We start from the raw sequence: 72,089 nt of genomic DNA, 5'->3' as shown, positions 1-72,089 counted from the left end.
TACAATCCATTTTCTCAAAGAAGATTTTTTTAAAGATTGTCAAAGAAGTCCCCTAACCATATTGCTAATTCAGTGACGCTAATCGACAGATTTCCAGGTAGGTTCTTGTGCTTAATTCGTACCAAATCTTAGCATTTCCGTTTACCCACTTCCATTACTTTCATGTTTCGCGGATTGACATTTGAAAAATCTTACTGTTTCTAATTACCTTAGTCAAAAGATGGATGGTTGACTTGCTTCACATAGAAGTAAATGTATAGTAATAAATATTGAAGAGTTTATTTGAGCATTAGAATCTGTTTTGTGAGTATCTCTTTTCCAAATATGAAGCTTCAGTATGTTAGCAAAATAAGCCACTTGCTTCTTTTATTTTTGGGCTTTTTAAACCAAGGATTAAGCACACATTCATTTTCACCCGAAAACAGTAGAACGGTTTTGCATGAACAAGTTATAATACGAGTTGGAGTCGTTCTTGACATGGAGTCATGGACTGGGAAGACAATTCACAGCATGATGACTTATGCAATCTCTGATTTTTACGCACGCAACAATAACTATAGAACGAGGATTGTTCTCCATACGAGGGACTCGAAAGGTGACCCTTTACAAGCTCTGGCAGCTGGTATGATCTCTTTTTCATTGTCCTCGACTAGTCGGGTGTTCTCTTTTCATATTGCCAGCCGATACTGTTAGAATTCATTGTGTTTGTTTTATACAAAATAAAATAGAAAAAAAAAGAAATAATTAAAATCAGTTTAACTATTACTTATTGTCAATTTGCCATTCTAATTATTTTAAAAGGTAACTCTATCTGATTTCATTTCACAGTTGTTTTTACTATTAAGTCCAACATAGTTGTAATCATGCTCCATATTTTGACTTTATTGATTTTTCTTGAATTCATGAAATTGATTTTTTATACCTTTTCCTGGGCAGTGCATGATCTTTTGAATAACAATAAGGTGCAAGCAATCATAGGCCCAGAGACATATCTTGAAGCCAAGTTATTGGTCCCAATCGCTGATAAAGCTAAAGTCCCTATATTTTCCTTCGCGGGTTCCCCTTCGATGGAATATCCATTCTTGTTTCAAATCAAGGAAGACGAATCGGTTATGTCAAAAAGCGTTACTTCCCTCGTGGATTCTTTCGGTTGGAGGGATGTTATATTTTTATACGAGGAGATTGATTGTGGGCGAGAAATCTTATCATATTTTCTTGAATCGTTTCATGACAAAAGCATCAGTGTTAGTCACCGATGTGCAGTTCCTGCCTTGCCCATGGATGATCAAATCGCTCAACAGTTGGAAAAGATCAAGATTAGCCAGACAAAGGTAATTGTTGTACATATGTCATCTTTATTAACATCTAGAATTCTCTCAATTGGCAAAAGGTTGGGAATGATAAATGAAGATTATGTTTGGATTGTGACACACAAAACCATTGACATCCTACAAGAGGATAATGAAGTTCTCGCGTCAAGTCCAGGAGTGATAGGTTTAAGGTCTTATATACAATCATCAGGAAAGCTTCTAAACTTAACCACAAGATGGTACAATGAATGCAATATTAAGTACCCTAGTTTAGCATCAAGAGAGGTTAGTGTGCTTTCCATATGGGCATACGACACAATTTGGGCACTAGCCGAGTCAGTTCAAAGGCTTGGGGTTCAGTTTTCATTTGTTGTCACTCAAATGGATTCGACGCTTCAATATGAGCTTTCAAAAACAAGATTTACGGGTGTAAGTGGCGAGTTTCAACTTAACGATGGAAAGCTAGTTTCTAATGGATTCAAAATTGTAAATGTGATTCGCAATGGAGACAAAAGAGGGTCTAGAGTCACTCCAAAACGTCGGATGTTGCAAACGAGTGATGTTAAAAAGCTGAAAATTGGCATTCTAACACGACGAAAGTTCAAGTATTTCATAGATGCCGAATATGACATTCAGAAAAATGCAACAACTACCACCGGTTTCTCGGTGGATGTGTTTAATGCTTGCATTGGTGCATTGCCATATGAAGTACAATACGAGTTAATTCCATTTGCCAATGAAACTTATGATGAACTTATAAAAAAAGTTACCGCAAATGTATGTTACTTCTCCTTATGAGAATAATTAATATTGCTTTCATGCATAGAAATTCATGCAATTTGTGTATTTCAGGAGATTGATGCTATCTTGGGCGATTCAACAATTCTTGCCAATAGATCTGAGTTAGTTGACTTTACCGCAACTTACACTGACATGGGCATAGGAACACTTGCAAGAATCAACCATAATGACATGTGGATCTTCTTGAAGCCACTCGATGCGGATCTATGGCTCGTCACTGCTGTTTTCGCTATCCTCACCGGCTTTGTGGTTTGGGCAATTGAGTCCATGGATCAAAGGTCCCAAAATACTCCTGCGCAGCAAATTGGAACAACCTTTTGGTTCATCCTAATGACGCTATTTTTCGCTCAAAGTTTTCTCTCTTTCTATCTTGTAAAGTATAAATGGACTGCCATCGCATATACTAATTTACCGAAAATTACTTGTGATGTAGGAGAGAAGCTGTCAAGTAATTTGTCAAAGTTCGTGGCGTTTGTTTGGTTACTTGTCGTACTTATACTGATCTCGAGTTACACTGCAGTATTGACATCACTTCTAACTGTTGAACAGTTTGAGTTAGCATCAAAGGGCGTAACCGTGGGGTTTCATGGTGGCTCTTTTGTGGGAGGAAGGACCGTTAACAACTTGAATTTTGAGGATTATAGGCGTAGACCATACTATTCGTATGATGATTATGCCATAGCGTTATCAAAAGGTGGAAAGCATGGCGGTGCTGATGCTATCATCGATGAAATCCCTTATATCAAAATGTTTCTTGGTTTGTACTCGGGTGATTATGCAATGATTTCATCAGAGCCTACTACTTCTGTGAAGAGGTAGGTCCTAGCAGAGCCCAGTTGGACCCGCAAGACTCACCTCAAACAGGGACGTCTGCGCAAAGGCTAAACTCGCAACCCCTTGAAGAGGGACGTCTGCGCAGAAACCAACTGGGCCCGCAGGACCCACCATGCTCAGAGACGTGACGTCCTTACGCGCAGTACGCAAGCTGTTCCCGCAGGAAAAGCCTCCCAATGGTGAAGTACTCCGCCTGTTCCCGCAGCTGCGGATACAAGCCATCAGGGAAGGCTACCTGCGCAGCAAGGCTACACGCACAAGGCACTTAACTCTTAAATAATTCAGTAATGTCACCTGAAGGAGTGAGCAAGCCGGGAACACTCCCGCACAAAGCCGGGAACACTCCCGCACAAATGAGCCAGTCCGTACGATACTGGAGGATCTTTTGTACTGTACCTGACGAGGTATGGACAAAAGATCTGACCAAAGATACGACAGCTCACTGACAACAGTATGACGAGCAGCACGCTCTTGTACTGTATGTCACTATTAGCCGCTGCCTACTCACCAACCTGTCGGAGGACGTGCATAGCCTGCAGTTGGTGGAACAGGAATAGTACACAGCCGGCCTGGTCATTATCAGCCGCTGCCTACCCACCAACCACCAGCATGGCATGTGCGTAGCCCACAGTTGGCAGAACAAGAACACTATTCAGCCGGCTGTACCTGCTTGGAAACCTACCTTCGGCTATAAATACTCCAACACCTTGGAATGGTATCATCTTATCTCATATCTCATATCTTGATATATTACCTGATATCTGCTCTAGTCATTCTCTTGATATACACTTATATTCAAGAGCAATCTAGTCTGATTCTCACGCCGGAGGGTGGTCACAAGGAGATACCCCCCTTCTCAGTGACGAGCTCACGGTGTCTGTTTTGCAGGTTATCAGAAGAACCATCTTCGCCGGATCTAACCCCTCGTGGGAAACATCTATTTAACCCCCAGATTATCCGTAATCTGCCCGGGGTCGATTAGTGTTTCTTCATTCTGGTTTGGGCTTTGTAAGTATCCTTTCTTTCCATTTCTAACTCGATCCAATCCAAATTCGTTCGTCGAGCTGTTTACTAACATCTTTGCCCATAGGATTGAGTAAATGTATTGAACAAATAATGAAACTGCTCGATAGTAACAAAAATTTAGCAGTTGATCTTATGTACATTTATTTCATTTAGATATTTCAAAAGGGGTCGCCTTTGGCAACGGACATGTCCAGACAAATTGCAAAAAATAGAGAAGACGGAACTCTTGGAGTTTTAGAAAAGAAGTGGTTTGAGAAGCAATCATCATCATCCCAAGATTCTCCATCAAAGCCGAAAACCTTAAATTCAAGTTGGTTTCGAGGTTTGTTTCTTATAAGTGGAATGTCTTCGACTTTAGCCCTCATGATATCTTTGATTTTCTTGCATCGTGCAAAACTGGAGGTCCATAGTATCATTTCCTTCATCCTGAATCAAAATTTGGTGGCTAGTTTGAGGCATCTCTTGTACAGAAACGCCATTAGGATATAACAAATTACTAGAAGACTCTAAACTCATTGATCAACTTATTGCTATTATATATTTAATTAATCCTCTTAGAGTTCTACCAAAGTATATATGGATGTAGCCTGAGTAGATCATATGACGAGTTCCTTTTGCTAGACGATTTTATCAAGAACAAGATTGTATATATAAAATGAATGCTATGGAAGTTTATTGATCCTTCGATAATTTTTTTAATCATGTTTAAGTTTGTTTTGGGTTTTTATGTTTGTAAAGCATTATACTGTATGTTTGGGCGGGCATGTAGGCCAACAAACGAATTGGGTCAATCGAAACGAAGTCTATCTGGATTGTATTGAATTTGAGTGACATCATATCAAGCGCTTAATTAGCGGATGAGTTGAACTGTCACATCCCTTTGATGATGCCGGTTCAATATCAATAAACAGGAATTGTTTATGTAATGTTGAGACATCTATGTTGAACATCTGAAGTTACTAGAACTCTTCTGACAGTATTTCCCCAACAAGTTGTCTTCACAAAATGAAAGAACATTATATTATCATTAAGACGTTTACACTGCCAAATCAAGTCTAAAAAGCGAATTTTTGAACCAATTTTTCAAAATTACTCTTTTTGCAGCAATAAAACTATTAACTTTTTAAATATTTTTGACAAACCGGGGAACTAACAAAAACAATAGAGCAAATATTAATCTACTTCAAAAAGTGATAACTTATAAATATGGTTTGTAATATTGAGACCAACTTTATGCAAAATATGACGTTTTACCATATCCTTCCGTTTTATGAGAATTGAGCCTCAAGTTTTTCTTTTTAAATACAAATTTCAATGACATCAGCAAAGATTTCTTTATTTGTAAGGCTAAGTCAAGGCAATTTAAGATAATTTTTCTATACCAAGTTGTATTGTAAAATGGTATTAAAGAAAGTATCCAATGAATCTGGTCCATTTTCTTAATAAAGAGCATATATGTAGGATGGCTTTTTTAAAGAAATTCTAGAATCAAGTTGCATTCCTAATTCAGTTATACAAATTTATACTAGAATTCTAGGAAGTGTATTGTGCTTTGTATGTAATCCACGTTTAGAAGTCAAAACTATCATTATAACTATATTCTCAATATATGTTTGACATGATTACATAATGAAAGTTACCATCTTGACAACAGTAACATGCATGCTACAAGTATAGCTAAAATACTTTAAACTTATTGTCTTTAATATCTAATAAGATCATTTTTGGATGATTAATATAGAAAAACATGTTCAGAAAATGACACGCAACTACGCAAGCACTCACATCGTACGTTTATGTGATCTCTCAAACACAGACTAACATCGCAACATAGTATAGAATAGATGTAGAAAATAAATTGAAAGAACTAGTGTCTTTGACATATCTTCTTTTTTTGGCTGCAATAAGGCACCAAATTAAACTTTTATCTTTAGCTGAGAATTTGTGTTTGACATGTGTCCCTTAAAACATATTCCGCACCTCCTTTATACGAACACATCTATCTTTCACCGTACAGCAATCTCGGATTGCGTTTTTAAAATTTCGCATTAGGCCTATAGGCTATAGCCCACTGTTATACTAAGAATCTTGGTGTTTTCCTTGTGTATTTTATATTAAACAAAGTCAAACACCACGAAACTTGCCAACTCATAAAATGGCCACAAAATGAAAGAGAACATTTGACTGGTCATGCTTTATTTTTAGCAACAATAATGGACAAATTGATTATCATCTTGACATGCAATCATTCCATATAAGGAAATGCTGCACTTTCATGACATTAGTTAAAGGTTAGTTTGTGAACAGTTTCAGAGGATGTTGGCCCACAAGCATACCAAGATTGTCCTTTTGCTTCTAATATTAAGCTTTTTAAGCCTCCAAGTATTGTGCAAAAAGCTCAAAGTTGGTGTTCTAACAAGAAGAAAGTTTAAGTACTTCATAGATGCAGATCATGACAATCAGAATAACGTTACAACTGCCACTGGATTTTCGGTAGACGTGTTTAATACTTGTATTCACGCGTTACCATATGAAGTGCAGTATGAGTTAATACCATATCCCAATGGAAGTTATGATGATCTTATAAAGAAGGTTTATGTTAAGGTATATGTTAAATCTGCAAATAATGGTTTGCTACTTTGCTAGTTTTTATTTATAAATGAATTTATAAAAAAATCATGATGTTATTTGGTAAATCAGGAGATTGATGCTATCTTGGGTGATTCAACGATTCTTGCCAACCGCTCTCAACATGTCGACTTTACATCGACTTATACTGACATGGGGATAGGAACATTGGCAAAATTGAACAATAATGATATGTGGATCTTCTTGAAGCCACTTGATGTGAAGCTTTGGGTAACAATTGTCGGTTTCGCCATGCTCACTGGTTCCATTATTTGGGCTATTGAGTACATGAATCAAGATTCGGAAACTTCAACCGCTCCACAAGTTGGAGAAACCTTTTGGTTTATTCTTATGACACTATTTTTCGCTCAAAGTTCTCTCTCTCTCTCTCACTCTTGATTTAAATCCATTTGATTTTCTGAAATGTTAAAAGGAAAAAAAACAGAAAATAGGTATGAATTTATAAACAGTTAGTTATAAGGATATTTGTCTGGCAGGTTGGAGAATGGATTACAACTTACAACATCTTTTATAAGGTTTTAGGTTGGAATATATAATATATAGAGATAGACAAATCATATTTTCTGGTGTCCCCACTTTAATCTATAGTCAGATCCAATATTTATAGATCTTGATAAAAGTTCTTATTTAGAGATGTATTTAATTAAATGAATACAAGTTCATTGAAAATTTGTGTTGCAGGAGAGAAGTTGTCAAGTAATCTGTCGAAACTCGTGTTATTTGTTTGGTTGCTTGTCGTGCTTATTATTATCTCTAATTACACGGCAACATTGAGTTCACTTTTAACGGTTGAACAATTTGAGTTAGCATCAAAGGGTGGAACAGTGGGGTTTCATGGTGGCTCTTTCGAGGCTGGTGTGGCAGGAGTGACCGTTAGCAACTTGCATTTTGAGGATTACAGGCGTAGACCATTCTATTCGTATGAAGATTATGCCGACGCATTATCAAAAGGTGGAAAGCATGGTGGTGCGGATGCTATCATTGATGAAATCCCTTACATCAAGATGTTTCTTGCCAAGTACTCGACAGATTACGCAATGATTTCATCTGAACCTTCTACTTCGGGTTTTGCATTTGTAAGTACCTATATATACCCTTTTATTTTTCGATAACTTCTGGATTGCTTTTGTATGTAACCTTTTCTTTTCGATAAATTGAACTAGTCATATTGCTGGATATAATCTTGATTACAAATAGTTTCATGTCATTTATGTAATTGTATTATCATATATAAACTGCTTCAGCTTCGGTTTATATCTACCACTTAATCCCCACGTAAGAGGCGCAACTTGGGCACCCTACCACAGTGCCACCTATATCCTGCTATGCCTTTTCAAACAATGGTTTCAAGTTCAGAGCAATTGAATGAATATCTTTTGAATTTTAAAATGCCTTATGTTCTGATTACATATCTTTCTTGTTCAGATCTTCCAAAAAGGTTCGCCTTTGGTAACAGAGATATCAAGACAAATTGCCAAAATAAGGGAAGACGGAACTTTGAGAATTCTCGAGAAGAAGTGGTTCGAGAAACATTCCCTATCATCTCAAGATCTTCCCACAAAGCCGAAAACCTTGAGTGCGGATAGGTTTAAAGGTCTGTTCATTATTAGTGGGATCTCTTTATCTCTGGCCCTTATGATTCCTGCCCTTTCCTTTCTTTATGCAAAACTAGATGTCCAAAGAATCATTTCCATCGTCGTGCGACCAAATTTAGTGACTACTTTGAGGTATCTGTTACACAGAAATGCAATTAGTGTATAAAGAACTATTTGGTTGATCAATTCATTTATTTTAATGTGCAATCTGTCCTTTTAGAATTCTACCAAGTCATGTATATTCTTAATCAGGACGTGTAAAGCGATGATCGTCGATCTCACTATAATTAAATAAGTGAATACAATTTTAAGTTTCTATATACTGGAGCCTGGAAAGCATATAAAAGAATAGTAAAACGGAAATTTTAACTATTTTAAGCTTCTATAAATTTACAAGTCGGGCTAACTGCTCTAATATGTCCCCTGAAGATGAACAAGACAGATCAACGTGAAGCTTGGACCCAAGTGTGTCAAAGATGACAACCCTTTGTCCATAATATCATGTTACACGTAATTTCCTTGTCATGTACACACAACCTAGACACGCACAACGTTAGATCATGAAGGCAGAAAGGTGCGGTAGACTTTTAATTTCACTATTAATACTTTATTGCTTATTTTGGTGTTTAGCTTTGAATTGAGAAGTGGGTAGTTTTACTAGTAGTTTGCAAACAAGTCACAAATTCAATTTTTCAAAATGGATTCACCGACTAAACCTCACACAATGACAAGTGTACCGTGATTTAGTAAACTAACAGTAAGTCTGAATATCGAATCCACGGATATGCAAGATGGCTTTCAATACTAAACCTAGCTCTATCGAGTTCTAACGGTAATAAATTGATGTATTTTGTAAATAAAAAAATTTTAACTAATAAAAATACTAAATAAATAACTAGAAGAATGGAGACTAAACGACAACTCTAACTAAAGACGAACGAAGACGTATAAATGATTGTCTGAGCTAGAAATTCCTATTGACAATTTAACTATTCATCAAATTAATTAATCACACGACACCATAATCTAAAGATAGACCGACTAAGACGCTATAAAGCTAGCTAGATCACCTATCTGTCTCCCTAACTAATCCTTAGGAACCTAAGAAGATGGGATAAAAGCAAAGGGATATCAAAGATTACTAACAGATTTGTCAGACTAATACAAGGTATTTTAGGATAATCTTTTTGATACCAAGTTGTAGATTAAAAAAGGTTTTAAAGAAAGTACCAACGATTCTGATCCATTTTCTTAAAGAAATTTCTGGAACAAGTTGTGAATTCAGTTATACTTAATAATACTAGAGTTCTGGGAAGTTTATTCAAACTCAAATATACCTATATATTTTCATAAATTAATATTTCAGAAGTCAATTGTTCATACTGATTTTGACGCTTCAGACCCAACTCACTTGGAAACACAGTTAAGGAGGAAACCCCATTGAGCCAGATTTCAAACCTAGGACCAAAGAGATCACAAGCCTAAAATATATATAGCCTAAGTTTATTAATCTAGCCTAACATGTTCGACCTTTTCAAATGATCATGGCTAAGTCATACCACTTTAAAGTTGTTTATTATGCCAATTTGTACTTTCTTCCCTCTCTATAATAATATAGATTTGTTTTTTTATCCAATTTGTACTTTTTTCTCTCAATAATTATTAAGATTCTTGGTGTTATCCTTGACTGAACAAAGTCAAACACCCTGAAACTTGCCAGCTCATAATACCCAGAAAATGATAGAGAACTTAGATCAATTCTTTCTACCAATATTGATAATGGATATATAAATAGGCCATTCTGATTTGAAGCAGTCTACAAAATTATATGCTGCAATTTCATGGCGCATAAGCATAGCAACATTGTCCTTTTGCTTCTAATATTAAGCCTTTTAAATCTGCAGGTATTGTGTAAAACTCTGAAGGTTGGCGTTCTAACAAGCAAAAACTTTAAGTACTTCATTGATGCATATCATGACGGTCAGAAAAATGTTACAAATGCCACTGGATTCTCTGTAGATGTGTTCCGCACTTGTATTCGTGCATTACCATATGAAGTGCAATATGAGTTAATACCCTTTGCCACTGGAAGTTATGATGATCTTATAAAGAAGGTTCATGCTAAGGTATGTTAAATCTTTAAATAACGACGATCGGGCTATACCAGAGCGTTGCAATGGTCGTGTATAAAATTTAAATCATATGTAGATATAAATATAAGTGCGTGGCAATGTAATATCCGGAATTTTATAAAACATTATATTATAAAAAAACAAAATATGTTACATCGACCTAAACCCATAAACACCAATACCGACATTGGTTCTGGTAATAGTGATACAGGGTAGTACTTGTTCAGTTGGAATAAGTTCGGTTCGGTTCGTTAGCGGCATGACAACGGAAATCGGTATAGCCTACGACACATAAAATACATTATTTTGAACACCCCTCGGTTCGTTACCATACCAATACTTGATATTCTTTATGAGATGAAAAAAAACTATATACAACTGTTTCCTTACACAAATTGTTTGATGTAACCCAAAAAATATATTAGCGTGTTTTATATCAATCGAAAACCATAGAAACAAATACCAATACCGGTTCTGTTATTTATAAGGGTACCAGTGTTGTTCCGTGGGTATCGATTTTGGACGTAAGGATACCAGCAAGGTAGCGGTACTCTATGTAGTTTACGATACCAAAAAAAGTAACCTATTTCAAACACCTCCATCTCCAACAGACTTTATCGGAACATGCATCAAGAAAAAAACTAACCCATAAGTTATCAGAAGTTAAACGTGTGTAATTGTGATCTTGTATTATTAAATTAATAATATTCTATACAAGAGTGTTTATATACTAGACTATATTACAATTAGATCCCTCTACTATAATTAGTGTAATATCTAATCTAATATGTCTAATATTCCCCCGCAAGCTAAGGCCGGGAAACGACCTGCAGCTTGGATCTTAAAAACAAAAATTGATCTGTCGGCAACGGCTTAGTGAAGATGTCAGCAATCTGATCACGAGTTGAGATGAATTGTACACGCAACCCCCCTCGAGCAACTTTTTCCCGGACAAAATGAAAATCTACTTCAACATGTTTCGTTCGGGCATGAAAAACCGGGTTAGCCGAGAGATAAATAGCACCAAGATCAGGGGCGGACCCACATAGTTCCCATCGGGGTCCCGGGACACCAATGTTTTTTAAAAATTACTTAGATACGATATATTAAATTTTGTAAGGACCCCATAAAAATTAATACTTGGAACCCATACTATTAAGGCTGAACTAGTCTAGTGGAAAGTCCCTTGTTTTTCTTTGAGAGGTTGCAGGTTCAAGCCTCACCATACCCAGCTTTTGTTGTTTTTTTAATATTCTAGTCAATATTAGTTATTTAGTTAGGGTATTTGTGTTTTTTCTTTAGTTTATCCCATATAACCATTATCACTTTAGTTTATCCCATATAACCATTATCACCATGCAACATATATAGTGACAACATGAGTTTTACATATACTTAAATTATTTATCTTGTGTATTGTGTATGTATATTATAATTAATCATTTATTTGTGTAAGAGTTAGTTTTTCATGTCTTGGTTATTCATGTAAGACCATATATATATAGCTTACGCTTATGTTTTTCGGGTATGAATAAAAATGAATTAAAAGTGTATGTTCTATCTAGTTTCTAATCTATATTCTTTCTACTTACCTGTTTCCGATGACACCATATTTTCGTGTTTTATTATGTTCCTCGTCTCGACCCGACCCGAATAACGACCGACCCAAAAATTTTGTAAACCGGAAAAATTGGGACCCCATTGGCAAAAAATCATGGGTCCGCCACTGACCAAGATTGTCGCACCAAAGTGTAGGAGCGGACTTAACAGAAATACCAAGCTCACGTAATAAGGCTTCAAGCCATGTAAGTTCAGCGACAGTGTCAGCGATAGCTTTGTATTCTGATTCGGTAGATGACCGAGAAACGGTACGTTGTTTGCAAGCCGTCCAAGAAATCAGATTAGACTATAGGTAAACAGCAAAACCCCCGGTGGAGCGTCGATCAACTGGACACCCTGCCCAGTCAGCATCAGAGTAAGCCTGAAGATTATTCCAATGGGCATCAGCAAATGCATGAAGAGTAGACCCAGAAGCATGCCTAATAAGGAGACCATAAGCACAAGTACCGAGAAGATATCTGAGAATACGTTTAACCGCTGACCAATGGTTCTCAGTAGGAGCATGCATGAATTTACATACGCGATTAACAGCGAATGCGATATCGGGCATGGACAAAGTAACATATTGCAGTGCTCCAACTAACTGTCTGTATTTGACCGGATTAGAAAACAAGGAGCTGTCGTCTAAAGATAACGGAACTGATGTGCTCATCGGGGAAGAAGCCGATTTAGCTGTGGATAGACCAGCTCGTTGTAAAAGTTCCAGAATGTATTTCTTTTGTGAAAGAATGATATATGAACCTTGTTTAACAATTTCCACTCCCAAAAAATAATCGAGGTCACCGAGGTCTTTAAGAGCAAACTCGGCACTAAGTTTAGCAACAATCTTATTAATGGCATCCGAGTTGTTCCCAGTCACAATTATGTCACCCACATAAACTAGAAAATAGATAAGCGTACCACGATAGTTGTATATAAAAAGAGAAGGATCTGTTTTAGAACCCATGAATCCTAGCCGTTGTAAGGCAGTCGAGAGACGAGTAAACCAAGCCCGGGGAGCTTGTTTTAAGCCATAAAGAGACTTGTGAAGCTTACAAACATGAGTAGCTCTTGTCTTATCAATGAAGCCTTGTGGTTGTCGAATGTAAATTGTTTCTTCAAGGTGCCCATGAAGGAACGCATTTTGAATGTCCAGTTGTCGGAGGGACCACTTGTGGGTAACAGCTAAGGATAACACAACTCGGATAGTAGCGGATTTTATTACCGGACTGAAAGTTTCATGAAAATCAACACCTGGTTGCTGATTGAATCCTTTTGCAACGAGTCTGGCTTTATATCGAGAAGGAGCCCCATGTTTATCTCGCTTTATCCTGTAAACCCACTTGCAATCAATAACGTTAGCACCAGAAACAGGTGGAACAAGAGACCATGTTCCGTTCTTAACAAGAGCTGAGTACTCTCCAGCCATGGCATGACGCCATTCAGCGTATTTGTTGGCAGCATAAAGGTGGAGGGTTCGGTGTCGGGTGGTGAGCTGATGGTGTGAAAAGCAGATGGATCGAATCGGACACGTTGTTTCAGATTGGGCCGAAGATTACGTGGACAGGTACGGGAAGGTGGAGGTGGAGGTGGAGGTGGTGGTGTCGGAATTGAATTAGAGTTTAGTGCTGGCAGTGGGTTTTGTAACGGTGTTTGGTGGGTGGGTATAGGGCTGTTGGAGGAGGTAGAGGAAGACGAGTGATCGGATGATTGTTCAATAGTCACAGGTGGGGTCGGTGGGCTAGAGTTTGCTGGTTGGTCGGTAGCCATAGAGGTGGTCGGCGGGCTGGGGTTGGCTGGTTGTTCGGCAGATATATGGGTGATAGATAGGTTGGATTGTGATGTTGGTTCGGTTGTCGGAGGTGGTGGAGATGGGACAAATGCGGTATATGGAGTAGAGTCGGTAACCGAAGGTTTAGGTGATGGTTGTGGCTGGAAAGGAAAGTAGTTTTCATTGAACCGCACATAGCGAGCGACATAGAGGCGATCGGTTGTAGGATCTAAACAACGATACCCATGGTGAACAGGGTTGTAACCGAGAAAAATGCATGGCATCGACCGAAAATCCATTTTATGGGGATTATACGACCGAAGATGCGGAAAACATTGACACCCAAAGACCCGTAAAAAGGAATAATCAGGTGGACGGTCGTGGACCGTTTCAAATGGTGACTTGCTAGAATTGGAATGAGATGGCATGCGGTTAATGAGATAGACGGCTGTGTCAAATGCAAAATGCCAAAAACGTTGTGGGACAAACGATTGAGCAAGAAGGGAAAGACTCATCTAGACCACATGACGATTTCGGCGTTCGACTATGCCGTTTCGCTCACTCGTGTGGGGGCAAGACCGGCGATGAATGATACCGAGCGAGGTAAATAAGGTGGAAAGATTGCGAAACTCGCCACCCCAATCGGTTTGAACATTTTTAAGTTTTCTATTAAATTGTCGTTCGACCATGGAAATAAATTGTTTGAAAACCGAATACACATCAGACTTTTGTTTCAAATGAAAAATCCACATGTATTTGGAATGATGATCAACACATAACATAAAATACCGATTACCATCATATGATACAACGGGTGCGGGACCCCAAACATCACAATATACCAAATCCAAAATATGATTACTACGAAACGAAGAATTATGCAAAGAAAGTTTTGTAGATTTTCCAATTGACAAGAAGTGCAAACATTATTATAAGTTTTATCAGAAACAGGAAGTAAATATTTGGATAACATAGTTCTTAAAAGCTCATGATGCGGATGTCCCAAACGTTGATGCCATACAGCTGAAGAAGCACGTGTGGCAGAAAAGGCGGACTTGCGAATAGACTGAAGTTGTGGAAGGACAAGAGAGTAGAGACCATCTTTACTTGGACCCGTGAGTAGTGTGGTGCGTGTAGATATATCCTTCACACGAAAAGGGTGAAATTTAAAGAAGACATGATTATCAAGACAAAATTTTTGAGCAGTTAACAAGTTACGTTGAATTTGTGGAACATGAAGAATGTTAGATAATGAAAGAGTTTTGTGAGGTGAGGAAATATGAGTGGAACCGATGTGAAAAATAGGTAAACCCATACCGTTGCCAACATGTAGAGCATCATCACCATGATATGCTTCTGATGTGCCTAAGCTTGCAAGATCTGGTGTGACATGGATATTGGCGCCAGTGTCTGGGAGCCAAGTATGGATCCCTGTTTGGACAAAGAGATGGGATGTGACCAATACCACATCGGTTGCATGAACCGTAAACTGTGTTTGTGTTAGAGGCCCATTCAAACTGACTTCGGTTGCCACCAGTTCGTTGATTTTTGGAATTGCGTCCACGACCATGATTATTATTGTAACCACGTCCCCTATTGTTTTGAGTAGACCGAGAGCTATAGAAAGCTTGTGAGGGAGCCGATGGTGTAAGGTGATATCCGAGTTATGAGGCTAATTGTTGTACAGCAAGGAGATGAGCTTGGTTAGCTGTAGTGTGGCTCTCGGAACCAGCAGTAGGGGTGTTAAGATGGGTGCTGGTTGCTGCCATGAATGCTTGGGATAATGGTGGTGTGGGCTGATTTTTTTGAATCATAAAATCAAGGTCAGCAAGTAAATCTGGTAGTTCATTAAAAGTGATGGGTTTTTCACGACCCATAAGATTTGACTTCAGTCCATTGTATTCTTCATGAAGACGAGAGATAGCTAACATGACCAAATCTTTGTCGTTGATTGGTTCACCAATATTGAAAAGGGCTTTGGCATATTCTTGAGCCCTAGATAGATAGGCTGTAGGTGTTTCATCGCCTTTCATCTCAATCCTTAGGAGTTGTTGTTTTAAGGTAAACTCGCGAGACGAAGTATGTGGTGCGTAAGCATGTTCAAGGGAGAGCCAGAGATCCCTAGACGTGTCTCCCTGAACATGATGAAAAGATGCTTCAGAAACTGTAGAGATAAGCAACATACGGACATGAGCATCATTGGCAACCCACGTAGCATGATTAGGGTTATTGCGGGTCACGGTTGGGGTTGCATCTTTGTCTGAACCAGAACCCTCGATTGTGATTGTAGGGGAGGGGCATGGAATAGTTTCATCAATATAGCCAAACATGTTGTTTGTAACAAGAAACGGATGAATCATTGTTTTCCAATACATGTAGTTGGTAGGGGATAGGGTAAAAGCAAACTGATGGGAATTGTGGGATGTTTTCTCTTGGGTGATAAAGGCAGCAAGAAGAGCCATAGATTGATGATGATGATGATGAAGAGGGGGGGGGGGGGGGAACCTGGCGGTTGTTTAGGGTTAACAAACCTGGCTATGATACCAAGTTAAACGTGTGTAATTGTGATCTTGTATTATTAAATTAATAATATTCTATACAAGAGTGTTTATATACTAGACTATATTACAATTAGATCCCTCTACTATAATTAGTGTAATATCTGATCTAATATGTCTAATATCAGAGAACAATCATATTTGTAAAATATTAAATGTGTTAGAAGGCATGTATTATATAGTGTTATAATTCACATTTAAACATCTACATATATATGTACATAGTAAAAAATATAGTGAGAGGCAACTATTCGGCAACCTACCCGACCCATGAAGAGTTTATTTTAAGTGTAATTTGTATGTGATAATCCCAATCGTCCCGGTTAGTGTTAAGCCCCTATTGTTCTATGAAAAAAATTTCTTGGTCTGTCACTATTAATTCAATGTAATATGATCATGGAATTACATATTTGTATTCATGACTTTTTATGATGTAATTTATGGTATATCAGGAGATTGATGCTATCATGGGTGATTCAACGATTCTTGCCAACAGATCTGAGTATGTTGACTTTACAACGACTTATACTGACATGGGCATAGGAACATTGGCAAAACTGAACAATAATGATATGTGGATCTTCTTGAAGCCACTTGAATGGAAGCTTTGGATAAGCATTGTTGGTTTTGCTGTGCTCACAGGCCTCATCATTTGGACTATTGAGTCCATGAATCAAGCGGCTGCTCAAGAAATTGGAACAACCTTTTGGGTCATTCTAATGACCCTGTTTTTCGCTCAAAGTTCTCTCTCCCTCTCTTATTTTATTCTTCACTTAACTCCGGCAATTGTGTAGGGTCCATGGTTCGCGATCTGATGTACGCAGCCTTACCCTACACTTTGTGCAGGATGCTGTTTCCCACCGGTTAAATAAACCCACGACCTCAACGTCACAAAACAGCCTTACCTTACTAGTTGCTCCAAGGCCCTCGTAGAAACTAGCATAATCTGAAATTTATTTTATTTGAAAAGGGCCAAAAATAAATAGTGAAGTTTTCAAACCAGGATTTTGTGGTGAATTTTTCACTACACTTTTGATTAATTAACTTTAAACATGATGCAAACATATAAAGTAAATACACTAGATAGTCATACCTATTAAAACTCAAACTATATATTTTAATTTTAAACCCATCCAAATTGTTTTACATGTGAAAACAATCAGGATTAATTCCTTTGGAATTATTTAGGGTTGTTCGTGTTTATAGTTTCCTGATACCGATCATTAAAAATTTGTGTTTTGTATTGTAGGAGATCAGAAGTTGTGTAATCTGTCAAAATTTGTTTTGTTTGTTTGGTTACTTGTCGTACTTATTTTGATCTCGAGTTACACTGCAACGCTGAGTTCACTTTTAACGGTTGAACAATTTGAGCTAGCATCAAAGGGTGGAACGTTGGGGTTTCATGGTGGCTCTTTTGAAGCTGGTGTGGCAGGAGTGGTCGTTAGCAACTTGCATTTTGAGGATTATACACGTAGGCTATTCTATTCGTACGAAGATTATGCCAAAGCATTATCAAAAGGGGGGAAGCATAATGGTGCGGATGCTATCATTGATGAAATCCCTTATATCAAAATGTTTCTTGCCAAGTACTCTACTGATTACGCAATGATTTCATCTGAACCTTCTACTTCTGGTTTTGCTTTCGTAAGTACCATTTTCTTTTTCGTAATCGATTCATTTGGAATGTTATAGTATCTAAAGTTTAGTTATCTTATACTTACATAATCAATAATCATATAGTAATTTCATATTATATATTTAAATGAAACGCTTCTCCTTCCACATGATTTGCTAATTATTAATTAACCCTTAATTGAATATCTTTTTCTATCTCATGCAGATCTTCCAAAAAGGATCGCCTTTGGCAACCAATATGTCAAGACAGATTGCCAAAATAAGGGAAGATGGGACTTTGAGAATTCTGGAGAAGAAGTGGTTTGATAAACAGTCTGATCTATCATCTCAAAATCCTTCAATAAAGCCACAAGTTTTGAGTTTTGGTAGATTTAAAGGTTTGTTTATTGTTAGTGGAAGCTCTTCAGCATTGGCCCTATTGATATCCGCGATTTACTTACTTCGTGCAAAACTAGAGGTCGATTGGATCATTGCTTTCGTCATGCAAAGAAATTTAGTGGCCACGTTGAGGAATCTCTTATTTCGAAATGTCATTAGGATATAGAGACCAATTTATTTATTTTAACGTGCAGCGGATCCTTTTAGATCGAAATCTATCAACTTATCAGTTTCGTGGATTATTTAAACCTTAAGATATTGGATACTCTTAGGATACTTGTTTTGTTTTGCTTTGTCATGTCAATATCATAATACATATCCATGTTCCAGATGCTATGAACATATAATGAGCTAATTTCATTTGTTTTGTTCTGTCTTATTATTCTTTTCATGTTTCTTCACAAAGCTTGAAAATCTTGATTGCACGCCTCTCCTTGCTGTTCACATTCATTCCTTCAAAAACTTCACTAACTGCATAGTCATTTTGATCGCTCTTTGCTACCGACAGCATAGCAGTTGGCGTACTGCCCTAGGAGCACTTGATTTGTTTACCATTAAGAACGGATTTGGTGTTTCCCATTTGTTTTCCTTGTGTATTTTAAACAAAGTCAAACACCACGAAACTTGCCAACTCATAAAATGGCCACAAAACGGAAGAGAACATTTGACCGGTCATGTTTTGTTTTTAGCAACAATAATGGACAAATTTATAATCATTTTGACATGCACTCATTCCATATAAGGAAATGTTGCACTTTCATGGCACTAGTTAAAGGTTAGTTTGTGAACAGTTTCAGAGGATGTTGGTCCACATGCACACCAAGATTGTCCTGTTGCTTCTAATTTTGAGCTTTTTAAACCACCAAGTATTGTGTAAAAAGCTCAAAGTTGGCGTTCTAACAAGAAGAAAGTTTAAGTACTTCATAGATGCAGATCATGACAATCAGAATAATGTTACAACTGCCACTGGATTCTCAGTAGATGTGTTCCGTACTTGTATTCATGCGCTACCATATGAAGTGCAATATGAGTTAATACCCTTTGCCACTGGAAGTTATGATGATCTTATAAAGAAGGTTTATGTTAAGGTATGTTTAACTGTGAAAATAGCGGTTTGCTAGTTTTTATTCATAAATGAATTTCTATAAATTCATGTTGTATTAGGAGATTGATGCTATCTTGGGTGATTCAACGATTCTTGCCAACCGATCGCAATATGTCGACTTTACATCGACTTATACTGACATGGGGATAGGAACACTTGCAAAATTGAACAATAATGATATGTGGATCTTCTTAAAGCCACTTGATGTGAAGCTTTGGGTGACAATTGTTGGTTTTGCCATGCTCACTGGTTATGGGCTATTGAGTACATGAATCAAGATTCCGAAACATCAACTGCTCCACAAGTTGGAGAAACCTTTTGGTTTATTCTGATGACACTATTTTTTGCTCAAAGTTCTCTCTCACTCTCACACACACTCTTGATTTAATTAACCCATTTGATTTCCTGAATTGTTAAAAGGAAAAATAAAACAGAAAATAGGTATGAATTTATAAACAATTAATTATAAGGATATTTGTTGAAGAGGTGTCTGGCTGGTTGGAGAATGGATTACAACTTAAAACATCTTTTATAAGGTTTTAGGCTGGAATATATAATATATAGAGATAGACAAATCATATTTTCTGGTGTCCCCACTTTAATTTATAGTCAGATCAAACAATCTGCAGCTGCCAATATTTGTAGATCTTGATATAAGTTCTTATTTGGAGATGTATTTTATTAAATGAATACAAGTTCATTGAAAATTTGTGTTTGTGTTGCAGGAGAGAAGTTGTCAAGTAATCTGTGTTGGGTATAATCTTGATTGGGTCAAATTCGGGTAAATGTTTCAGGTCTTACGGGTCAGAAAAATGGGCTCTTAATATCTTGCATGGGTTGAATAGTTCGTAGAAGACTATGTCATGGGTTTGACCGAGTTAAGAGGACAACATGGCTGAAAATGGATGTTGAATGGGTGCACGTTGAAAGTTAGTTGCTATAAAGTAGGAGATTTATTTATGCATGTGTTTAGTTTCTTTTATAAATAGGATAGCATAGTAGGTAGTTTTTTTTAGTACTATCATTTTCAATACAATAGTTTGAGCATATAGTTCCAAAGTTTATTTTGTTTCTGTGTATATTACATACATACGTGAGTGTGTGTTGAGTTAATTTGGGGCCTGAACCAACAATCTGTCGAAACTCGTGTTGTTTGTTTGGTTGCTTGTAGTGCTTATTATTATCTCCAATTACACTGCAACATTGAGTTCACTTTTAACGGTTGAACAATTTGAGTTAGCATCAAAGGGTGGAACAGTGGAGTTTCATTTTGGATAAGGCAGTATATTCCCAGATTCAGTTTTCTTACACTTATATGATCATAAATTTCATTTTAACATATAAATGAACCGCTTCTGCTTCGGTTGATATCTACCACTTAATCCTCGCGTAAGAGGCTATGCGTGCAACTTGGGCACACTACCACAGTGCCACCTAATCCTGCTTATGCTTTTTAAAACAATGGTTTCAAGATTAGAGCAATTGAATGAATATCTTTTTAATTTTAAAACGCCTTATGTTCTGATTACGCGTCTTTCTTGTTCAGATCTTTCAAAAAGGTTCGCCTTTGGTAACAGAGATATCAAGACAAATTGCCAAATTAAGGAAAGACGGAACTTTGAGAATTCTCGAGAAGAAGTGGTTCGAGAAACATTCCCTATCATCTCAAGATCCTCCCACAAAGCCGAAAACCTTGAGTGTGGATAGGTTTAAAGGTCTGTTCATTATTAGTGGGATCTCTTTATCTCTGGCCCTTATGATTCCTATCATTTCCTTTCTTTATGCAAACTGGATGTCCATAGAATCATTTCCATCGTCATGCGACCAAATTTCGTGGCTACTTTGAGGTATTTCCTACGTGGAAATGCCATTAGGATATAGAGAGTAAGAGAACTATTTGGAAAACTTATTGATCAGTTTATTTATTTTAATGTATGCATGATGCATCATTAATCAAGATATGTGTAAAGTGATGATCTCACTAGGATTTATAAAGTGAATACAATTCAAAGCCTCCTATGCATATATACGATCCTGGAAATCATATAAAAGAAGAGTAAAACTAAAATTAATTCTAACATAAAACATACTCAATAATATTCATATTGGGCGAAGATGGTTTTAGTCCTGGTAATGTCATGCCAAACAACATAAAAACGCGGTCTCCGTCTAATGCGAAAATCAATCTTCGAAATAAGCATCAAACCTAATCCTATGATCCTATCTGTGTGCCATTGACTACGCCATTTAACTTGTGCCTAAAAAGCATGCTTAAATACGTCAACTATAAAGTTAGTAAGATCGCAGGTTTTAGACACAATAATATGATGTAAATTAAACAAATCCACAACCAACCCTGCATCGTGTATCAGACAGCCAACCCACTCTTTAGGAGATGCTACTAAAAGGGGGATAATGAATTTGATCGTCATGGCAAGTTTGCTCAAAGTGATTTTAACACTGCTCAAGATAATGTTGCTGATAATGATGACAACATTAATGATTCAGTTCAAGATGATATTTAAGGCAATGTTTATCATGACTTCTATGGTGGTCATGGTGATAATCTTGATGCTGATCGTAATCAAGTTATTCAAGACAATTATTTAAGGGGTAAAGTTAAAATAGTAAGGACAATAAAAATAAGAAAGGTGAGAAGGAATCCAGTCTATTGATCTTAGATTTGAATGGCTGAAATTAACTTAATAAATAAAAATTGATGGAAAGGGCATTAAGGTGATAACCCACATTTGTTGACTTTCTCTCTCCACATCCAAGGCACATGTTAATTCCCCATCATTTTAAAATTTCCATAACTTTTTCATACGACATTATTTTTTTGAAAAAATTTCACCATAATAATAAGCGTTTTTTTTATCTTTAATATGAGTATCATATTGTTATATAAAAATAAAAAAATTTAATGAGTTTTTCTAAGTGTGTTTTTTTTGTTGTTCATTGTGTCTTTTAGTTGAGTTTTCATATGAATTGTACTATAGATTTTGATCATTATATTTTCAATGGTACTCATATTAAAGACAAAAATTAAAACAAAGATTATGTCACTTTGTCGTTTTGTTTGTCATTAACTTTTAGTCATTGTGTAATATGTTCATTGTTTTTTATTCGGATTGACATATGACAAATTCATTTAATTTGAGAAAAATAGTATTGCGTTCATTGTATATTACGTTCAAGTCATTGTGTAATATGTTGTTTCCATTGTGTTTTACGTTTCAAGTCATTGTGTTATATATATTCACCATTGTGTCTTACGTTTTAGGTCACTGTGTTATACGTATTAAACATTGTGTCTTACGTTTTAGGCCATTGTGTTATGCGTATTCACCATTGTGTTTTACGTTTCAAGTTATTGTGTAACATGTACTAATCATTGTGTTTTATGTATTAGATAACTTGTTGTTTTTTTATCATTATTTTTACATATTATTATTACACAACGGTGTTACTAGTATTTAAAAAAAACATAATGATGAGTTGAAAGACACAATGACGAAAAACACAATGACGAAAAAAGACACAATGATAAGCGAAAAGACACAATGGTGTGCGAAAAGACACAATGACGAAAAAAGACACAATGATAAGCGAAAAGACACAATGATGTGTAAAAAGACACAAGGGTGTGCGAAAAGACACAATGGCGAAAAAGACACAATGATAAACGAAAAGACACAATGATGTGCGAAAGACACAACGGTGTGCGAAAAGACACAATGGCGAAAAAGACACAATGATAAGTGAAAAGACACAATGATGTGCGAAAGACACAATGGTGTGCGAAAAGACACAATGACGAAAAAAGACACAATGATAAGCGAAAAGAAACAATGGTGTACGAAAAGACACAATGACGGAAAAAGACACAATGATGTGCGAAAAAACACAATGGTGTGCAAAAAGACACAATGACGTGATTTTTTTTAAATTTTATATAACAAAAATCACACTCATATTAAAGATAAAAAAACGCTTGTTATTATGATGAATTTTTTTTTTTAAAAATATCATACGAAAAAGTTATAAACGTTCTAAAAATGATGAGGGTATTAACATATGCCTTGCATGTGGAGAGAGAAAATGTGTACAATTACCTATATACTCTTTTTCTTTAGCTCCCACTTGACACATGTCAATTATTTATGGCTTCTCACACTTCTCATTTTTGTTACCCTTTGTAGAATAACTTGACCCTTATTTAAGTGTTAATGTAATGTTTCAAGAAAATATCATCAACAATAGGTGTTTTTTTAAAAAAATAAATAAATTACTTAGTACTCATAATTTTTTTTAAAGATTTATATTTTTATTGCAAAATAAAAGTATCCGTTATCGAAATATATATCTTATAAACATGTAGTAGTTACAATATAATAAAAAAAACTGAAAAATGAATATATATACAATGGATTGGTTGAAAAAAACTAAAAAAAAAGAAATATAACGCCCTAATTGAGAGATACATAGCCTTATTTAACTAAAAAAATGAAATTGGGTTTGAACTAGGGATCAAAATAATTGTTCGGACTATATTGGTTAAAGACGGCAAAACACAAGGACCAAAACCATAATCTATTCAATGTTATTTGATTGGTGTGATTAAGTCAATCTAGTTGTCCGTGATCTACTTTCTTATAATAATAAATTCACGTTATACAAGTCAAAGCTTTGTAATTGAGCGGTCCTGTTTGCTGTTCACGTACCACTTGTTAACATGACTAGTTGACTTTTGTTAGATTGACTTTAATATGAGGTAATTAAGCTACAGATCGAGCAAAACATTTTCATAGAATGGAGCTCATGAGTTACAGAAAACATATATTTTTTTCATTTTTAATGCTCATTAACATACCGTATCAATTACACGGGTTTTCAAATCCATCACCAGTAGTCAATATGAGTTCTGGCAGTAAGCATGAGATACCTATAGGGGTCATTCTTGATATGACATCATTGTTTGGACAGATGGTTCATAGCAGCATTCGCATGGCAATTTCAGATTTTTACTCTTTACACAACGAGTACAAGACGAAGTTAGTGTTGCACACAAGAGATTCGAAAGGAAATGTTTTACGTGCTATATCAGATGGTTAGTTCTTTTACATAACGACTTTCTTGTGTGTTAGGCCACCACACTCACCGATTATTTCTTATAATTATATAGTTCTTAAATATTCATTGAATATTTCATTACCTCACATAGAGATGAGAAAATTAAGCATTTTTTCAATCTCCCGGGTTTCCAATAGAAGTTTTGTTTGCTCCAGGTATGTAAATGTGTAATTGTTCCTCATCTAGCCTCTTGCACAAAAGTGCCTTTTTATTAATAAAATGTTGTTAAGGTTATGCGTAGTGGGCGACAAATGGAGGGTTTTTCGGGTGACAACACCGCCCCCGGACGATTTCGGTGGGGGGGAGGGGTAGGTCCTTAGAACAGATCAAACAACTAGTTCTTGAATCAATCTCTAGCTACAAACTAGCAAAATCACTTGTAGCTAACCGAGATCTTGAATCTTGTTGTACGTGTTAAATAATATATTTAAAAAAGGGATATAATTCAGGACTTGAATACCAAAGGTGTTTTGGCTTAATGGTACCAATGTGTTGGATAATATTTCATCTTTCAAATGGTAAGGGTTGAAGTCAGTACTTGAGATAGCAGACCAGCTACACATATTTGATTAGTTTTCCAATGCCCATGCCTAGAAACATTTTGCTTTTCTACAAACCCCTACTACTAACACAATGCTAGTTTTTGTGTTTAGGTAACATGCTTTTATCTGAATAATTTGTTTGATATTAGTTGCAACAACGCTAATTATCACATGCTTTTATCTGAATAATTTGTTTGATATTAGTTGCAACAACGCTAATTATCACATGGTAGTGTAAACTTACTTAGTCACATTTATTCATGTTTATTTCCCATAGATAATCGAAAATTTTTTCAAAATAGGATAAAACTTAAAGGTAAAATGCTTTGTAGCAGAGAAAACATGTATTAGGAAAGTAGGAGATCCGTCATTTGAAATGGCGGATCTTAGGCAAAACATAGGTCTTGTCTGGTTATGTGGACGGCTACCAGGAGTTCCGCCATTTCAAATGGCGGATCACGAATATTTTATTCGTGTTCCGTCATTTGAAATGGCGGATGTCAACATTGGTGATCCGCCAGTTTGACTGACAGGTCACAATTTCCAAAGTAGGATACCCCTATATGTAAAAGTGAATTTTGGTGGACATCCGCCATTTGAAATGGAAGATATCATCTTGACATCCGTCATTTCAAATGGCGGATGTGAATAGTGATTTTGACTGATTTGACAACACACTAGTCCCTTTTTCTTTATATTATTAATTTACTTATTTTGTTTAACATATTAACGTTTTTTTTAATAAAGTGTGTGGTAACGTTTTTAAAATACGTGTTTTTTTTTTATTATTTAGTAAGTATTTAAAAATATACAAAATTAATATATATATTAAAAAGGGGATTACATCCCACTCACAAGGTCACTATTCATTTTACTATTCATTTTTAAATATTTTATTAATTATTATAACTATTAATATACTAATCATAATTTCATAAATAAAAATAATAGTTTTTACTTCCTTCATTATAATTTTTTTATCAACTAATTAAAATATTTAACTAACTATATTTTAACACTAAATTTGGACAAGTGTCGGTTTTACATATCTTATTTTTTGTTAAACGATTTTCTTAAACTTAGTTTTCATATTTTTTATAGTTCGTCTTTATAATGACCGAAACTTTTTTCGTGATTTAAAATATCTCATCGTCGCATAGTTAATATCCGCGTTTCAATTTTTGATACCTAGCCCTCCTTTAAAATATTTGTTTTGGATTACTAATTTATGTTTACGAATTTGTATTGGTACCACTGATACGAACCGAATTTGTGTTCGTAACCAACAGTAACATGTCGGTCTTTTTAGTTCCACATATGAAAATTTGTTGTATTTTTGCATTGACGGGTTTATTTATTTTGTTTAGTTTCGATGTCGTAACTTAATACAGACTGACTTCGCATTGACTTGCAACAAGTTTATGGTGTAACACTTTTACTTATGTTTTTTTTGTTAGATTTAACGGTCCCGTCGTGAATCGCGGGGTCCTAAATTCTAGTTTTCATTATTTTTCATTTTGTTGTTTTTATTCGGTTGACTGGTCCTTGGATAAATAAGAGTTGGCGGACTGCCACAACATGCCTAGGAGTACACATATCAACTCGATCAAACTGTTAATCAAAGAGGCAATTTCATGTATACCTTTATAAAAATTAGACAGAATTATAGAAATTGTTTTTTATGTTTGTAACAAATTTCACTCATTATCATTTATCTTTAAAATTGATATGTATTATCCTTTACGTTTACAAATCTTACATCACTTGTCCTTTGGGCCTAACCCAGTTAGTTTTTCTCGTTAACTCAGGTCATGTGCGTTGCACATGAGGACAAATTGGTCAATTCATCTAGTTTAATATTAAAAAGATTATTTTTAATAAAAAACATGGTGTTTTTTATTAAACAAAAAACTTTTTAATATTAAGTTTCTATTTTTTTTTAAAATAATGACATTTAGAAAACAAATAAATAATAAAGAGATAAAACGTATTTTAAAAACGTTATTTGTTAAATACACATTTTTTATTTGTTAAATAAGGTTATTAATAAATAATAAAAAGAAAAAAAGTAAATAATAATATTTTAAAAGGACTAGTGTTGTCAAATCAGTCAAAATCACTATTCACATTCGTCATTTGAAATGACAGATGTCAGGATGACATATTCCATTTCAATTGGCGGATGTCTATCAAAATATTAAAACATGATGTTTTTTATTAAAAAAATCTTTTTAATATTAGATTTATATTTTTTTTTAAATAATGACATTTAGAAAACTAATAAATAATAAAGAGGCAAAATGTATTTTAAAAACGTTATTTGTTAAATACACATTTTTTATTTGTTAAATAAAGTTATTTAAAAAAGGTTAGGTTATTAAGTAAATAACAAAAAGAAAAAAATAAATAGGGACCGGTGTGTTGTCAAATCAGTCAAAATCACTATTCACATCCGCTATTTGAAATGGCGGATGTCCGTTAAAATTTACTTTTACACATAGGGGTAGCCTACTTTTGAATCTGTAACCTGCCAGTCAAACTGACGGATCACCTATGTTGACATCCGCCATTTCAAATGGCGGAACACAAATAAAATATTCGTGATCCTATTTTTCTAATACATTTTTTTCTCTCTCCTATAATCCATTTTATCCTTCATCTTCTTCCTATTTTAAAAAAAAGTTCATAGATAATCGAAATTTGATATGTCAAACCATTGTAACACTTCAAGAATAGTAAGCACATCCAAACACTATATTTTGTGGTAGGTTTTTTGACAACTACTAATCATTATTAATTAATGTCACATGACCATTTTTGAAGCATATATACATCCTAATACAAACTGAACTCTACACATCTCTTTGTATCTGAGCTTGCTCATTTGCACATTACAGCATTTGATCTTCTCGAAAATATTAAAGTGCAAGCAATTATTGGACCAGAAACACCGCTCCAAGGAAAGTTCTTTAGCATTTTGGGAGACAAAACCAAAGTTCCAGTTTTTTCATTAACTGCAAGCCCGCCATTGAACTCAGCCGCACATCATTACTTGCTTCAAGCGGCACAAGATGAGACCATCCAGTGGAAGGGTCTAGCAGCGATTGCTGAAACATTTAAATGGGCCGATGTCATCCTTGTTCATGAGGACAGTGAATTTGGGAGAGAAAGCATACCATATATGATTGATTGCTTCCAAGACAAAAAAATTCATATATCTTATAAGAGTGCAATTTCTTTATTGGCAACTGATGATCAAATAGTTGACGAGCTTCGTAAGCTCTCAGATTTTCAAGAAAGGGTGTTTATCATTCATGCCTCTCACAATTTATCATGTCGTATTTTGGTATATGCAAAAAGAGTGGGATTGCTGACCCAAGGATATGCTTGGATAGTAACAGATAAGACTATGAACTTCTTTGATCCTACAGAATTAGATGAAGAAGTTCTTGAATCATTTCAAGGAGTTTTAGGCTTGAGACGCGTTATCCCATCGTCAATTCAACTTCGCAACTTTTCAAGAAGATGGAGGAAAGAATCTTTCTTAAGCAAACCAAATATCTTTAACTTATTGGCATATGATTCAATTTTTGCAGTAGCAACTGTTGTTGAAAGAGCCGAAATTAGACCTTCTAAAGACGGAAAGAAGGATAATGTAATCAAAGCAATGGATTTCACGAATATCCAAGCATCGGAAAGTGGAATGAGATTTCTAAAAGAGTTGCAAAATGTAACATTCAAGGGGCTGAGTGGCGAGTTTCGTTTTGTAAAAAGGAAATCCGTTGCTAAGCCATTGGAAATAGTGAATGTGATCGGGAATGGAGAGAAAAGAGTCGGGTTTTGGACGGAAGACGATGGCATCACCGTGTATCTAAAGTCTAAACCAACTCATCAACAACCATATCCTATAAATGGTCTTGAAGGCATAATCTGGCCCGGGGGATCTCTGATCCCTCCAAGACGCCGGACATTGCAAACAAGCAAAAAGCTAAAAATTGGTGTTCCTATGCTCGTTGGATTTGAAGAATTTTTAACCATAGAACACGATCCTCAAACCAATGCAACGGTTGCCAAAGGGTTCTGCATAGACGTGTTCAATGCGGCAATTAAAGGGTTATCATATGAAGTACCGTATGTATTTGTTCCATTTCCCCCCAACAGAACACCAAATTCAGAAACATACAATCAACTTATATATGAGGTCTATATTCAGGTATGATTCATTAACTTATGCATGTTGGCCCAGGCTGATATTTTCAGATAAAAAACATGTAATCATTATAAGGACTATGAATATTATTCCATAGACTTTTGAGAAAAAGAATAACTTGATCTTTGTGATCCAGAACTACGACGCGGTTGTAGGGGATACCACGATTACTGCCAATAGATCCTTATATGTTGATTTCACAATTCCTTACACCGACTTAGGAGTTGGGACGGTAGCAAAAGATTATCAGAATCTGAGAAAAATATGGTGGTTTTTGGAGCCGCTGGATGCACATATGTGGATTGCAACTACTTTTTCTTTTTTAGTAATCGGAGCAACAATATGGTTTATAGAATATCCTACAAACCCAGCGTTCCAAGGACCATGGCAAGAAGTAGTTGGACCTGTCCTCTGGTTCTCTTTCTCAACACTTACCTTTAGCCACAGTAATCTCTCTCTCTCTCTCTCTCTCTTTGGTAATTTCAAACCATACTAAGTTATAAGCCGATGAACTTGAGGGACAAATACTGACAAATTGGTCATAGTTGGTTATGTTTCCTAATTCCTTTGTAATTATAATCGGTAATATCTAGGCTAACAAGTTAGGATTAGTTTATATAGAGGTATGGTTATAAAACACATGAGGTGGGAACCGAATTATGGCTCATCTAGAGAGAAACACATGTGCAATAGGAAATTTTGAGTTATATTTCTTCTATATATAATATTGAGAGTTTCGTGTGTTTTACTTTTTGGTAAGTTATATCATTTGTCCTTTAATTTACCCGCTTGAACGGCTTATTGATCGCCGATCTTCTTCTCGATCACGGCTTCTCCAAATATCTATCACGCCTTTGATCGATGTCATCGGTATGCCTCTTATCGATTACGACTTTGATAAATAAACTCCAAGAGCGCAACCGCTCTATACTAATTCACGGGAGTTGAATTGGCAGTTGATTTATTGATTAATCATGAAAATAAATAAAAACTTGATCAATTCTCCATAATTCATCATCTGATTTTCAGGAGCAGAGTTTTCGAGTAATTTGTCAAGGCTTCTGGTTATTGTGTGGCTATTCATAGTCCTTATAATGGTTACATGCTATAACGCTGCTTTGAGTTCCATGTTAACTGTTCAGCAAATCCAGTTGACGCGGAAGGGGATTGACATAGGATACCATGCTGGTTCTTTTATTGAAGGAGTTATTGTTAACAACTCGAACTTTAAAGACCCTTATCTTCTACCCTACAACTCATTAGCTGAATACGCAGATGCGTTAGCAGGAGGAAGTAAGCAAGGTGGTGTTGTTGCTATTATGGATGAGTTCCCATATATCAAGCTATTCCTGGCAAAATATGGTAGTGCTTACCGTTTGGTCTCTTATGAACCTAATACTAATGGGTTTGGCTTTGTAAGTTCATTTCTTTGCTAATATTTTGAATGGATTATTGTATTCCACACTGTTCATCTCTTTAATAATTATATTGCTCAAACAACCAATTATATAGTTATGCTAATTATATAACATCAAGAAACACCATTTCCTATAACATGTTCTGGCCTTCACAATTGTATCATTTCTAGGTGCCTTTATGGCTTTATCTAAGCATTTATTTTTGCTCTTCTACTTTATAATTAAGAGCCAGTTTATTTAATGATACATCACTTATTTTAGGTCTTTCCTAAAGGATCACCATTAGTGCCTGATATATCAAGGGAAATATCAAAACTAAGAGAACAAGGGGAACTACTGAAATTAGAAAAGAAATGGTTCAAGAAAGACCCATCTTTTTTGCCTGAAGATTCTCAAGTTATAGTGAACCTAACAGTTCTAACCCTTTACAATTTCCGTGGTTTGTTTTATATCGGTGGGGTTATCTTGGCGTTCATACTTCTCGTATTGTTTCTTCTCTGTGTGATCCGATATTCGTTTCTCATCTACTACATTTTGACAGACCCTGGATTAACATGGGAAATATTGAATTTGATTTGAACATAAAGTTTGTAGTGGCAGTCGTAATTAATGGATACGAGAATGTATTGTAATTGAGTTACTCGCTAGGGCCTACTACACTTTAAAAATGCCGTAGGCCCTAATTGTATTGTAATTGAGTTTAGTAATGTTTTAGATAGCAAGTTAGAGTCAAGGACAAATGTTTATACAATATGCAATTTTAGATTTATAAGAGCGAATGTTATACAAAAAGAATTTATCATTCACATATATTATATTCCATCTTACATCATTCTCTAATAGTAGTTCTCTACATTACAAAACTTAAAAAGATAAAAGGTGTTAAATTAATCATTATGTCAGTATATCTTAACATCTGTCATTTTTTGAACTAAATTAATCATTATCAACCACCGGACACTTCAAATAATAAAAATTTTAAGACAACTGAATAAAAATGATGTATTGTAAAATCCTTGTATATGTAATAATCTAAAACTGTGGTTGCTGAATGCTTCTTTTTGGTCATGAAAATAAACATCATCATTGTAATCAGTAAATCTCGTCAATAGCAAAGCTATGGTAGGGTCTGAGGAGGGTAAAATGTAGACAATCTTACCTCTACCCCGTAGGAATAGAGAGGCTGCTTCTGGTGAGACCCCCAGCTCGATATTAGTTTTGCATCAAGCCTTGGACATAAGACACATCGGGACATCGACCGATTGGTGCATGTACCCTTGTCTTTCGGCTATCAATTCCATCACATGATGCTTGATTAACCTTACGACACTTTTAACGTTATTTTCACGAGATTAGTAAAAAGACGTCAAAATTAGTGCAATTTCACTTTAGCCCATCTTAGGGTTCACATATATATACATTATATGCGCGCACCGCAAGCAGGACGTGAAAATAACATGTTGCTAATTATAAAAATGGAATGCTCGGAGCTAGAAAGAGTTGCACGACTTTTCCCTCAGTCAATCAAGAAGAACATTTATATAATCTTTGTTAGTTTGAACCCACGTGCTGCGAAATTTCTTCAAAATTTATTTTATTGGTAAGACTGAGTCCAGCTAGTTTAGGATAATTCTTTTTAATTGATGAACCATTGTTGTTTATTGCTTGACTAAGATTCTGATCCATTTTATAAGAAAGACTAGAAGACCTCAGAAGAACTTCTTGAATTAAGTTGTTCATTCAGTAATCAGTTATAGTTATATTAATTAATTAATAATATTATATATTTCTGGGAAGTTTATTGTGCCTTGTACGTAATCTACCTATTATACTAATTAAACATGACTAGTTGACTTTTTATAAACTTTTGACTTCAATAAATTGGAGGTAAGATACATCAAATTAACAACACACTTCCATGCATGTGATGGAGCTCATGAATTACAGAAAACATACCATTCTTTCCTTTATACTGCTGATGAATATGCCATATCAATTACATGGGTGGTCAAATCCATCACCTATAGTCAATATGAGTTCTAGTAGTAAGCATGAGATACCCGTAGGGATCATTCTTGATATGAGATCGTTGTCTGGGCAGATGGTTCATAGCAGCATTTGCATGGCAATTTCAGATTTTTACTCTTTAAGTGATGAAAATACTAAACGAGGTTAGTTCTGCACACAAGGGATTCGGAAGGAAGTCCTTTACGCGCTCTATCGGTTGGTCAGTTCTCTTACCCTCGTTCCTTTATATTATGAAGTTCGCAAAACGTTCATGGAATATTTCATTAACATTCCTAGAAAAATGAATATCATCGACGACATGTTACTGAAGGACGTGAGTTGTCGGTAATTATGGAAGGATGGGCGGCGGATCTTGTTAAAAACAAAAGGATAGAAAATGAATAACAAAATAACAATAATACCCATTGGTTGCTCACTACAAAACGAATAACTTTCACAGACGGCTCGATTCGTCAGAGTACTGTAGGGGAAGGTAGTACTAGTTATCGATACAAATCCATCAACGATGATAAGCTGTCCGAATATGGTCGAGATTTTTTGATTTTCCATTGATTACCTAAATTACTGAGGTTATTACCTGATCAGTTATTTAGCAATGGGTTACCAACAAGTGTTTTACAAGGTCACAGTTAGATGGTGTTTTTGACAAGATACCAACATATATTTAGTGGCGGACTCAATTTTTTTTTCTTGGGTACGGAAATTTTCTAATGATTGTTTGTCTTTTGCTATATAATAGTTTTTCGGTCTGGATCGGGGTCAGATCACACGTTGCTCTTTATTCATGTTGGTGTCAGGAAATACAAATTGCTATAAGCCTATACATTACCCTTACAAAAAAAAAATTCTCTGCATCATCTTCAAGTCTTCAATCTTAAGAAATCAACATCGCAACTACCAATGGTCAGCTGTGAAACTCGAAATTTATAACACATATGTGACAATAGAAACTTTTTTACTGATATAGCACATCGACTAGTCAATTTTGAACAAATTTAAGAATGGGTGTCAAGTGGTAATTGTAATATTTTATTTCCCATGTCTTAAGAACTTATATTAATTTAACACTTTCTAAAAATAATAACATACTCCTAGTATATATTTTATTAAAAACAAACACTAAATCAAGTAAAATCTATAGATCATTTAAACTTAACTAAGTTACTAATCCAACATTATTTTATAGTAATTAAATAAATGTTTAACCTAAAAGAAGCTTTAATTTATGATTATAATAATATAATTTTAACTTTCGTTCAAGAATTATATAAGTGAAGTGCTGTTGAAAAAAAATTAAGTGAAGTAAAAGTATAAACCACAATTATCAATTCCACTTGTGAACTTTTTGTTGATTAAGGGTGTGTTTGGGATTTCTTATTTTACCTCTTTATAGCTTTTCATTAAGTAAGTAAGTTACAATATTGTAACTTATAAAACTTTTCCTCTCACAATATAAGTAATCCCAAACACCTTATTACTTTTCAAAAAGTTAATAGTTATAAGTTGATGAAAATAAGCAATCTCAAACGGCCCCTAAGATGACGTGAAAACCAAAGTAATGGTTTATAAATACTTCTCACTTTATTATTACTTTATTATTTCTTTACCTAATAATTCTTTCTTATTAGTATAACAAGCAGCTTCCGCTCGCATGCTGTCGACTGCGTGTCGGAACAAAACTTCAATTTCATCTCAAGTTTTCTCCCATGGTTTCGTTTTGATCGGTTTTGAAAGTTCAAGAGAGGCGATTGCAAAACTTTACAGGCAATCGGCCGCTAAAAAAAAGTTTAAGCCCCCTCCCCCCCCCCCCCACCCACACACACACCACACCCCACACATTAAGGTGTAGGTCTAAACCCTGCATATATTCCTAAATTAGCAAATTTCCATCAAACCCTTTACTGAATAATCATCATTTACGGACGGATATTCCCTCACTATATGTTGGTAATATTCATATTTATAAGAAAAGATTAATATTAATGACACTAAAATTTTGGGAAATTGTAAATATATATAATATCTTTTTTTAATTTTAATAGTATATATATTAATAATATCCATATTTTACCTCTTTATCTTTTACAAAATAAGCCCGAACCCTAAACCCGAACCCTAAACCCTAAACCTTAAACCCGAAAACCTAAACCCTAAACCCAAACCCTAAACCCGAACCCTAAACCCGAAACCCTAAACTCAAATCATAAAAAAAAACGCAACTTGTACAAAAAAATAATATGAAATCTTTATTTTTGTGCTAATTTTGTAATTTTATAATTTCAAGGGGTAATATTCCAAGGGGGGAGGGGGTATGACAAGCAACCAGGGGTGTACGTTTAGCCTAACCCTTATCAATAACAAATAGCGTAACAGGGAAACAGAGACTAACACCGACGGGTTACCCATGGATCATGGACATCAGTAAATCTAAATTTGATGTTTGTGGGAAGTATTTTTCTACAAAGATTTCTCCAATACTCCATTGATAATTCTAGGGTAAGATTTCCTATTAGGTGTGTGTTTACAAATTTGAGTACACTTGATGATTAAGGGGGTGCCACATCACCCGGCCTTTAATCCCTTGATGACCATTACGCAGATGCCAAATACCTATTCACCAAAGCTTTAACGTAACGAAGACTGTGAGGGAGTGAGGTCACTCAAGACCAACCAACCAAACATTTGATTTCTATTTTTATTTCTGTTCTTTAAATTATTTTTTTAGTTAAACCTTTTATGAAAAGATGGTATAGTTAAAGTCTCATGACACATGGCAGTTTTGTCAACAGTTAAAACTTAAAAACCAGTTTACACATAACCTAACCATTTTGAAAACACGGATACTAACAACACATAAAGTCTATATGCTTTAGTATCTGAGCATGCTCATTTGCACGTTACAGCTTATGAACTTCTAGAAAATTTTAAAGTGCAAGCAATCATTGGACCAGAAACACCACTTGCAGCAAAGTTCTTAAGCATATTGGGAGACAAAACCAAAGTTCCTGTTCTTTCATTAACCGGTAGCCCGTCTTTCAACTCATCTGAACATCGTTACTTACTTCAAATGGCACAAGATGAGACCATCCAGTGGAAGGGTATCGCCGCCATTGCTGAATCATTAAAATGGACGGATGTTATCCTTGTTCATGATCAGGACAATGAATATGGGAAAGAAAGTGTACCATATATAATTGATTGTTTTCACGAAAGAAACATTCATGTATCTTATAAGAGTGTGATTTCTACATTAGCAAAGGAAGATCGAATAATTGACAAACTTCGAAAGCTCTCTGGTTTGCAAGAGAAGATATTTATCATTCATCCTCTCATTCTTTAGCATTTCGTCTCTTGGTATGCGCTAAAAGATTGGGGTTGATGACCCAAGGACATGCTTGGATAGTAACAGATAAGACTATGAACTTCTTTGATCCTGTGGAGTTAGATGAAGAAGTTCTTGAATCATTTCAAGGAGTTTTAGGCTTGAGACACCTTATCCCATCGTCAATTCAACTTCGCAACTTTTCCAGAAGATTTAGAAAATAATCACTATTTAGCAGCCCAAATATCTATAATGTATTGGCATATGATTCAACTATTGCATTAGCAACAGCTGTTGAACGAGCCAAGGTTGATGAAATGAAGGCCATAGATTTCACAAATATCCGAGCCTCAAAAAGTGGAATGCGAGTTCTAAAAGAGTTACTAAACGTTAGATTCAAGGGTCTGGGTGGCGAGTTTCGTTTTGTAAACAGGAAATCTGTTTCTAAGCCATTGGAAATAGTGAATGTGATCGGGAATGGAGAGAAAAGAGTCGGATTTTGGGCGGAAGCCGATGGCATCACCGTGTATCTAAAGTCAAAACCAACTCGTCAACAACCATATTCTATAAATGGTCTTGAAGGCATAATCTGGCCTGGAGGATCTCTGATCCCACCAAGATGTCTGATGTTGCAAACGAGTAAAAAGCTACGAGTCGGTGTTCCTATGCATAGTGGATTTGATGAATTATTAACTGTAGAGCACAATCCTCAAACCAATGCCACCATTGCCAAAGGTTTCTGTGTAGATGTGTTCAATGCTGCACTTGAAGCGCTACCATATGAAGTACCATACGCCTTTTTCCATATTCTTTGGAGAATACAAGACCGAGTACCGAAACATACAATCAACTTATATACCAAGTCTATCTTCAGGTATGATTCTTATAAAGGTGTTTGGAGTGGTGTGGAACTGAGTGTAAAAATACTATTACTAGACACAATAATCGGCTTTCTAAATAGTCACTTATATCACTTGCAGCAAAGCTGATTTTCAAGTAGATTTTTTTATCATTGTATATATTGAATCTTTGAGTTATTGTATTTGCCAAATGCTTATACATGTTATGTAATTATGGCGATTTTAAACATCAAAATGCATGAGATATGTAGTTGATTATCTTTGTATGGTAAATATTGCATAATCACGTCATATGCAAACACTCAATAATATAATGTGATAACTGATAAGCATATTTCCATATACTTTGAGAAAGGGAATAACTTGTTTTTTGTGATCTAGAACTTTGATGCAGTTGTTGGGGATACGACGATTACTGCCAATAGGTCCCTATATGTGGACTTCACAGTTCCTTACACCGATTTAGGCGTTGGAGCGGTAGCCAGAGATAATCATAATCAAAGAAAGTTGTGGTGGTTTTTGGAGCCCCTGGATACATATATGTGGGTTGCAACTACTTGCTCGTTTTTCATAATCGGGGCTACAATATGGCTTATTGAATATCCTATAAACACAACGTTCCAAGGTCCATGGCAAGAAGTAGTTGGACATGTCCTCTGGTTCTCTTTCTCTACACTTACCTTTACTCATAGTAAGATTTCTCTATTATTCACTCTCTATCTCTAACCTAACAACTTGGTGCTTGGATATGGTGTTTTAAATTTGATTATTGCAACTTGGATAAGGTGTTTCAAATTCGAAACAATAATGGTAAATCAATTGCTGATATATAGACAAACTATAAATTAACAAACAGTACCAAATCAGGCATTTGTGGTTTTGTTCTGGTTTTTAAATCCAGGGTCGGTACTTGATTGTTGCAAATGTTGCATTCTTTGATAAACAACCTTTTGTTAACGTGACTTTTGGTGACATAAACACAATTAATTTGAATTTTCAAATATAGATAGATATATATCATCTTATATAATACAAAAACTATCCACATTAAATTTTTGAGCACTATGAACAATTGAACATCATTCCATCAAATCTATGGGTATTCTTGAATCTCATCTCTTGGACCTCTTAATTCTCTCATCTCTTAAACCTATTGTCCTAGATACGGCCAAAACCAAAATGACCCTCTAAAATTATTCTTGGTTGTGATACATATTCGCATTCAATATTAAGTCCCCAAAATCAAAATAAACATAGGAAAAAACGAAAAAACGAAATTAGAAGGGAGGACAAACTTTTGGTTGAAAAAATAAATGAATATTTACTTCAAATTTATTAACAAGTTTGGGCTTAATATGAAGAAAGTCTCCGGCTCAGCACTATGCAAATATGCTTTATCATATATATGTGGACATATTGTGTATTATAAACAAATTGTGTATCATGATACTAGAGTAAAGGGCTTTGTGACCACATTTTCGGTCGCAATTTCCTTGTTATGACCATTTTGATTCTTTCACCCCTAACCACAAGTCGTCCGCTGATTCTTCTACGTCAATCAGTTCGGAGCTCCACTTAGTAGCAATAACTTTGTAACAGAAAGTCATATAACATTCAGTTTCTGGTTTTCAGGAGCAAAGTTGTTGAGTAATTTGTCAAGGCTTCTGGTTATAGTGTGGCTATTCATAGTCCTTATAATGGTTACATGCTATAGTGCTGCTTTGAGTTCCATGTTAACGGTTCAGCAAATTCAGTTAACTCAAAGGGGAATTGATATAGGGTACCAGGCTGGTTCTTTTATTGAGGGATTTATTGCTAACAACCCGAACTTTAAGGACCCATCTCTTCGCCCCTACCGTTCATTAGCTGAATACGCAAGGGCGTTGGCAGGAGGAAGTCAGAAAGGTGGTGTTGTTGCTATTATGGACGAGATCCCATATATCAAGCTATTACTTGCAAAGTACGGCGCTGCCTACCGGTTGGTCTCGTATGAACCCACTACTAATGAGTTTGGCTTTGTAAGTTCGTTTCTTCGATCTCTAACAAACTGATGATATATTCGATCTTATAAGGTGGTTTTTTGGATTTACATTTTGAAATTCATTATTCAAAATTTGTCACTTTAAAACAACAAATCTATTAATAAATGATAAGTAGATAAATAGCACATCCAAACACTTTAATCATCTCCAAAGTGCAACTTCACTGGCCTTGGTGTATGGTATCATATTTACGTGTCTTTACACTACTCGGAAACTGCCCAAGTTGTTAGAGAAATTTGCGACGCACTAAAGTGCATAGCAAATTATCACACATTTGTGACGCGTTTCTCACTTAAAAAAAAGCACCTGAATGTGAGACACATTTGCTACAAAAAAGCAACGAATGTAAAAAAATAATTAAGTTTACAGTAACTTACGTAACAACAAGGCATTTGTAGCAAATGTGTAACAAGGATGAGTTGGACACTACAAAATTACAAACAATATAATTATAAGACATAATTAAGGTTTGTAATGATTTATAAACAAGAATATAATAGACCTCGCATTTGTAGCAAATATGTGACAAATTAAATAATTAACTCAACGGTAACTCTCGTAACAAATGTGTGACAAAATAAATTAGTAGCAGATGTGTGACAAAATAGTTTTGTAACAAATTTTATTAAAAATAACATTTGATAAAACTAATCCTAATAGTTTCCTACAAATTTGTGGTGAAACTGGGCGTTGCAAACTGTCGTAATTTCTAGTAGTCTAATTCAAACCGCAACATGATATGTTAACATGTCATTGTAATTCAGGTATTTCCGAAAGGATCACCATTGGTACCCGATATATCAAGGAAAATTTTAAAACTAAGGGGGGAAGGAGAGCTATTGAAATTAGAAAAGAAATGGTTCAAGAAAGATTCATCTTTTTTACCCGAAGATTCTCAAGTAGCGAACCTTACAATTCTAACCCTTTATAATTTCCGCGGTTTATTTTATATTGGAGGGATTATCTTGGCTTTCATACCACTAGTATTCTTACTGCGTTATGTCTACGCATATTCGTTTCTCTTCTACTACATTTTGATCAACCCTCGATTAGCATTGCAGTTGAACTTGTTTTGAAGTTAAAGTTTGTAATGGCATTTGCTCTCTTTTTCCTCATGAAGATATAGGTATATCTCAGCCGGTCAAACTAGAAAAAGAAGTTTCATTGTCTTGGTTAAATTGGATCATTGGTCTATGTGTGGTCATGTAACTTTTAATCTTCTTACATATGTATCTTAGTTTCTAGTGCCTTGCTAGCACCATTTTATTTTAATATAAGCTAGGTTTGTATTTAACGTGCCACGATAGTGCATTAATGTGTATCCAATTAGTATGGGTTAAATTTGTTAGGGTATTAACACTAAACTGAAAATAATTTATCCGTCAATGTAGAAAACAGTACCGGCACTCGTATAGCTTATAATAAAACAAATTAACATATTAAAAAACACTGGTATTTTAAATGATAAAATATTTTCAAAGTCTTTCGGTAAATAGTGTAACTATTTAGAAATGTATTAAACAATTTACAAAAATGTGGATGTTAAAAAAATAATTGAATATGTAATTTACATCAAAATAACACAAAATTATATAAAAATACTGGTGATACAAAAATTAAAGAATACATCTTGTGTAACACAAAAACTACATTAGACCAAATATCTACATTGTGAACGATGTTAAACATCTATGCAACATTCAAATAGAAGGATAGTTAAATAATATATATGAAAAAGACTTGAATGAAAATCAATTAGTTTCCAAACCAGCAAAACCACCAGCCTTCATCATTTGCTTGAATTCTTTGTAATTCACCATTCCATCACCATCTTCATCAACCTTTTTGATCATAAGCCTACACTCCTCAACGGATCGACCCTGCCTTAACCCGAGCGATCCCAAAACAGACCTCAACTCTTCAACCGTGATAAACCCGTCCCGGTTCTGGTCAAACACATTAAACGCCTCTCTCATATCCTCCTCTTCATCCCTCTCGCCCAATATTGTTTGATAAAGTTCACCAAACTCCTCCATGTCCACAAACCCGTCTTTGTTGACATCTATCTTCTCAATCATTTGTGCAAGATCATCATCCGGTATGTATATACCAAGGTTCTCTAAAGACTTTGCAAGCTCTTGTTTTGTGATCTTGCCATCACCATTGCGATCAAACATCTGGAAAACACGACGTAGCTCTGCTGGATCCATGTTTTATGGAAATAACGAATATGTTAATCAACCGAATCAAATGTTTTGCGGTTTTTACATACGATAGGAAGGAAATTGGAATGATTAATATAAGAACATAGTTATGAAATCATGATTGGAGGAATAATGAGAAAGAAAATGAAACATGCAAAAATAGTAAACAATGGTGAAATGAAGGGTTTATTGAGGAGGAAGTGGAGTAATTAAAGGGGTTTGTGGTTGAGAGAAAAATAAGGAGAGGATAGATGAGGGACTATTTGTGGACATCCTAAAATTACGTACATTGTCATTTTATTTGTTTGGTTAATATTGTTGTTGTCAATTTGGTTAAGTTAATATAATGTAAAATGGAACCAAAACACCAACAAGGCAACAATGTAATTATGTAAATGTCACAATATATTTGCTATTTTAGTTTTCATCCATGACATATTTTTTCTTATTTCTATGGCAAAATTATTCTTAAATTAACAAGCACATAATACGTTACAAAGACGTGTTAACCCAATCAATATGATTTCCTTATATCGTCTTTCCCTCCAACCAACGGCTGTAAAATGCCAATGCTTCCTTAGGTTTGTACTCTGGTACCGTGTGACCCGATCCCTACATCAACATTAACATAAAACCAAAATCTATCAAAAACATGAAATATAGCTTGAATGGTATTATAGCCTAATCCCCAGGTTTAAGTATATACATGTATATAGGGCGTATTCAAAACATAACCGGTTCAAAATTGTAGAATTGTAAGAATTGCATCAACACTCGTACATATTTGAGTCAATATGTACACGATATTTATGTAGCTCTCACAGTTCTCTACTTAAAATTAGTTTTGTATTGAAAAAACCCTACACTAAATGTACGTTGATTATACCAATAATCCAGTATACAACAGTGCTTTAAAACCAGTGGCAGACCCAAGATTCTTTTTTCATGGGGAGCGATCGGGATTTTTACATACGCATAACACTAGAAATATTTTTAACGTCCTAGGTCCGCCCCTGTTTAAAACATGCACTTTAAGTAGTTCCCACATTTTTAGAAATTCTTTTCCAAAATTATGTCTTAAAACACAAATACAACTGCATTAAAGTGCATGTCTTGAGGTACCCATCCGATATCATACGTATGGCATACCTTAACCGTGAGAAACGTGAGGTTCTTGTCGTATCCTTGTACAAATCTACAAACACAAGAAACATTTGTGCATAAATATAAACAGCATAATAAAAAGTAATATTTTTATATTTTTATTAAAATAAATAAAAACATACCCCGAGACCTGACCATCAACCAGCCACTTTCTCCACTCGTCAATAACTTCATAACCTAATGATCGTGTCCACGCTTGAGATCCGGTGAAAGGAACACACATATCATGATCACCGCTGCACAAGCATAAAATTATTATAGTTTAACTATTTATTACCTGTTTGATCAGTTACAGATATCATTTAACCAAATCAGCCTGTTTATAAGCCAACGGGCCTAAATTGGCACATCTACAACAATAACTTAATTATTAACGTTGGCATGACTAGTGAAGAAAAAAATCTATAAAACACAATTGTTTATGATTAAATAATAAACGAGTATACCTGAAAATAAGAGCCCGATAACCACGAGAGGTTAGGTTTTTATGGTACGGGATCATGCTTCCGGCATCACTATAATATCTTATCTTATCGGTACATAACTCCCAATTTCCGGCCACACTAATCTGAGTAATCATTTAAATTTTAATTTTTTGTCAAGAATTCAATTGGTGTATAGCTATACACTATACAAAAATAGAAATATATTATATCTTACCGGGTCGGCATGAATCGCCTTCCGGACTGCTTCATTGTTTAGCCATATGGTTGCCACTTCATCATCCTGCAAAAATATATATACAGAAATAAGCTTGATTTATTTTATTTTATTAAATAAAGCAATTTACAAGATTGTAAATACTAAATCTTGAATAAAGTGCCTTTGATCCGTTGATTGGCATGATTTAAAAAATATATTATTTTATTGTTGTTATTTTTTTAAGTGCTTGAATATAGTTTCAACGACCTTTAAACTGTTTGAACAGCTATCAATAAAATACAATCAAGATTTACATAAATTATTAAAAAAATGTATATCTATTAATATTTTTATTAATTTTAGCGCGCTTGAATATAGTTTCAACCACCTTTAAACAGTTTGACCCGTTATTTATAAAATACGACCAAGATTAACATATTTTTTTTTAAATGACGTAAATATTATTATTTTTAATGTGCTTATGGTTTAAACGGCCTTTAAACTGCTTGAACTGCTATTAATAAAATGCAATCAAGATCGACTTAATTTTTAAAAAAATGATATTAATATTATTAGTGTTGTTATTACTTTTAACGTGCTTGAATATAGTTTCAACGACCTTTAAACCGTTTGACCCATTCGCCTCATTATCAATAAAAATACAATCAAGATTGTAATTATTTAAAAAAAATTATACTATTAGTGTGCTTGAATATAGTTTCAACTTTCAATGACCTTTAAACTGTTTGACCCGTTATCAGTAAAATACAATCAAGATTGACATGAATTGGGAAGAAAAAAAACCACTTACTGTACACGGAACATTTTCTTCACTATTGAGAAGCTCGGGCCAAGAAGGCACATAACCGGGCTTAACCGGGGCCCGGAAAGGCCAGGCCCGCCCAAACATTCTGGTTCGAACCGGAAGGGGTCTTTCGGTCTCACCCAATTTTCTGAAGCTAGCTGGCAAGTCTGAGGTTCCAAGTCTAATTTTACTTGAACTATCACCATGATAACATGGTTCTAAAATGTCATAAATGTTTATACCATCAATATCCTGGATTTACAAGAACAAATTCAAGATAAGTAGAATATAATTTACTAATTCAAGTTATTGTATGAGAAATGATAAAAGGCAGGAAGATTGCCTCGTCGACTTTTGAAAGCTTGCTTTCACAATCACTGTTGGCGGGCTCGTAATAGTTGCCTTGACACTCTGTGGTAACTTCCTGCACGTGTTTAAGTCAAATGGACGAAAACCCTCAAAATTTGGTACCGTTTTAAGCTTTACGACAGTTATTTACGAAAACGTCGGTTTGAAATATACAAAAATTTACAAAGATCATTTTGGAAGTAGAAACTTAAAGATCAAATATTTTACCTTGAAAGTCAAAGTTCCAACAGTCGCAATATTCTAACTATCTCAAAACTTAGTAAACATCATTTTGGGTGGTTTTACAACTTACAACTTTAACTTGTCATACTTTATTATAATTAAAATCTTGAAAATGCAGGATTTGACATTTTGACCTTTAAAGTTAAAGATCCAACGGATAGGAAAAGTATACACTGATTGACCAGTTAAGTCAAACGGGCCGGTTCTTAGCTTCGAATTTAATATGAAAGCAGTACGACTCTTAGTGAAACTATATTTAATTATTGACTTCTTAACCGTTTGCCAAAAAAGGAATAACTGGATTGAGATTATCAGATTATGTACCAATATTGATATGGTTGTGTTGAACTTGGAAATTAACAGATTTGACCTCAAAAGTCAAAGTGTACCTGATAAAGTTCATCTGAAATAAGGCCCATCCCGTGTGCAAATGGAACAAGCGCATTTCCATCAAACACTTCATCCGTAACTCCATTTCCCACCATGTATCCCTAAATTGTCTTACATTAAAACTATTGTTTTAAGTTGTAATAATCAAATAATCATTCAGGCGGTTTATTATTTGCGGATGTACCTTAAAGTTAAGAGTAGGTTTATCACCAGCATCAAGTCCTGAAAATATCAAGGGTATTTTAGTAATTTTTTCAAACGTGTGTTACTTCGGGTTTAATATGAGATGGTTTACCTTTCACCACTTCATAAGATAATGTAGGGACGTAAACTCCAGCATATGACTCGCCAACAATGAAAAATGGATTTGAAAGAAATTCGGGATATATCTTAAACCACTGAAATCCAAAAAAACCAAAATGCCCGTATGTTAATTGAACAATTAAGATTTAGCATGTACATATATAATTATGTTTTATCATGTTAGAAATTAATAAAAAACTGTTGAGATGGTTTCTTGATTTTATTCCTTTTTTTTCAAGAATACCTCAAGAAGAAATTTGTGCGAGTCTAAAGCTGTTTTTGTATCCCTAGTTACATAGTCGGTTTTATTCTCCGAATAAGACATTCCAACTCCTGCTGGAGAGTCCAAATATATAACGTTCGAAACCTAAACAAATTCGAATAAAAATGACAACCAAGATTAGTATTCTTGCTAATGATCAAACTAATACTGGTTATAACAACTCAAAAACATGATCATATATAAATTATAAACCTTGGTCCATGAATATGGATTGAGATGAAGCTTGGGCAAGCCTCCGGTTTTTTCAAAATTAAACGGACCTGCAAAACACCATTGACTTGTTCTTAGACCAACTAAATAATCCAATAATATACACAAACACATATCCTGATCCTATATATGGGTTTGGGCCTCTGTGATTAACCAATTTACATATATGTAATCATAAATTAGACATTAAATACGAAACTACCGTTACATAATATTAAATATATAAAAAAAACAATAATACTTAACATAAATATATATAAACCACTAACTGTTGATAGTTTCTTTTATTTATATTAAATTTGTGATTGAGTTGGTTAATTAAACTTGATTATTGAGCTAAATGTAAAATGTTCTACCTAACCCATAACCGATTATCTTATCATCTTATTCTGATTCTTGAAATATCAACGGTCACTTTTGAAAGGCACATCCACATACCCCTGTATTCAACCATTTTTTTTACCGGAATCAAGTCAACTTTGTACATCAATTCAATATTACAAGCAAGTTCCCATTGTTATTTGCATATTCCTACTTACTAACAAGCAAAATTAATAAAATTTATATGAAAAACACAAAAGATTCAATAAAACAGTACATAAAACTAAAGCATACCATGTTCATAAACAAACCCATCAAAACTAGAGCAACCAGGGCCACCGTTGAGCCAAAGAACCACCGGATCTTGAGAAGGGTTTCTTTCCGACAACACGTAATAATAATACAATTTCTTGCCATGATTTGCATCTATTGTCACATACCTGCAAACCCATTGAAGATCATACAAAATTAAAACAAACCCATGAAAAAAAATCAAACTTTTTCATGAAAATATCAACAAGTCAAGAAAGTAAAAATAATGCATAACCCATCAACAAAAATCAAATCTTTACATGAAAACATCAATTAGCAAGTGAATAAAGTAAAGATAATACATAATTACAACAAACTCATCAATAAAAATCAAATCTTTACATGAAAACATCAACAAGCAAGTGAATAAAGTAAAGATAATACAGAATTACAGAAAACTCATCAATAAAAATCAAACCTTTACATGAAACAATCAACCAGCAAGTGAAGAAAGTAAACATAATACATAATTACAACAAGCCCATAAATAAAAATCAAATCTTTACATGAAATATTCAACAAGCAAGTCAACAAAGTAAACATAAATACATAATACATAACTACAGCAAACCAATCAATAAAAATCAAATCTTTACATGAAACAATCAACAAGCAAGTCAACAAAGTAAACATTATACATAATTACTATCAATAAAAATCAAATCTTTTCATGAAATAAGCAATAAGCAAGTAAAGATAATACATAAATACAACAAACCCATCAATAAAAATCAAATCTTTACATGAAAACATCAACAAGCAAGTAAAGATAATACATAAATACAACAAACCCATCAATAAAAATCTAATCTTTGCATGAAAACATCAAGAAGAAAGTGAAGAACAAGATTACCCAGCATAGTGTTTGGATGGCAGAGTTCCATTAAACCCAGGAAGTTGAGTAATTGCAGCATTTTCAGGGGCGGAGTGTGCCAAGAAAATGGTAAATGATAAACAAATTAAAAAAATTATCTTGTACATGTTTTGATAATAACAGTTTTGGAGGTTTTAAGAAAAAATGGATCGGTGAAAGATTCTTGAATCTGTGGTGGGAATGTGTGATGAGTGATGAGTATATAATAACAGAGTGAAAATTTGTCTTGGTGTTGGCTTACAAGCCAAGCGAAAGACAAAAGAAGATTAAGTGGAGAAATGGGGTTACATCAAAAGCATTGACTCAGAGAGCATCAAGACTAATTATAATTGTAATTTATAATGTTTAATGATTCCTTTGTATTTGTGGTAATAAAATAAACGGTCTAAGATCGTGTAGTAGACGAAGTCTTTATGGGGTGTTTTACGTCATGTAGCGCAACATCATATAAGCTTTTTTGGTTAAAAATGGTGTAGTGGATACTGGATAAAGCCGCTCTAATCATTATATATTTATTATAACTTAAAATTAAATATAAATAAAATAGATGTGTGATTGGTTGGAGTTTGTGAGGAATTAATTTGATTGGTTGAACCATTTAAGAGAGGGGCAAGCCCCTAGGGCGATGTTTGGGGGCGCAATGGGGCTTTTCGGGTGGCCAAAGGGCCTCGCTACGGAGGGTCTAAATGATCCAATAATTACAACATATTGTAATTATAGTGTAGTGTAATTACATAATTACATTATCTGTATATATAATTACACTACTTGATTTGCACAATTAGTTTACTTTTTTATTTTGTACGTTAACTTTTCCCTAGCTAAAATGATACCTTTTTAAGGGTACAGTCAATTTAAAGTAGACAATATGTTTAACACATGAGTTATGAAAAGTTATCTTTCCTTTTTGAGAGATGTGAAAAGTTTTATTAGCATATAGCAAGAAGCTAGAGGTAAAGAAGTTACAAGGTGACTTCACATCTGTATGAAATTAACAAAAAGAAAGCTAGATACGAAGTATAATCATATGATATTGGAGAGAGTAAAAGAGACGGCTTAGAGAAGCCTTATTTGTCTAATTTAAGACAAATTTTATGTATTTTTATGCAGTTTGTATTATTTTATATATTTAAAATAGTTTCACGTAAACATTATAAACGTGTCTATGAATAATTTTTTCTCAAATGAAGTGGTTTGATGTAGTAACTTAATTAACAACCTAGCTATATTTACTAACTAGTTACAAAAATCAGTTATTTATACATGTGTTTTGATCCCTTTTGGTAGACATGTACCAATTGCTAGATTGTAACTATGAACTAGTTTCTTTGAAAGCTAAAATTTATGCTTGTAGCTTGGATGCCCTTGCACAAATCAACCTATCCTCTTGCATACTGAATACTAAAAGAAAGTGTGAACAAATTAAAGGGGAATATGTCATGAATTACGTACATTTTCATTTTTATTTGTTTGGTTAATAATACATATTGTTGTTGACAATTTGGTTAATAATAATGTAAAAAGGAACCAAACACCAACAAGGCAACAATGTAAATGCCACAACATATTTGCTATATTAGTTTTCATCATACATGACATTTTCTTTCTTATTTCTATGGCAAAATTATTCTTAAATTAACAAGTACATAATACGTTCCCAATCAATATGATTTCCTTATATCGTCTTTCCCTCCAACCAACGGCTGTAAAACGCCAACGCTTCCTTAGGTTTGTACTCTGGTACCGTGTGACCCGATCCCTACATCAACATTAACATAAAACCAAATTCTATCAAACATAAGAAAAAATTAGCTTAAATGGTCTTATAGCTTAATCCCTAGGTTTACTGTTTAAGTATGTATATACATGTATATAGGGCGTGTTTAAAACATAACCAATTTAAAACTGTAGAACCGTAAGAGCTACATCAACACTCGTACATAGTGACTTATTTAACATGTTTGAATCAATATGTACACGGTATTTATGTAGTTCTCACAGTTGTCTACTTAAAATCCAATAATGCTTTATAATGATGTCTTAAAACACAAATACAACCGCATTAAAGTACATGTCTTGAAGGATCTACGTATGACATACCTTAACGGTGAGAAACGTGAGGTTCTTGTCGTATCCTTGTATAAATCTACAAGCACAAGAAACATTTGTGCATAAATATAGACATCATAATAAAGGTAACGTTTTTATATTTTTACTTTTAAAAAAACAAAAAAATACCCCGAGACTTGATCATCGACCAGCCAGTTCCTCCACTCATCGATAACTTTATAACCTAACGATCGTGTCCATGCTAGAGTCCCTGTGAAAGGAACACACAAATCATGATCCCCGCTACACAAGCACAAAACTATTATAATTTAACTATTTATTAACCAAATCAACTCGTTTATAAGTCAACGGGTCAAAATGGGCACATCTACAACAATTACTTAATTATTAACGTTGGCGTGACTAGTGATGAAAAAAATCTATAAACACGAGTGTTTATGATTAAATAATAAACGAGTGCACCTGTAAATAAGAGCCCGATAACCACGAGCGGTTAGGTTTTTGTGGTACGGGATCATGCTTCCGGCATCACTATAATACGTTACTATGATAATACGATATGATGACAATGCTGCAGTTGTGATTGATCAAGAAGGAAATCCAAAAGGAACTCGAGTTTTTGGTGCGATTGCCCGAGAATTGAGACAGTTCAATTTTACTAAAATAGTTTCATTAGCTCCCGAGGTATTATAAAACGAGACCACGATATGGTTATAGGTTATATAGGGTATTTAAAATAAATAGATTAAGATTCATTTAGTAGATTTTGTCTCACGTATCGGTACATAACACCCAATCTCCCGCCACACTAATCTAAGTAAGCATGTTCTTTTTATTTTTTTTGTCAAGACTCAAGAATTTAATTAGTGCATAGGTTTACAAAATTAGAAATATATTATATCTTACCGGGTCTGCATGAATCGCCTTCCGGACTGCTTCATTGTTTAGCCATATGGTTGCCACTTCATCATCCTAAAAAAATATATATACAGAAATAAGATTGATTTTATTTTATTAAATAAAGCAATTTACAAGATTGTAAATACTAAATCTTGAATATAGTTTCACCAAGAATCAATGCATCTGTGCGGGAGAAATAACGGATATGACACCATCATCATACGATATTGGATGCTAAAAGAAAATGTGAACAAACTAGCATGTGTAGTATTTTTAGGGATTTGTCTGGTAATTTTTATTTTATGTTTATAATTTATTAAATGAGCAGTTGTCTTTTTCTATCACATTTTTAAAATTATTTTAATATTTAATTATAAGTTAAACTATAATATTTTATAATAAATAACAATGGTTAACTAATAATTACAAAAAAAAAACTAATAATTACAAACATGCTCATATTTCACATTAACACAAAACTTGTATTTGGATGTAAAATACGAAATCAAATACTACACACGTGATATCTACGTATCATCACTTTATTTGTGTTATTATTTTTTCTATTTGCATTTCATACTCCTACAACAAATGGTCGTATAGTTTCCCATTGAATTGCCTACACCAATTCCAATAATTTGAAGAAATTATAAGGTTTCAACATGTAATTCATTTCATATCATTTTCTATAGAAACAAAGATAAAATTTAGAGACTCATGTCACGCCTTAAAACATTTGTACATTATGATCAATAAAGGGATTACAATATATTAGCAGAAAAATACATGTATGGCTCTTAATCGAACAACCTTATTAGCATGTGCATGTTATCAAATATCCACAACGAAGCATATTGGTGGCCCGAGGTCCCTCCCTTCAACTTTTTTTTCCACACATGTTATCATTGTGAAGTATATTGGTATTACCCATGTGGGTAAGGCGCGTGGCTTCATTCCATGGCAGAGGTTTACAACATAAAATTGATTCATTGTTGAACATTGAATAATTAAAATGGATTAATAAAGTTCTAGGATACTTGTGGGTAGATACTGCAAGTAATTTTGTGATTGGTAGTTAAGGGTAGAAATAAGTTGGTAGTACATGATTGACCGGTGCATAGGTAACACCCATGAGTGCCCCTTCCCCCCTAAAGGATCGAATAACAATTTAAATGAGTTTAGATAAAATACAAATTAAACTAAAGCGTATACTGTACGAATCAAGTTGTGAAATTATATATATGACATAGTGTATTTATAGTGTAGTGTCATTACAGCTAGTGTACGTAATTACATAATTACACTATTTGTATATATATTACACTGCTTGATTCGCACAGTTTGTACATTTTTTAGTTAGTATGTTAGCTTTCCCCCAATTTAAATAATACCTTTTGAGGGTACAACCAATTTAAAGTAGACGGTATGTGTTATGCATGAGTTAGAGCATTCCCAATCCAACCCCCCCCCCCCCCCTCCCCTCAAAAAAAAAATTTGTGAAGGATTTTGTAAATTAGAGGATAGGGTTAAAAGTGATTATGGGTGAAGGTGAGAGAAATGTTAGTGACTTCTTTTGTAAATTTGGGGAAAACAGTTTGCCCTCATTTATATTTTAATATTTTTTGAATTAGTTGTGGGTAGAGGATAAAGGGAAACTTTAAAGATAAAGATAAAAAATAATACAATTTAACTGAACATAAGAGATATGTTGTGTTTTTTTAGTGCAACTATAAATATGGTATTGAGGGACAGGATGAGAAACCCTTATGAAAGGTTTTCTTTCCTTTTTGAGAGACGACGCGAAAAATTTTATTAGCATATACCAAGAAGCTAGAGAATAAAGAAATTGCATTGAGACTTCACATCATGTAAGAAATTAGCAAAAAATAATAAAAAATTGATACGAATGTATAATCATATGTAGTTGGGGAGGCTGTTATTTGTTTAATTGAAGACAAATTATATATGTTTTTTTACAGTTTGTATTATTTAATATATTTATAAATTGGTTTCACGTGAACATTATAAATGCGTAACTTTGTATATTTTTTTTTCAAATGAAGTGTTTGATGTAGTAACTTAATTAACAACCCACCTACTAATTAGCTACAAAAATCAATTATTTATTCATATGTTTTGATTCCTTCTGGTATAGACATATAATAATTGCTAATTGCTAGATTGTAACTTTGAACTTGTTGCTTTGAAAGCTAAAATTTATGCTAGTAGCTTAGATGCCCATGCATAAATCAACCTCAACGACACTAGTGACGAGTTTGCAATCGACCAGAATCAATGCATCCGTGCGGGAGGAATTAACATAAACTAACTAGCATGTGTAGTATTTTTAGGGATTTGTCTTGTAATTTTTTAATGTTTGTAAGTTATTAAATGAGCAGTTGTCTTTTTCTATCACATTTAAAATTATTTAAAATTTAATTATAAATTAAACTATAATATTTTATAATAAGTAACAATGGTTAACTAATAATTAAAAACATGCTCACATTTCACATTACCAATTTTGTATTTTGGTGTAAAATTCGAAATCAAATACTACACACGTAATATTTACGTGTCATCACTTTATCTTTATTATTATTTTTTCTATTTGCATTCAATACTCCTACAGCAAATGGTCGTATAGTGTCCCATTGAATTGCATGTGTTAACCTATTACTATAATTTAAAGAAATTATAAGGTTTCCACGTATAATTCACTTCATAGCATTTTCTACAGAAACAAAGATAAAATTTAGGCTCATGCCACGTTTTAAAACATTTGCACGTCGTGACAAATAAAGGGATTACAATATATTAGCAGAAAAATAAATGTATGGCTCTTATTAGAACAATATTATTAACATGTGCATGTTATCAAATATCAACAGCGAAATATATTGGTGGCCCGAGGTCCCTCACTTCAACCTTTTCTTTTCACACATGTTATCAATGTGAAGTATGATGTTGGCCGTGGTAGCTACTCCCTCTTTTTTTTTCTAAGTAGTACGATTAAGGCGTTTGTGTTCGAATTAGTGTAAATTTACCTGTTCTAGTCCGAAATTTTGAGCCCCTTCCTCACGATTTCATCAAAGCTTCCTCCCGCATGTTATTGATCAAAATATGTTTATCTTTAGCATCACATACAATTTGTTTATTTTCGTTTTGTGGATTCATTTACATGCATATGGATCATACACACATGCATATATTTTAATTACTGGGATTTAATTACTAGTAAAAACAATTTTTAATGCATTATTTATAAACATAAAATGTGTAATACATATTTAAAGCATTTACACGTGTAAATGTAATTGCAAATATATATGCATCCGATCAAAAAATATGATTGTGGATTGAACAATGTTGTTCACTTGTGCATATCAATAAATCGCTACAATTTACATGTTCACTCATATGTAAATAGTTACAATTAGAGGTGCGCAAATCAGTTGCAAAGTCAAAATTGATTCGGGTTAGTTGACAAAAAACTCAAAACCGGTCGCTTGGTCAACAAAAAATCAAAACCTGTTGGTTGGTCAACAAAAAGTCAAAACAAGTTCGGGTTCTTGATTGTGTGGGTTCGGGTTAGCCGATTTCAATGGAGAGGATTATAGATCGGTTTGGAACCTACAGGTTCTATCGGGGAAAAATCAAGTTTCCATTATACTGAGAAGTCACTATAATTAACATATTTATGTGGGTTCGGGTTAGCCGGTTTCAATGTTAATTGTTTGTGTGGGTTAGAAGCAGGGCCGGCTATAAGGGAGGGCCGGGTGGTCGACGGACCCCGGCCCGACATCCCGATAGGCCCGAATTATTTTTTAAAAAAGTTATATATATATTTTTATGAAAAACAGTATGTATATATAATGTTTAAACTTAATTACACAACTATTAGCTTTGTTTAGTGGTAAAGGGGTATGACTTTCAACCAAGAGGTTGTGGGTTCTAACCTCACTTGAGTCATTTTAACCATATTTTTATAAAAAAAATGTTCTTTACACAACCAAGTCATAAGGCTAAAAAAATTAAGGGTCATTTAAAAATTAAACTGTTTAAACCCAACAATATACCCTTTTTTATTAAGGCCCAAAAAAAAAATTTCGCCTTTGGCCCCAAAATTTTTAACCGTTCTCGGAGCCGGGCCTGGTTAGAAGTCACTACAGGTTCTTGATTGTGTGGGTTCGGGTTAGCCGGTTTCAATGTTAATTGTTTTGTAAGATTTTTTTTTTAATTATATTGGGTTCATACTGATTCGGGTTGGGTCAAGGAACCGGTTTCCATTGTACTGGGTTCAAACTGATTCGGGTTGGGTCAAGGAACCGGTTTCTTTGTGCATTTACAAATACAATTAACATATTTATGTCTGCTATATTAAGAATTTATAATTTCACATAAATAAATTAGAGGACCAATTACCAAAATGCCCTTAAAAACAAAAACCTTCAAAACATGACATTTTACACCAAAGAAGGATCGTAATTCACTAGAAGAAACTTATATTCAAATATCGCTGTTGCTTTTCTCTTAAAGAAGCATGCATCTCCACAATTATTTTTTCTTTTCCAAAAAGATACAACTTTTTTCTTCTTTTATGATGATTGCACTATGCTTTCTTGATTCATTTATCTTATCTTCTATTGCTAACCATTCAAATGAGTTTATGTGAACCAAGTTATTCATACACATATCAATGCACAAACAATGATAATGCCAAACACCCCTATTTACAGTGGCAATTATGACTTTTCACCAAGAAATGAACTTTCTGCCACTTCATTGTAAATCGTTTGAATGGTTTGGCAGTTTAATATAACTATGTAATTTTAATTATATTTAAAGTAAAGAATACATAGTTAGCAACATTCATAAAACAATTTAATTCATAAAACAATTTAATCTATAACTTCCTTATAAATGCGTCAAAACTTAATTCTTGATGATGTGTCCCTCATGAAAGGTTCAATAAGCGCGATGATGAATGCTATAAAGACCGTTGTAATTACATAGAAACTGAAGATGACCGAAAATATGAACTCTTTGCGCATGGTCTTGCATTCCATTTATAAAAAAAAAATTAAGATGGTTAAAAAAAATAAGTGATGCCAAAAATTGTATCTATTCAAGACGATTTTTATAAATGTTTAATACCGTCTTTATAGTTTTATATATATAAATTGGTTTTTCGTGTTCATTTTAAATGTTTAATTTTGGATTTATTTTCGAATGAAATGGTTTAATGTTGTAACTTAATTAACTACCGTAATTACTAAATAGTTATAAAATTCAATGCTTCAGATTCTAAACTTATTTACCGGATTAACTATATAGTAGACTACGATTAAACAATGAATTAACGTTACCATGTAAAACAATTTAAACAAATTTTATTATAGATGTAAACTCACGAGAATAGTTTGTGTGTGTTTTGATCCCTTTTCTGTATAGACATGTACTAATTGATAAATTATATCTTTGAACTTCTCGTTGCTTTGAAAGTTAAAAATTTATGCTTGTCATCCCAATTTTCACTTTTCGTTCTTAAGATGGGAGCTTCTAAGGGCGTTGTGTATATTAAGGGCGTAGGGAGATTGCAAGGTCCTTAGCATGGTCGTCCCCGAGAGCTCGAGGGCCTTCATGGACCCTCAACGAGTTACAAAAATGGGTCTTAAAAATTTAAACATAATTTATTGTTTTATTAATAGTTATATATAAAAAAAATAAAAAGTACATAGTATTTATAATAGAAATGATTTTGATATTGGGTGTGGTTTTATTTAATGAACCACACACCAACATGGCAACAATCTAAATGTCATTTCAATTTCAATTTCAATTTCAATCTAAATGTCATTTTAATAGAAAGATATTTTTCATTTCAATTTTCATCATCCATGACATTTGCTTTATTATTTTATGATTTTCTCGTATTATTCCTAACTTAACAAGTGCGTAATACGTTACAAATATCGTGTTAACGCACTATCAATGAGCTTTACTTATATCTTCTTTCCCTCCAACCAACGACTGTAAAATGCCAACGCTTCCTTAGGCTTGTACTCTGGTACCGTATGGCCCGATCCCTACACCAACATTAACATAAACTTAAATTCAAATAAACGCACGACAAGATAGCTTAAACGGTGTTATCGCCTAATCGGGGGGGGGGGGGGGGGGTTGTATAAATATTTAAAATAATTTCTTCAAACACAAATTAAAAACCGCAAAAAAGTGCATGTCTTAAAGCATCAATCCCATATGGTATACCTTAATAGTTAGAAACGTGAGGTTCTTGTCATATCCTTGTAAGAATCTACAAAACACAAGAAACACTTGTGCATAAACATAGACATAGAAAATTTTGCCCATTTTTATTATCTTTTTTATATAAAAATAAAAAACTTACCCCGCGACTTGATCGTCAACCACCCACTTCCTCCACTCATCAATAACTCAGTAACCCAATGCTCGTGTCCACGCTTCGGTTCCAGTGTAAGGAACACACATATCATGATCCCCGCTGCACGGGCATAAAAATATTATCATATAACTATTTTTTACCTGTTTGACCCGTTACAGTCTTACAGATATTATCAGCCAAATCAGCCTAGTTATAAGTAAACAAGTCGAAATTGCAACATCTAATACAATTAACATTGATGTGAGTCATGTGACTCGTGATGAACAAAGTTATATAAACACGAGTGTTTGTTTACGATTATATAAAACCCTACCTGTAAATAAGAGCCCGATAACCACGCACAGTTAGAGTTTTATGGTATGGGATCATGCTTCCAACATCATGACCATATCTTAGCTTACCAGTACATAGCTCCCAATTTCCCACAACGCTAATCTGAGTAACCATTTTAGTTCTATTTTTTGTCAGGGATTCAAATGGTGTATAATTTTACAAAAATAGAAATATATTTTATCTTACCGGGTCGGCATGAATTGCCTTTCGGACTGCTTCATTGTTTAGCCATATTGTTGCTACTTCATCATCCTGCAAAAATATATATATACAGAAATAAGATAGATGATTTTTTTTTAAATAAAGTAATTTATGAGATGTAAATACTAGATCTTGAATATACTTTCAACGACCTGTAAACTGTTTGACCCATTTGACCCTATCAGTAAAATACAAGCAAGATTGACAAAAAAAAAAGTTATTAATATTATCTTTTTTAACGTGCTTGAATATAGTTTCAACAACCTTTTAACTGTTTGACCAGTTATCAATAAAATACAAATCAAGATTGACATAATTTAGAAAAGAATATATGATATTAATATTATTATTTTACATGCTTGAATATAGTTTCAACGACCTTTAAACTGTTTGACCCACCCGTTATCAATAAAATACAATTCAGATTAACATAACTAAAATAAGAAGACTTACAGTACATGGGATTCTTCTTGCACCGTTGAAAAGCTCAGGCCAAGAAGGCACATAACCAGCCTTAACCGGGGCCCGAAAAGGCCAGGCCCGCCCAAACATTCTGGTTCTAACCGGAAGGGGTCGTTCGGTCTCTCCCAATTTCCTGAAGCTAGCAGGCAACTTTGACTTTGCAAGTTTAATATCACTTAAATTATCACCGTGATAACAGGGTTCCAAAATGTCGTATATGTTTATGCCGTCAATGGTCTGAAGTTACAAGTGCAAATTCAGTATATGTAAGAATATTGTTTAATAAATTCAAGTTAATCAAATAACAGATGGAAGGAAGATTACTTCGGCAACTTTTGAAAGCTTGGTTTGACAAGCGTCGTTTGCTGGAAGGTAATAGTTTCCTTGGCATTCTTTAACAACATCCTGCATGTGTTTGTGGTCAACCTCTGTTCATAAAGATGCAGTTTGACTTTTTAAGTCAAACGGATAAAAATCCTCAAGTTTGTACCATTTTAAGCTTTATGAAAAAAATTTACAAAGATTATCATGGGTTTGAAATTTTTAAGGAAACATTTTAAAATCAGAAACTTAAAGATAAAATATTTAATATATTTGACTTCGAAAGTCAAAGTTCCAACGTGTAACAATTTCCTAACCATATTAAATTTTATAACATTATATTACAAGAATCACCTTTGTCAGATTTTAACTATAAATTAGAATCAAAGTAAAAGATTTGACCTTTAAAGTTAAAGATCCAACATAGAGGAAAAGTTTATAGTGTTTGAATTTTTTAAGTCAAACGGGCCCGTTCTTAACTTCAAATGTGATACAAAAATTATACGACTATTTGTGAAACTTTTGTAACAATACTGATATGAAAATGTTTAACTTGGAAAGTAACATATAAAGTTAAAGATCAGAGAGGTCGTGTATATACTATTTGACTTTTTAAGTCTTCCAAATCGGATACGAAAATCATAAGACTTTATTTGGAACTATTTTGTTTAACTATTTCTAAACCAATTTCTGCCAAAGGAAAACACGGATGGCAAAATTGTGAATATACTAATATGAAATGTTGAACTTGGAAAGTAACGGATTTGACCTCAAAAGTCAAAGTTTACCTGATATAGATCTTCTGAAATGAGGCCCATCCCGTGTACAAACGGAACAAGTGCATTGCCATCAAAGGTTTCATCCGTAATTCCATTTCCGACCATGTATCCCTATATTTTCATATATTAAAACTAAGGCGCGTAATATTATATGCACGTGCTTCTGTTGTTTTAAGTTGTATAATCAGATAATCATTCTAGTGGTTACTAAATGAGAGTTTACCTTAAAGTTAAGAGTGGGTTTTACACCAGCATTAAGTCCTGAAAAAAATCAAGAAGGGTATTTTTGTAAATTTACCAAACGTGTGTTACATCGGATTTAATAAGAGATGATATACCTAGCACCACTTCGAGAGATAATGTAGGGATGTAAACTCCAGCATACGACTCGCCAGCAATAAAAAATGGATTCGGAAGGAATTCGGGATATATGTTAAACCACTAAAATAAAAAAAATAAAAAAATTGTTAATACGTTTAATGAACAATAAGATTTAGAATTTTAACTTTCTGTGTTGGACTTATGGTGAAGTGTACACAATATTTTCAAATTAGGTTTAAAAAGGGTAAATAAGTAATTTAGCTTTAACAACCAGAATAAAACTGATTATCAAATACTTAGATAATAAGTTTTAAAACAAAAATCCACACATTAAAGATTATGAAAATAACATCTATAAATTTCACATTTAACTTGTTTTCTTTTATTTGTTCCTATTTTATCAAGAATACCTCGAGGAGAAATTTGTGCGAGTCTAAAGCTGTTTGTGTATCTGTGGTGGTATAGTCGGTTTTATTCCTCGAATAAGACATGCCGACCCCAGCTGGAGAGTCCAAATATATCACGTTCGAAACCTAAACAAATTCGAATAAAACGACAACCAAGATTATTATACTTGATAATAACCAAATTTGTGTTAATAGTAACACATCATACTAGTTTTAAAAACTCAAAAACATCATCATGTATAGATTATAAACCTTGGTCCATGCATATGGATTGAGATGAAGCTTGGGCAAGCCTCCGGTTTTTTCAAAATTAAACGGACCTGCGAAACAAAATTGCCTTGTTCTAAGAATCTAAGATGAGGTAATTAGGTAAATAATCCAAGAATCACTTTACATATAATCAGGGCCGGCTCAACCTATTCGGAGGCCTCAAGCGGGATTTTATTTTGGGGCCTTTTATAAACTAACAGATGTATTTTTTTTTTTTATAAAATTTTAGTAAACAATTTCTTAGAATTATGCATCTGTCTATTGTACTTATTTTCTTTCTTGCCCATATAGGTTTGATGGAAGATTAGTATTAGACCAATTACTGTATTCTAAGTGTTGAGTAACAAGGGTGGATCTATTTCACATTGCATTGTAGAAAAAAAATAGTTAAGTTCAAATATAAAAACATACTGGAAAACCAAATTAGGGGAAAGTTAGGGGAGAAAACAGCGTACCCTCGAGCCCTCAAAATTAACATCTTTGCATACTAGATTAAAAGCTTTGATTAAGCAATTCAATTGAAGAACATAACAACACTACTACAGAACAACGTTTGTTTTTGTGAAAGTAGAAAGTCGGTAACAAGTAAGAACATGTTCGCTCCAACTTCCAAGAACACAGTCAGAAACTGAACGACATTTTGTTGTAGTCCCCAAAACTGATTTTATCAATCCTAAATCCTAATCCTATGGATATATGCATACTTAGAGCATTCTCATCTCATTCTCCATCTTTATTCCTATAATTACACTAAAAAACACTATATTTCTCTCTCCTTTTCAATTAAATAATATTTTTTATATCTTTATCATTACATTTTTCTCTCTCCTCTACTCACAACCAATCCAACAAATATTAAAAAATAAACAGGGGCAAACAATGTTCCTCAAATTTACAAAAAATCACTACATTTTTCTCTCCACCCTATAATTTACACTCACAACCACTCAAAACCTCACCCTATAATTTACATACTCCCCTCACGTAAATTTAGGGGATGAGATATGAATGCTCTTAATTGGGCTGGTCCAAATTACCCTATACAGAAATTCATAAAAGTTGGGGGCCTTTTCCAAGTGAGGCCTAAAGCAAGGGGCTTCATTTGCTTTGGGCTAGAGCCGGCCCTGCATATAATACATCCATACATATATACACAAAGCAACAAAACTATCCTCAAATAGCATTAAATATGTAAAATAATAATAAATAAAATGATTGGTTGCTAAGAGTTATTAACGTTCTTAAACTATTTAGAAGTCCTGAAATGATTATAGAATTATAGGAAAACCATCAATTGTTGATAGTTTCTTATATATTGAATTTGTGATTCAAATAATCAGCTTTTTATACTAATAATTTGGTTAATTAAATTTGATTATTTAGATAAATGTAAAATGTTCTACCCAGCCCATAACTGATTATCTTATCATCTTATTCTGATTCTTGAAATATCAATGGCCACTTTCAAAAGGCATTTCAAATAAACAAGTTCAATCAAGACAACTTTGTACATCAACTCAAGATTACAAGCAAGTTCCCATTGTTATTTGCGTATTCCTACTAACTAACACGAAAAATTAACAAAATTTATATGAAAATCACTAAAGATTCAAATAAAACAGTACATAAAATAAAAGCATACCATGTTCATAAACAAACCCATCAAAACTAGAGCAAACAGGGCCACCATTGAGCCAAAGAACCACAGGATCTTGAGAAGGGTTTCTTTCCGACAAAACAAAATAATAATACAACTTCTTGCCATGGTTTGCATCAATTGTCACATACCTGCAAACCCATTACAACAAACCCATCAATAAAAATTAAATCTTTTCATGAAAACATTGACAAGTAACTCAAGAAAGTAAAGATAATACATAATTAAAACAAGCCCATCAATAAAAATCAAATCTTTCCATGAAAACATCAAGAACTAAGTCAAGAAAGTAGAGATAATACATATTTACAACAAACCCATCAATAAAATAAAATCTTTGCATGAAAACATCAACAACTAAGTAAAGAAAGTATAGATAATACATAATTAAAGCAAACCCATCAATAAAAATAAAATCTTTCCATGAAAACATCAACAACTAAGTCAAGAAAGTAAATATAATTCATAATTACAACAAACCCATCAATAAAAATCAAATCTTTGCATGAAAACATAATTAAGAAAGTGAAGAACAAGATTACCCAGCATAATGTTTGGATGGCAGAGTTCCATTAAACCCAGGAATTTGAATAACTGCAGCATTTTCAGGTGCTGAGTGTGCCAAGAATATGGTAAGTGACATGCAAATTAAAAAAATAATCTTATACATGTTTTGAAAAAAAATAATGATTTTGAAGGTTTCAAGATAACTGTATGGATGACTGATTCTTGAACTTATGTTGGGAGTGTGAGAGTATAAAACAGAGTGAAATTTGTGTTGGTGTTGCCTTACAAGGCAAGTCAAGATAAAAGAAGAAAGGCTTTATGGTTACAAGACAACATAAGCATTGAGTCATAACTCATAAGGCAGCATCAAGACTTTTAGTAATTTATTCAGAGATAATAATAGTCCAACTTTTAGGGCCCAAATTCATAAGTATTTATGTTTTATGATTCCTTTGTATTTGTAGTTTTTGTATCTGTGGTAATAAAATAAACGGTCTAAAGGATCGAATAACAATTTAAATTATTAGCTTTTTGAGTACACAACCAATTTAAAGTAGACAACTATGAAATTATGGATGAAAACGTATGCGTAACGCTTGAGTTATGAACGGTTTTCTTTCTTTTTTGAGCAACTTGAAAAATTTTATTAGCGTCTGGCAAGAAGCTAGAGAATCAAGAAGTTACAAAGAGCTTTCACGTTTTGTAGAAATTAGCAAAATAAAAGCTGGATACAGATGTGTAATCATATGTAGAGAAAAACAGACGGCTAAGATTAGTCGTATCAATCTAATTTAAGACAATATTTATAAGTGTAAAACACGATTTGTATAGTATTATATTTATTAATTAGTTTCGAACATTTTAAATGATAACTTTAGATTTTTTTTTAAATAAAGTGATTTAACTTTAATGTAATAAGTTAATTTAACCCACCCATATTTACTAGTTAGTTATAAAAACCAATGCTTCATATTCTTAACTTATTAACCAAACTAAATAGTAGATTACGATTAACCGACAATGAATTAACCCATGTAAAATAGTTTTAACAACTTTTGTTATGGATGTAAGTTCACAAGAATAGTTTATACATGTGTATTGATCCCTTTTGGTATGTGCATGCGCTAATTGCTAGATTCGGGCTTTTAACTCGTTGTTGCTTTATAAGTTAAAATTTATTCTTGTAGCCCAGATGCCCGTGCACAAATCAACCTCAACGACACCGGTGACGAGTTTGAAAAACCAAGAATCAATACGTCCGTTCGGGAGGAATAACGGAAATGACACCATCATCATGCGTACCGGATACAAAGAAAGTGTGAACAAACTAATGGGAAAGATGTCAGAACTTGTCGAGTTGAAGAAAAATGAACTCGAACATGAAAGTGCTTAGGCCAAAGGGTGTGGGTCTCCTATGTGGCCAATACCAGAAGTTGATGGGTGAAGTTTAATGATAGAGAAAAAAACTGAAGTAAAGCAGACGTGACGAATGAGAGGAATGATGTTACTGATGTATACCTTTGGCATTTGTACTAAAGTATCTCCTCCATCCAATTGCGAAACATTTGAGATAACTATCATACGTAGTATTTTAGGGATTTGATTGGTACATTTATCTTTAATATTTGTGATTTATTAAATGGCTATTTGTCTTTTTCTTCGCATTTTAAATTATTTTAGATATTTAATCGTAGAGAAATCTGCATTTTGTCTCCCTGGAAAATAACATCGCGAGATTGAATAACCACTGAAAAAGATTTTGCGAACTTTGACTCCCTGTGTTACTCCGGCGGGTTCTTCTGACTCCTACCGTCAGTTGACTGTTGGTATTTTAGTAATAATACCAACATATTAAAGGTATTTTAGTAATCTTCTTTTAATAAATAATAAATATAATAATAATAGTAATAATAATAATATTAATAGCAGCAGCAGCATCGTAACCTTCATCATCATCGATCTCATCTTCATCATCATCAACATCTTCATCATCATCAACTCTCATCTTCATCATCATCAACCTCAAATCCTCAAACCCACCACCATCCCTCTTAATCTCATCATCAGTTTCATAACAATTAATCAAATCCTTAAACCCTAGATTTCATCACTCAAACCCTCAAATCTCTCAAATCCCACTACCAATCGCTTCAATAATTCAACCACCGCACCCATAAAGCATTCCGATCAAAACCCTAACCTCCGGCACCACGCCGCCGCCACGGTAGCCACCGCCGCCATGGATTCCGGCCGCGGACAATGCCGGAAAACCAGGAAGTGGAAGAAGAAGATGCAGGTGGAGAAGAAGATGAAGATGAGTTGTATGGATTCAATTCGGTGTTTACAGCTTCTAATTGGTTGCTAATTGCTACTAATTGTTGCTAATTGTTATGAATTAGAACTGAATTTGTGATCGTTGGAGTTAGGGTTTGATGGTGACAAAGTCGTGGCTACAACCAGCACCAACGTATCATTCGTTAGAGACGTATTGGGACACGGTGCATTCGTATGATGTTATAACCAGGAAGTGGACTAGGTGAATTTGAGTTATGATTTGTTGTTTATTAATCTTTGTTGATTTGATGATGAAGATAGGGAGATGATGATAAGGAAGTCCTTAACCAAGTGAGGAATATATATTTCATGTTGTATAGTTATAACAAATATTAGTTTAGTTCAAATGGTTTGTTTTGTTTGTTGTTAATCAAGACGTCGCCGGTTCGAACCCCACACTCTACACAATTTGGATTATTAGTTTTAGGATTAATTATAGGCTCAGGGGTAAAACGGTAATTTCAACGTTTTTTGGTCAGTCAACTCACGGTCAACTGACAGCAAGGAGACAGACTGACCCACCCAAATTTCACAGTGGTCCACAGTTCGCAAAATCTTTTTCATGGGTTAACCCATCGCACGATGATATAAACCAGGGAGACAATGCAGATTTCTCTTAATCATATATTAAATTTTAAATAAATATCTGAAAATTTAGATTTAAATAATCTGAACTATGGACTACTGATGAATAGCACTCCTAACCAACGAGTTGCTTGTTGGCGGTCTCATTTTTTTATCATATTTGTTTCTAGCGAGCCACGACTAATTAAAACTTAATCTCGTTAGTATGATGATGACATAACATGCATACATGTCAAAATGTGCTTAGGTGACAAATATGTGGTCAAATCAAGCTTATGTGACAAATTACAGCACTACCACCACCATTACACCATAGGCTCATAGTAGCCATCACCACTATGACAACCACCAACTATTTTTTAATAGCTTATTTTATAGTAAAACTAAATACTACCCACAAGACGTCTACGTGGCATCTAGTCTTTTTTTCCATTTCATACTCCCATAATTGTGTTAACCTTTCGTAGAAACTTTATTGTGTACTTCTGAGTTCCACTTAAGTGGAGAAAGAAAAAGAAATAGATGAAAAGACAGAGGTGAGAGTTGAGTGTGTTCTCAAGTTTTTTTATGGAAAGAAAGAAATAGAAAGTTAAAAACTTTTTGTTCCCAAGTTTCATTCAAGGGGAGAAAGGAAAAAAATGAGGGAGGAGGGGGGGAGGTTTTAAAGGGTGAAAGTTTTCTTTCCGGTGTGAAAAGAATTGGATGGAAAGGAAATGAAAAAGAAAAGAAAGTTTTCCTTTTTTTTCTTTTATTTCGTTAGGTTAACTCGGAAACAGAGCGTAAGGTTTCCACATATAATTCACTTCATATCATCTCCTGAAAAAATAAAGATGAAATGTAGAGAATCATTTGCATGTTGACAAATTAATGGGTAGAGTACATTGGCAGAAAATACGGGCAAGGCTCTTAATTGAACAATTTTATTAATGTTATTCAAATTTCAAAATATGCTTATACAATGCTTTAGCACAACGTATAACCTTTTACATTGTTTTGTGGATTCATTTACATGTGCATATGGATCATACACACATGTATATATTTAATTACTGGTAAACAAATATTAACGTACACGTAAACACAATTAATGTAATATTTATAAATATAACTGTGTAGTACATATTTGAAGCATTTCCACTTGTAAATGTAATTGCAAACATATGTGCACATTAACATGCTCACTCGTCTATAAATAATGACAGACCCATGATTTTTTGTCAGGTAGTCCTATTTTTTCGGTGTTCAAATTTTTCGGTTCGATGCGAGGAACATAATATAAAAACAATATTGTAATAAAACGCGTAATATCCCGAGACTCATCAACTAATATAGAAAGCACATCATCACCCAATTCTTCAAAATTTGTTTTAAAACTTGTGCAAAACAATTACAAATGCCTTTTTGAATTTTGGGAGACGTCATTTGGTTATTCCCTGATATAACCAAACCAATGGACTTATTCAATTCTACCAATAACTAAAACAATTTCAAGAAGTGTCATTTATAAATTGAACTTCAAACTCATCATGATCACGAAAAGTTATCGTACCATTCAAAAAAGCTTTAGCAAGAAATGTCCTTTATAGACTATAAATCGTTACAATTATAGGTGCACAAACCAGGTTCAAAGTCAAAAACAGTTCAGGTGGGTCAACAAAAAAGTCAAAACCAGTTCAGGTTCTTGACCGTGTCAGCTCGGGTTAATCGGTTTCAATGGGGAGAGTTATAAACTGGTTTGGAACCTACGGTTTCCATTGTACCGCGTTCAAACTGGTTCGAGCCGGGTCAAGGAACCGGTTGCTTGTGCATTTACAAATACACTTAACATATTAATGTTTGCTATATTAAGAATTTATAATTTTACATAAATAAATTAAGGGACCAATTACCAAAATGCCCTCACACTAAAAACAAAAACCATAAAAACATGATATTTTACACCAAAGTTGTATCCTAATTCACTAGAAGAAAATGACATTCAAATATTGCTGTTGCTTTTTACTTAAAGAAGCATGCAACTCTCCAATTATTTTTTCTTTTCCCAAAAGATATCAACTTTTTCTTATTTTATGATGATGGCACTATGCTTTCTTGATTCATTATCTTATATTCTATTGCAAACCATTTTAAATGCAGTTTAAGTGAACCAAGTCATTCGTACACGCATCAATGCACAATGTACAACACAAACATAGCCGAATCCCAGTTAACAAAAAGACTCAAATAGAGCAATGGACATATAGTGATGCCAAACACCCCTGTTTACAGGGGGGCAATAATGACTTCTCACCAAGAAATGAACTTTCTATCATCTAATTACAGTTAAAGTGAAGAATACATAGTTAGCACTTAGCAGCATTCATGGGAACAATTTGGTCTAATATTTTTTTACCTATAAATGTGTCAAAACTTGTTCTTGATGATGTGTCACCTCAGGAAAGTTCCAACAAACGTGATGATGAATGCTATAAAGACCGTTCTAAATACAACACAAACCGAAGATGTCCCAGAAAAATTAACTCTTTGCGCCTGATCCCTGCAATTGATTTATAAAAAGTTTAGTTTTTGAATAAGAACAGGTCAAACAGGTCAAAACTTGCCAAGATTGTTTTTTTAATACATGTGAACTTCTACAATGTTTTAGCAAAAAGTTATATTAACATAATAATCATATTAAACAGACTTAATATTTTATAAAAAATTAATATTTTTAGACAAAAAGTGTTTCAGGTCAACCCAGACAGCTCGAAGCAACTAGACTAATACTGCAATTATATTTAACACACAAGTATTTATAAAAAGTTCAAAACTTTGTGCAAAACATGTTTTGGGTCAACCTAACACGCCCCAAAAAGTACTTTTTTGACCGTTAGCAAACCAGCCCGACCCGCCCGTCCTGTCTCTCGATAATTGTTTTGATATCTTACTTTTGTAAGGAAGAAAGTGCTCCACAATATATGGTATTCTCGGGCAGAGGAAGCTCGGTTTTTTCAGAAACCTCAGGGTTGATCACACTCAAATAAACTTCTTGACCAAGGTACCATGAATCTAGGTTTTGTGTTCTAAGGTTCCATAAGCCCGCGTTATCAAGATACACCAGAATAGCGGTCCATGCACCCGGAAAAACCTGTTGAATAAAGTAAATACTGCGAGTTTAGTTTTCGTTCTTAAAAATATTATCGAGTGTGCTCATGCGAATATAACAAGTCAAGTGTGCTAGTTTTGACTCAAGTCTCAAAGGTCAAACCTGGTCCATCCCGAATTGAGGCTAATATGAATGATTTTTTTTTTATTTTTATTTTATTATGCAAAGTCCCTCTTTTTTATGAATAATAAATTAATGTTTCAAAATCAAGTTACCAAGCACTGCAGTTGACTCGAAAAGTCAAGTCAAGAGTAAATGGTGAGATTATATTTACTTGCAAATTAATTCCCAAAGTAGCAACAAAATCACTAATGGTGGTAATTTTGACACATTTTACTTGCAGATCAAAAGGGTCAAATAAAAAAATTAGCTGAAAGAGAAACAGATAAATGGGTCGGATGAGGTCAAACGGGTTGAAAGTGACTCCAGAGTCTATTTTTAATGCATACAACCTCCTAAATCATGTTTGTTTGAAGATTTAGATTTAGAATATTACTGAATAATAGTATGCTAGTATATGAACTTGACACGCTATTTTTTTAGAAAAATATGAAGAACAAGTTCAAAAGTCAACTCAACCCAACTCGTTTAAGTTCATAAGTCAACTAGACCCGGTTCGTTTAACTCACACATATTTTGACCCGTTGCACAACCCACCCCTCTTGCAATTAATTATAAAATTCAAGATAACATAAAAAGATTAGAAAAAATATTGTAAAGTAATGATAAATCAAACCCGAAAACCAAACACTAAAAAAAGATAACAGACCCGCTTAGACAACACCATTACCTGAGTAGTACTGCGGGCCACCCCGTCCCACTTATTATAAACGCTTCTACTATTTTCCGTCCATACTCCATAATCCATCCTAACATTCATACAAACAAATCAATAAGCCCGTTAATCTTATGAACTTATAATAAATTACAAACAGTAATATAAAGTTATAAACATACCCAACTACAAAAAACGCATAACCATCCAAATGGTAACTCTGAACGCTAGAATCATTATTCTGGAGTATAATTTCAATAAAACCTTTATATGTACCGTTAATCACGGATGTGTCAATTACCGCGGGCCGGTTCATTGGTCGATTTGGGAAATCAAGCTTATATATTCCCAAAACATTATATTGTTGAGCAAGCTTCAATGGTGTTGAAGGGGAAAAATAGGAAACCCCGTTTAGTGTAGTACGCCTTTTTCCATTTATAAGTTCAGGTGGTCGATTTTCGAGCAAATATACATCGGTTACTGTGATTTCACCGTATTTAAAAGACCCTTGTGGATTCGGACGTGCAGCACCAGCAGTAACATTCATTCTAGAAAAAAAAGGTTAAGAAAATAAGTGTATAATAAAATCAAGAAAGTCTTGGAAAGAAACAAAAACGAAAGGGTGGTTTTAAAGGTGGTGATTTTGACCGCTCTCAGTTACAAACGGGTCAATTCGGGTATGCTTTATTACTAACTAGTCAAACGAGCAAAATTAAAATATAAAGGCTTAAAAGGAAACGGGTCTAGGCCTGCAAACGAACTGAAGGTTTAGTGAACTGTCTGCGAACCATTCGGCGGGAAGTTCGTTATTTAATAAATGAACGAACATGAACACATGCCTTGTTCGTTTATGTTCGTTCATTTACGATGGTTTGAGTTTATTCGTTTGCATTTGTTAATATACATTTTAATTTTTAGGCCCATTACAACTTAGTATAGTTTTAACATTAGGTCCAATACATTGTTGTTCACATTTAATTTTAATCGGTTTTAGCTCAGTTATGCACGTTCATATCTGTTTGTTTAATTTATATTGTTAATGAAAAACGAACACATTCATTTTCTAACAAACGGACATGAACAAGAAACCCCGTCCGCTTAATTTTTTGTTTCTGATTGTTTGTTCAGTTAAAGTTAAACGAACAAACACGAAAATGCTCTGTTCGGTTCGTTTACAAGCCTAAACGCGTCAAACAGGCCAAGAGCTGCCTAAAATGTATATTTAATGCATACAACCTCTAAAACTATTTTATCTCAAACTACAGAATGTTTCTTGAATAATATAAATTTGTGCAACCATATTTGACCCGATGAATGTATATAAATAAAGTTAAAAAACTATTTGGACAAAATTGTTTCGGGTCAAACCGATTCAAACCAAACCGCCCATTTTGCCACCTAATATAACGCAATCAAGAAAATCTTGGAAAGGGCAAAAATGATATTTTTTTATAAATTATAATATCCACCTTATCGATCTGGCTTGATTCATTGAGAATGACGGGTCAGATTCGTTAGGAATATCCGGAAGCGGGCCCGAAGCGGGCCCTTGAGAATTCGAGTAATGCAAGATGGCAACTCCTGAAGCTTTTGTTGAGTTGACGAACCGGGGAGTGGCTACAATGTAATAATCATTACTTCCAGTTTGATCCATTGTCACCAAGAAAGAAAATGATTGGCCAACATGAATATCCATGTTCGTGTAATTCTGTTGTACTGTATATGAACCTTCGGTTTCTACAAGAAGCAAATTGTGATTTTGGATTCTGAAGTTTACACTTGTCGAGATGCCGACGTTGTGGACACGAAAGCGGTATGTTTTTCCTGTTAAAGTAAAGTCAAACAGGTCAAATCAAAAAATGGCTTATAAGAAAACAGGTCAAATGTGTGGAAATGGTTGGAAGTCACCAAACTGTATTTTTTTTTATGCATTAACCCCCCTTAAATCACTATTAGAAGATTAGATTATTCTATAAGAATACTTGTAATTTTATTTGGCTGTTCGCCTCACTGAATATATTAATAAAATTATAAACTTTTTCGGGTCAGTCAAACATGGCCCATTTTGGCTCATATAAAGAAAAATACCCATTTTACCCCTTCACTCAAGTACTAATGAGCATGCAGATTTGGATTTTTATGATATCTAACGGGTCAAATGGGTAAAACGCTAAAACAAAAAAGTAGGTTAAAAGGAAACAAGTCAAATGTGTCAAAAGGGTTAGAAGTCACCCTAACTATATTTTTGATGCATAAACCTCCAAAATCACAATTATAAAACTAAATTATTTTTTAATATAAACTCTGTAACTTTGTTTGGCTGTTTGTCTCTCTAAATTTTTATAAAAAAATATAAACTTTTCCAGGTCAACCCAACCCAGTTTGGCCCGTATGAGAACAATAGTAAAATACCCATTTGACCCTTCAATCAAGTACTCAAACCACCCAACCCGCCAAATTTTCCACCCCAAAATTGAGTATAACTTTAAGTTGCAATAATCAAATCAACATTCATCCAAACACCCAAAAGTGTTGAACTTTATGCATAAAGAACCTAAAATTAGGCCTGGCAAACTGGACAGGTCGAGCGAGTTCGGGTCACGAGTTAAAACAGGTTAGTGTCAATATGGAGCCTGAGAAAAATGAGTTCGGGTTAAACAGACCGTTTTTAAAAGAAAATGTTAACTTGAGTCAAGAACATACCTGGTTCAACATTTATCACTTGGTATTCAATACCATCAGGAACACCGCTACCATCATACCGATACGGTCCAAGCCCGTTAAACAATATTCCATCAGGAGATCCAAAATCAACCCCATTTTCAACATTCTTTCTAAGCTCCTGTTTAAAAAAAATCAAATACATCCGTGTTACAAATTACATGTGTGCAATTTCAACCCACTTACATTAATGGGTCAATTCGGGTTATGGGTTAAATGGGTTGGAAGTTGTCCAATGAGTTATTTAATAACTTTGATTATTACAGAAATAATATAGTTATTGTAATTGTATATCATACATAGGCCTGTAAATGCACCAAACATTCAGTGGTGAACTGTTATACGGGAAGTTTAGTTATGTTCGTTTATTTAATAAATGAACAAACAAAAACAAAACTTTTTGTTGAACGAAGATAAACACACGTCTCCTCCGTTCATTTATGTTCGTGAATGTTCGTTCAATTAGATTTATTTGTGCTTGTTGGTTAATGTTATTAATGTTCATTACTTTACATTTTTAAGTTCGTTCGTTTATGTTTGTTTATATATTAGTTTTTAGGCCTAATAGAATGATGTTCACATTTAATTTTAATTGGTGTTTCCTCGAATATGTTTTGATATTTGTTCATCCATGTTACATTATGTTCATCTGTGTGTGTTCGTTTTCTTTTGTGAAACATTTGTTTATATTATTAACAAACAAACATAAATGCACACAAACACACTCATTTTCCTAACAAACGGACATGAACAAGAAAACCTCGTTCAGTTAACTGTCATGTTCGAATGTTTGTTTGGTTAAAGTTAAACTTAAACGGACGTGTCCC

The 72,089-nt window shown here is 34.0% G+C and overlaps 6 protein-coding genes and 2 pseudogenes across 8 annotated transcripts in view; 3 read left to right on the top strand and 5 right to left on the bottom strand.

Annotated features, from left to right (window-relative positions):
* LOC143575519 (glutamate receptor 1.3-like) overlaps positions 1-18,454 on the top strand; it is an 18,640-nt pseudogene extending 186 nt beyond the window's left edge.
* A 5,724-nt stretch (positions 18,455-24,178) lies between these two features.
* LOC143575532 (glutamate receptor 1.2-like) lies at positions 24,179-31,425 on the top strand. Its single transcript, XM_077059883.1, has 5 exons — positions 24,179-24,503; positions 27,966-29,281; positions 29,415-29,724; positions 30,308-30,693; positions 30,958-31,425. The coding sequence occupies exons 1-5, from the start codon at positions 24,206-24,208 to the stop codon at positions 31,273-31,275; spliced, it is 2,628 nt and encodes an 875-aa protein (XP_076915998.1). The 5' UTR covers positions 24,179-24,205; the 3' UTR covers positions 31,276-31,425.
* Positions 31,426-32,623: 1,198 nt separating this feature from the next.
* Positions 32,624-40,153, top strand: LOC143575537 (glutamate receptor 1.2-like; annotated as a pseudogene). Its single transcript, XR_013142778.1, has 5 exons — positions 32,624-32,923; positions 35,628-36,920; positions 37,288-37,597; positions 38,539-38,924; positions 39,713-40,153. The product of XR_013142778.1 is annotated as a glutamate receptor 1.2-like (transcript).
* A 546-nt stretch (positions 40,154-40,699) lies between these two features.
* Positions 40,700-41,483, bottom strand: LOC143575531 (calmodulin-like protein 3). Its single transcript, XM_077059882.1, has one exon. The coding sequence runs from the start codon at positions 41,156-41,158 to the stop codon at positions 40,700-40,702; it is 459 nt and encodes a 152-aa protein (XP_076915997.1). The 5' UTR covers positions 41,159-41,483.
* An 80-nt stretch (positions 41,484-41,563) lies between these two features.
* On the bottom strand, positions 41,564-47,308 carry LOC143575528 (serine carboxypeptidase 1-like). Its single transcript, XM_077059880.1, has 14 exons — positions 47,027-47,308; positions 46,156-46,301; positions 45,523-45,590; positions 45,292-45,414; positions 45,040-45,142; positions 44,929-44,966; positions 44,744-44,845; positions 44,107-44,187; positions 43,770-44,015; positions 42,977-43,042; positions 42,763-42,884; positions 42,439-42,552; positions 42,302-42,347; positions 41,564-41,764 (listed from the first exon to the last, which is right to left on the bottom strand). The coding sequence occupies exons 1-14, from the start codon at positions 47,152-47,154 to the stop codon at positions 41,681-41,683; spliced, it is 1,467 nt and encodes a 488-aa protein (XP_076915995.1). The 5' UTR covers positions 47,155-47,308; the 3' UTR covers positions 41,564-41,680.
* A 1,290-nt stretch (positions 47,309-48,598) lies between these two features.
* Positions 48,599-49,656, bottom strand: LOC143575538 (serine carboxypeptidase-like 20). Its single transcript, XM_077059886.1, has 4 exons — positions 49,580-49,656; positions 49,286-49,399; positions 49,148-49,193; positions 48,599-48,806 (listed from the first exon to the last, which is right to left on the bottom strand). The coding sequence occupies exons 1-4, from the start codon at positions 49,633-49,635 to the stop codon at positions 48,723-48,725; spliced, it is 300 nt and encodes a 99-aa protein (XP_076916001.1). The 5' UTR covers positions 49,636-49,656; the 3' UTR covers positions 48,599-48,722.
* Positions 49,657-55,952: 6,296 nt separating this feature from the next.
* Positions 55,953-62,040, bottom strand: LOC143575530 (serine carboxypeptidase 1-like). Of its 2 annotated transcripts, XR_013142775.1 has the most exons (14): positions 61,738-62,040; positions 61,181-61,326; positions 59,521-59,588; positions 59,272-59,394; positions 58,879-58,981; positions 58,764-58,801; positions 58,550-58,651; positions 57,765-57,845; positions 57,432-57,677; positions 56,964-57,029; positions 56,758-56,879; positions 56,430-56,543; positions 56,291-56,336; positions 55,953-56,106 (listed from the first exon to the last, which is right to left on the bottom strand). XR_013142775.1 is itself a non-coding variant. In XM_077059881.1 (12 exons), the coding sequence occupies exons 1-12, from the start codon at positions 61,863-61,865 to the stop codon at positions 56,477-56,479; spliced, it is 1,290 nt and encodes a 429-aa protein (XP_076915996.1). In that variant the 5' UTR covers positions 61,866-62,040; the 3' UTR covers positions 56,385-56,476. The 2 variants fall into 2 exon arrangements, 1 of the variants encoding a protein (XP_076915996.1); XM_077059881.1 differs by lacking the exons at positions 55,953-56,106; positions 56,291-56,336 and having other exon boundaries at positions 56,385-56,543.
* A 4,776-nt stretch (positions 62,041-66,816) lies between these two features.
* Positions 66,817-72,089, bottom strand: part of LOC143575520 (monocopper oxidase-like protein SKU5) — a 7,280-nt gene continuing 2,007 nt past the window's right edge. Inside the window, exons 4-9 of the mRNA XM_077059872.1 lie at positions 71,245-71,383; positions 70,011-70,365; positions 68,724-69,089; positions 68,557-68,635; positions 67,549-67,748; positions 66,817-67,157 (exon numbers count right to left, since the gene is read on the bottom strand). Coding sequence (XP_076915987.1) covers positions 67,049-67,157; positions 67,549-67,748; positions 68,557-68,635; positions 68,724-69,089; positions 70,011-70,365; positions 71,245-71,383 — 1,248 coding nt within the window. The 3' untranslated portion in view covers positions 66,817-67,048. The remainder of the gene's footprint in view (positions 67,158-67,548; positions 67,749-68,556; positions 68,636-68,723; positions 69,090-70,010; positions 70,366-71,244; positions 71,384-72,089) is intronic.

The sequence above is a fragment of the Bidens hawaiensis genome, unplaced genomic scaffold (assembly GCF_021521415.1).
Source record: "Bidens hawaiensis isolate Kalapana, Puna unplaced genomic scaffold, B.hawaiensis_p1.1 tig00027531_1, whole genome shotgun sequence".
In the NCBI taxonomy this organism is placed as follows: domain Eukaryota; kingdom Viridiplantae; phylum Streptophyta; class Magnoliopsida; order Asterales; family Asteraceae; genus Bidens; species Bidens hawaiensis.
This window is presented reverse-complemented; position numbering and strand designations above follow the sequence as displayed.

Bases quoted from the DNA above. Each gene is read 5' to 3' on its own strand.
- LOC143575532 (XM_077059883.1), top strand. From the start codon at position 24,206: ATGGAGCTCATGAGTTACAGAAAACATATATTTTTTTCATTTTTAATG. The intron at 29,282-29,414 runs GTATGATTCATT...TTTGTGATCCAG, and splicing joins TATATGAGGTCTATATTCAG to AACTACGACGCGGTTGTAGG. The intron at 30,694-30,957 runs GTAAGTTCATTT...CACTTATTTTAG, and splicing joins ATACTAATGGGTTTGGCTTT to GTCTTTCCTAAAGGATCACC.
- LOC143575531 (XM_077059882.1), bottom strand. From the start codon at position 41,158: ATGGATCCAGCAGAGCTACGTCGTGTTTTCCAGATGTTTGATCGCAAT.
- LOC143575528 (XM_077059880.1), bottom strand. From the start codon at position 47,154: ATGTACAAGATAATTTTTTTAATTTGTTTATCATTTACCATTTTCTTG. The intron at 44,016-44,106 runs GCAATCTTCCTG...TTGTAAATCCAG, and splicing joins AGCTTTCAAAAGTCGACGAG to GATATTGATGGTATAAACAT. The intron at 42,348-42,438 runs GTATGTTTTTAT...TTGTGTTTGTAG, and splicing joins GTTGATGGTCAGGTCTCGGG to ATTTGTACAAGGATACGACA.
- LOC143575538 (XM_077059886.1), bottom strand. From the start codon at position 49,635: ATGATCCCGTACCACAAAAACCTAACCGCTCGTGGTTATCGGGCTCTT. The intron at 49,194-49,285 runs GTATTTTTTTGT...TTGTGCTTGTAG, and splicing joins GTCGATGATCAAGTCTCGGG to ATTTATACAAGGATACGACA. The intron at 48,807-49,147 runs GTATGTCATACG...ATGTTGATGTAG, and splicing joins TCACGTTTCTCACCGTTAAG to GGATCGGGTCACACGGTACC.
- LOC143575530 (XM_077059881.1), bottom strand. From the start codon at position 61,865: ATGTATAAGATTATTTTTTTAATTTGCATGTCACTTACCATATTCTTG. The intron at 57,678-57,764 runs GTAATCTTCCTT...TTGTAACTTCAG, and splicing joins AGCTTTCAAAAGTTGCCGAA to ACCATTGACGGCATAAACAT. The intron at 57,030-57,431 runs GTAAGTCTTCTT...ATATTTTTGCAG, and splicing joins CAAGAAGAATCCCATGTACT to GATGATGAAGTAGCAACAAT.